Source organism: Carassius auratus, chromosome 13 (assembly GCF_003368295.1).
Source record: "Carassius auratus strain Wakin chromosome 13, ASM336829v1, whole genome shotgun sequence".
Classification (NCBI taxonomy): Eukaryota; Metazoa; Chordata; class Actinopteri; order Cypriniformes; family Cyprinidae; genus Carassius; species Carassius auratus.
Genome location: NC_039255.1, coordinates 24,992,798 through 25,064,886, shown reverse-complemented (window position 1 = coordinate 25,064,886; position 72,089 = coordinate 24,992,798). Strand labels below are relative to the sequence as shown.

Sequence of the window (72,089 nt, the reverse complement as noted above, 5' to 3'; positions counted from 1 at the left end):
GCCACCTGGCCGTGTTTGTCAAAATGCTGCTGCTGTCACAGAGCAGAGCAAGCTCTAAGAGTGCTGCTCGTGCTCGACACTGCTCTCCGCCCCCTCTCCTGTGTTGTACCGTCACGTGACTCACCACTAGCGCTACCACCAGCAGTCAGGCGCGCGCACCGCTCAGCCGCGCATTTCTAACAGCAGTCAGTCAGAGGCGGAGAGAAAGAAGAGCGTTGTATGGCTGTATTTTCAGGCCGATCTACCCTTTTTGTGTTAGCTGTGAAAGGGATACTAGTTTCTATATTTAAACTTCACCTAGATGTGCACCAGAATTAATTATTTTTTATTATTTTATCAATAACTGATTCTCCAAGAGCAGTGGATATTACAAGGCGCCTATCAGAAATGATTGTGAAGGACCTGCAGCCTCTTTCCATAGTGGAAGATGTCGGCTTCAGGAATTTTGTATAAGGAGAATTTGTTTTACATTGTGAAGTAAAACGTTGTGACTTTAAGAAAACAATCCTGAAAAGAAGTGCACAAGAGGAGAAACATTTTTTTATTAACATGCTACTTGAAAAGAGAATTTGTTTTTACATTTTTTATATTTGTGAAGTAATCATTTTGTAACTTTGTTTATTTAAATAAATCAGAAGTAACCAAAAGTTGTTTCTGAACAAAAGCTTTCGTAGTACTGATTAATAACCCAAAATGCAAATCACAAAAACAAATTAAAAGTCATGAAAATTCATTTAGATTTAGGTTGAAGACGCATCCACCTTAATTATTAAAAAGTATCGATATTGGTATCGGTATCGGCGATACTGGCCCTGTATTTACTTGGTATCGGATCGATACCAAATCTAGCGGTATCGCACACCTCTACTGGGGAATTCAAATGCTGTACGTTAAATCCGGCTGACAGGACTCTGAACTGCAGCGCTCATCTCGTTATAGATCAAGATAATTTATAAAGGTTTTTAAACGACGAATCGGAATATCAGATAGTTGACATGGTAGGCCAGTTTGTGTATGTATTTTAATAAAAAATTAAAAACTAAATAAAACGAATACCAATGCATCTGTTAGTGGCTGTGGTGTGTCACGTGACAATCATGACGCGTCGCCATGGAAACAAGGGGTCGGTTAAAATATTTGTAATTTACGCATGAAAGGGTTGATTTAAATTTTTTTTTTTTTTCTAAGTAAACAACAATAGCCCAAGTTTAGTAAACATTTTTATTGAGACTTTAAAAAATAATTCTGCATCTATTTGTAGGTGTGCCAGCTGCCACTCTGGGTGGCACAGGCACACCCGGGCACACCAGTGGCTACGCCACTGCTCTGAGTAGACTTACTTTGAGATGGGAAACTGGTTCAGAACAGCTGAATTGTGTAGGTTCAGTCAACTCTGAGTTTAGCGTGTTCACCAAGATTATGAAAAACCATGATCAATGGAGCTCCAATATTATGATTTACCATGGCAACAGCTCCCGTCAAAAAGACGTCTGCATACTTCAGACTCGATACAAGTTGAATTCTTATAATATCACAGGTTAAAACTGGCCGAACATTATTTTTGAAATTACAAAAAATGCTGTAAAATATATTTACAAGACTTTATTGGCATTTTTTTTTTTGCCAGGTAAATACTGTACAGTACTTAAGTGAAATTACCAAATAGTGCTGTAAAATAAACTACTAGAAAAATTCAATGTTACTGTAAAAAATACTACAAACTACTGTATTTCACATACATCAATTAACTGTAATTTGCTTTGCAGTAATGTCCTGTAATCCATTTTACAGCAATTAACATCATTTTTACAGGATTTTATTGGCAACTTTTTTTGCCAGTAAAATCCTGTAATTTCTACGGTACATTTTTTACAGTGCACAGTAACAAGATCAGCAGTTTAAGACATTAACTTTTAAGCACAAAACACAAGATACTTCTCTTTTTAATATGAATAAGACATATAACCTTAACTAACACATAAGCACATCTAAATTAAATTAGATACACCAGTACAGATCAGATTCTGGAGGTACTTGCATTGCCAGTGTAACGGGGGTTCCCTTTGTTGTCGTTGAAAAGGGGGTTTCCCGAGGTTGCTGATTGGCTGGAAGTTCAATAGTCGTTGAAGTGGTGTCTTGGGAAGTCCGTGGTTGGGCGTTGACTGATGATGCAGAGTTGTGTGGGCTGGTTGAAGTTGAACGGGCACTCAAGGTAAGACTCAAGGACTAAGCGTTACAAAACCTAACTCAGAACACGAAAATAACAACGGAAAATAAAATAAACTAAAGTAAAAGAACTGAAGTAAAGTTTGACGAGACTAGGTGGTGTTTCTTCTCATCGTGGCTAAGTAGCAGCAGGAGTGCAGGCCAAAGCACGCTGGAACAGCATTCAAAGTACGCTAAAAGTGATGACTAAAAGCATGGCTAAGAACAAAATATAGGAGCAAAACTAAAAGCATGCTAAAATTCTGCAAGACTAATAGTAAAAGCAAACACTAAAACCAAATTTGATGTTGTCTTGAGTATTTAAACTGTCCTCTTGGCCACACCTCAAATGTTGTCTTGACAAATTAGATATTTTCTTTGCTTGGGGTATCATAAATCATATATTATCTAATCAAGCACATGGTCCGAATTTTCCCGCTCTTGCAGGGAAATTTTTTAGACATGATTACTATAACAAGAATATGATACATTTGACAAATAACTGATGGTCAGGAATGTTTCAAGGAAAAAGATTCAACACACACATACTAAACATGAATATGATTCCTTAAGCTATCCCATAGTTATTAAAAGATATACACAATAAGTGATTATAAACATGGTAGTCAAATGTGTGGGTTACATATAAATTATATGGAGTTAAGCAATGGACTGATATTCATTCATAAGCCTTTTTGAGTTCATTTTGGTACATCTACATATATAAAATACAGCTCCTGTGCCATTCTCTGACATAAAGATCTTCTGTGGAGACCAGAGATTAAAAGGTCCTCTTAGGAATTTCAGTCTGGTTCTGCTAGGTGGGGGGTGGTCCTATTTTTGGACCAAAATTTATTTTCGATGCTTCAAAATATTCTAACTGACCGTCTGATGTCACATGGACTACTCTGAAGATATTTTTATTACCTTCCTGGACATGGACAGTACACCGTAAATACACTTTCAATGGAGGGACAGAAAGCTCTCGGACTAAATCTAAAATATCTTAAACTGTGTTCCGAAGATGAATGGAGGTCTTACGGGTTTGGAACGACATGAGGGTGAGTCATTAATGACATGATTTTCCTTCTTGGGTGAACTAACCCTTTAAGCTGCAGTCTCAGATCTGTTGATGAATTCAGGTGTATATCAGCCTATGCAGGGATCTCCAAACTATGTCCTGGAAGGCCTCTGTCCTGAAGAGTTTAGCTCTAGCTTGCTTTAAAACACCTGCCTGGAAGTTTCTATACCAAATTCTATGCAAAACTTTGCAGGGCAGTGAGTTTGGAGTCCCCTGGTCTGTGATGTGTGTTACTGTAGTCTCTGGACCAATCAGATTAAAAATGTGTAAAACTCTACTACAATTATGAACAAAATCCAGATTACTGAGTTAGTGACACATGAAGGCCCCAACCTTCTGAAATGCAGCTTTAATGTTGCAAGCATTATCACACTGTCAGAAATAGAGGTACAGCAGCAGTCAATTTCTGTCCCCCAAGGTACAATCTACACTTATATACCCCAAAGGGCTTATTATTGGACCTTGAGGTACATGTATATATGTATATATATATGTGCCCAAGCCTATGCCAAGGGTACAAAAGCTGTACTCTTGAGGGTACAGCCACAGTGACAAATGGTATATGTGAGGATTTCCAGTCAGGATTTAGACCGTATCATAGTACTGAGACTACTCTCCTTTGAGTTACAAATTATCTGCTCTTATCATCTGATTGTGGGTGTACCTTTCTATTAGTTTTATTGGATCTTAGTGCTGCGTTTGACACAATTGACCACAACATTCTTTTGCATAGACGTGAACACTTTGTTGGCATTAATGGAAGTGCATTAGCATGGTTTAAATCATACTTATATGATCGCCATCAGTTCGTAACAGTGAATGAAGATGTATCATATCGATCACAAGTGCAGTATGGAGTACCTCAAGGCTCAGTACTAGGGCCGCTACTCTTCACGCTTTATATGCTACCCTTGGGAGATATCATCAGGAAACATGGTGTTAGCTTTCACTGTTATGTTGATGATATTCAGCTCTATATTTCTTCGCGGCCAGTGAAACACACCAATTTGAAAAACTAAAGGAATGCATAGTCGATATAAAAATCTGGATGACGAGTAATTTCTTACTGCTAATTTCTGAAAAAAAAAAGAGAGGTGTTAATTATAGGACCTAAAATTCAGCTTGTAATAACCTAGAACACTGTCTAAGACTTGATGGCTGCTCTGTCAATTCTTCGTCATCAGTTAGGAACCTAGGTGTGCTATTTGATCACAATCTTTCCTTAGAAAGCCACGTTTCTAGCATTGGTAAAACTGCATTTTTCCATCTCAAAAATATATTTAAATTACGGCCTATGCTCTCAATGTCAAATGCATGTCCACTAGAACCAGGAAGTATGACCATATTAGCCCGGTCCTGTCAACACTGCACTGGCTCCCTATCAAACATCGTATAGATTTTAAAATATTGCTTATTACTTATAAAGCCCTGAATGGTTTAGCACCTTGCATGTATTTGAATGAGCTCCTTTTACATTACAATCCTCTATGTCTACTACGTTCTCAAGACTCAGGCAATTTGATAATACCTAGAATATCAAAATCAACTGCGGGCGGCAGATCCTTTTCCTATTTGGCGCCTTAACTCTGGAATAACCTACCTAACATTGTTCGGTAGGCAGACACACTCTTGCAGTTTAAATCTAGATTAAAGACCCATCTCTTTAACCTGGCTTACACATAACATAACTAATATGCTTTTAATATCCAAATCCGTTAAAGGATTTTTAGGCTGCATTAATTAGGTAAACCGGGACCGGGAACACTTCCCATAACACCCTATGTACTTGCTACACCATTAGAGGAATGGCATCTATGCTAATATTTGTCTGTTTCTCTCTTATTCCGAGGTCACCATAGCCACCAGATCCAGTCTGTATCCAGATCAGAGGGTCACTGCAGTCACCCGGATCTAGTAAGTATCCAGACCAGATGGTGGATCAGCACCTAGAAAGGACCTCTACTGCCCTGAAAGGCAGCGGAGACAAGGACAACTAGAGCCCCAGTTACAGATCCCCTGTAAAGACCTTGTCTCAGAGGAGCACCAGGACAAGACCACAGGAAACAGATGATTCTTCTGCACAATCTGACTTTGCTGCAGCCTGGAATTGAACTACTGGTTTCGTCAAAAAGCCTGTCAATTGGTTACAAGCTTGTCCATCTGACCCGTCCTTCTTAGTGTGACAGCCAATCAGATAATGTTTTGGGCGTGATCTACGCCCCGTTCTCCGGTTCTTGAATGTAATTAGTGTAATGTCCACGTGATCGCGTGTGTCCAAACTTCTGAGAGTTTAGTTTAAACGCTTTAATAAGCAAACTTAATAGTTTAAATATGGTGCACCCTACACACATCTACTTTATATCAAAATTCTAGAAATCATTTAGCCATCAAGTAGGTACCAAAATACTTGAGTAATATAAAGCATGCATAATACAGAGAATGCACATTTTTGAGGCAACGTTTGGTGATTAGTTCCTATAACTGAGGTAGAAAACCCTACAAATAGGCTGTAATGAAATAATTCCACAGGTTATATAGAACATACATGATACTTAAGAAATGTGTGAGGTAAATACTTGTAATCAATTCAGCTTATTGGAAGCAATTTTGAAACAGTTGTTTGTATTAAACCACAAGTGGGTTAAATTTCAGTCTATTAGTTTTGAGAGACAAAGTCTCCAGAATGTACTGCTGCAGAAAGGAGTTGTTGCCTGGTTTAAGGTTTTTTGATGATCCTGGGCCAAAGGAATGCCTTAGCATCCTTCCTGATTTCTGATAAAGCTGGGGATTTATGCATTGGGGTCACCACAGGGGTTCTTGGCCTTTTGGTCTTAAGTTTGGGGAACAAAGAAAAATATTTTCCTGCTGTCCTGGCATCACTGGTATGAGATTAGACAGGCACAAAAAGAGAAGAGGGGGGTGACATCTCCTTTAGCCATCTTGGCACCATGACTGTGTTTTATTACACACTAATGTTTCAATGGAGAATCGTTCTGAACTGTGGAAGGCGGTGTTTTGTTCCTTTACTGAAATAGCTGAGAGAGCCCGCGGCGACGATCGTCGTGTCAGGACCACTGCCAACGTATCGACGAGGACACGAAAGGTTCAGTAGACTTTTTGCTTTAAATGAATGGTTGTCATGGTGTAAAGAACAGAAACTGCTATTTGTTAATAACTGGAATCTTTTCTGGGAGCGTCCTAGGCTCTTTCGCGCTGATGGATTACACCCCAGCAAAATCGGAGCGGAGCTGCTCTCTGACAACATCTCCAGGACACTTCGCTCCTTGTGACTAGTAAAACAATTCTCAGATAACTATTATGAGTTTTGTTCCACCCGCTTAAATGATAAAAGTACTTGCGCTGTAAAAACTATTAAGACTGTGTCTGTTCCCTGAATAGGTCAAAATATAATGTAGGATCTAGAAAAAATCTTATCGTAATTAAACCAGAAAAATGTAAAGTAAATGAACAAAAACAATTTTTAAAGATTGGGTTCATAAATATTAGATCACTCACACCAAAAGCAGTTATTGTAAATGAAATTATCACAGATAATAGTTTTCATGTACTCTGCTTGAATGAAACCTGGCTAAAACCAAATTATTATTTTGGTCTAAATGAGTCTACTCCACCAAACTACTGTTATAAGCATGAGCCCCGTCAGACTGGTCGTGGCGGGGGTGTTGCAACAATATATAGTGATATGTTCAATGTTACCCAGAAAACAGGATACAGGTTTAACTCTTTTGAAATACTTCTGATAAATGTTACACTGTCAGACATGCAAAAGAAATCTAATGTATCTTTTGCTCTGGCTACTGTGTATAGACCACCAGGGCCGTATACAGAATTCCTAAAAGAGTTTGCAGATTTCCTCTCAGACCTTCTAGTTACAGTTGATAAGGCGCTTATCATAGGAGATTTTAATATTCATGTTGATAATGCAAATTATGCATTAGGACTTGCGTTTACTGACCTAATAAACTCCTTTGGAGTCAAGCAAAATGTCACCGGGCCCACTCATCGTTTTAATCATACACTAGATTTAATTATATCTCATGGAATCGATCTTACTGCTATAGATATTGTATCTCAAAGTGATGATATTACAGACCATTTCCTTGTATCGTGCATGCTGCTTATAACTGATATTAACTATATGTCTCAGCGATACCGTCTGTGCAGAACTATTGTTCCAGCCACCAAAGAAAGATTCGCAAATAACCTGCCTGATCTATCTCAACTGCTATTTGTACCCAAAAATACACATGAATTAGACGAAATTACTGACAACATGGGCACTATTTTCTTTAATACATTAGAAGCTGTTGCCCCCATCAAATTGAAAAAGGTTAGAGAAAAACGTACTGTACCATGGTATAACAGTAATACTCACTCTCTCAAGAAAGTAACTCGTAGTCTTGAACGCAAATGGAGAAAAACGAACTTAGAAGTTTTTAGAATTGCATGGAAAAACAGTATGTCCAGCTATAGACAGGCTCTAAATACTGCTAGGGCAGAGCATATACACAAACTCATTGAAAATAACCAAAACAATCCAAAGTTTTTATTTAGCACAGTGGCTGAGTTAACAAATTACCAGATGCCACCTGATTCAAATATTCCACCTACGTTAAATAGTAATGAATTTATGAATTTCTTAACTGATAAAATAGATAACATTAGAAATACAATAGCGAATGTAGATTCTACAGCATCTAACACTTAAGTTTCATCCATCGCACCCAAATATAAACTGCAGTGCTTGACAAATATAGGACAGGAAGAGCTAAATAAACTTATCACTGTATCTAAACCAACAACATGTTTATTAGATCCTGTACCCACTAAATTACTGAAAGAGCTGTTACCTGTAGCCGAAGAACCGCTTCTCAATATCATTAACTGGTTGTTATCTTTAGGTCATGTCCCAAAACCATTCAAGCTGGCGGTTATCAAGCCTCTTATTAAGAAACCAAAACTAGATCCTAGTGTACTGGCAAATTATAGGCCTATTTCAAATCTTCCATTTATGTCTAAAATTTTTGAAAAAGTTGTGTCTGCTCAATTGAGCACCTTCCTGCATAAAAATGATCTGTATGAAGAATTTCAGTCAGGTTTAGGCCCCACCATAGCACAGAAACTGCTCTTGTTAAAATTACAAATGACCTGCTCCTTGCGTCAGATCAAGGCTGCATCTCATTTCTAGTCTTACTTGATCTTAGTGCTGCGTTCGACACCATAGATCATGACATACTCATAGATTGATTACAAAACTATACAGGTATTCAAGGGCAGGCTTTAAGATGGTTTAGATCCTACCTGTCCGATCGCTACCATTTTGTTTACTTAAATGGGGAGTCATCTCATTTATCATCAGTAAAATATGGAGTGCCACAAGGATCCTTCCTAGGTCCCCTTCTATTTTCAATATACAAGTTGCCCCTTTATATTATTAGAAAATACGGAATTAGCTTCCACTGTTATGCTGATGATACTCAGCTATATATCTCAATGAGACCAGATGAAACTTCTCAATTATCTAAGCTAACAGAGTGTGTTAAAAATGTAAAAGATTGGATGACAAATAATTTTCTCCAATTAAATTCGGATAAGACAGAGATATTAATTAGTGGACCCAAAAAACACTACACAGAATCTTGCAGATTACAATCTGCAACTAGACGGATGTACTGTTACTTCATCTACAGTCAGAAATCTGGGTGTTATATTAGACAGCAATTTGTCTTTTGAAAATCGTATTTCCAATGTTACAAAAACTGCATTCTTCCATCTTAGAAACATTGCCAAGATACGAAACATGTAGAGCTTTCTCGCATTTGGCTCCCAAACTCTGGAATAGCCTTCCTGATAATGTTCGGGGTTCAGACACACTCTCTCTGTTTAAATCTAGATTAAAAACACATCTCTTTCACCAAGCATACGAATAATGTATCTTTTAAATTGTGAGTGTAGTTGCATCTGATCAAATGTGCATTTTTATTCATTAGCTTGGGTTAAACTAATTTTACTTTGTTGGATCAGCAGCTATGCTAATGATGTCTCTATTTTGTTTCTATGTGTTGCCACGGGATTTACATCCCGTGGTAACTAGGATTTACACAAGCTCCAGTCTGGACCCAGAACACCTTAGAAGAGATGATGCTGACCCTCAGAGGACCCCAGATGATGCTAACCTTGAATCAACAAACAGAACTAACAATTATTGCTACATGTGTGACTGCATCATATAATAACTATTAATTCATAATATTGATAGTTCATTGTCTAGCTGACTACATCTTGTATTATTATTATTATTTTTATTTTTTATAAAATCCTGTCAAACGTGCACAAACTACTAGCTACTACTAAATATTGTAGAAACATAATTTTCTGTAAAGTTGCTTTGTAACGATTTGTATTGTAAAAAACGCTATACAAATAAACTTGAATTGAATTGAATTGAATTGAAAATAGACTGTTCAAGGATAATACTATAAGACCCATCTCTTTAACCTGACTCACACATAACATACAGTACTAATATGCTTTTAATATCCAAATCCGTCTAAGGATTTTTACACTGCATTAATTAGGTAAAGTGGAACCGGGAACACTTCCCATAACACCCAATGTGCTTGCTACATCATCAGAAGAATGGCATCTACGCTAATATTAGTCTGTTTCTCTCTTGTTCCGAGGTCACCGTGGCCACGAGATCCAGTCTGTGTCCAGATCAGAGGGTCACTGCAGTCACCAGGATCCAGTACGTATCCAGACCAGATGGTGGATCAGCACCTAGAAAGGACCTCTACAGCCCTGAAAGACAGCGGAGACCAGGACAACTAGAGCCCCAGATACAGATCCCCTGTAAAGACCTTGTCAAAGAGGACCACCAGGACAAGACCACAAGAAACAGATGATTCTTCTGCACAATCTGACTTTGCTGCAGCCTGGAATTAAACTGCTGGTTTTGTCTGGTCAGAGGAGAACTGGCCCCCCAACTGAGCCTGGTTTCTCCCAAGGTTTTGTCTCCATTCTGTCACCGATGGAGTTTCGGTTCCTTTCCGCCGTCGCCTCTAGCTTGCTTAGTTGGGGTCACTTCATCTACAGCGATATCGTTGACTTGATTGAAAATGAATGCACAGACACTATTTAAACTGAACAGAGATGACATCACTGAATTCAATGATGAACTTTAACTGTCATTTTGCATTTGTTACGGATCACTCGGAGACAGAGGAGTGACAGATGAGAATGGTGTTTATTTAAGACACAAGCAGAGGAGCGGGTAGTGAGGAGTGAATGAGGGGTATGGATCCATGCTGGGTAGGAGGTGAAGGCACACACACACGCACCGTGGGTTACTTGAAGGAGTCTTCGGGAACAATCTTTGGAGAATATCCTTGGAGAGAAGGTAAAGAGGAGTTAGTCCTTATAGTAAGCGCAGATGATTAATCTTGTTGCGAACGTGACCGGACAATGATTGTGTGCGTGTGTGTGTGGCTTTTATGGTGCTGTGGTTGATGACAGGTGATGAGGGTCAGGTGGTGAAGGTTCAATACTCAGGTGAGGGTGTGCGCTGTGATTGTGTGGAGGTGGAACCTGGCGTGTTTGTAACAGCATTATTGACACACTGTTTTCCTAATGAATGTTGTTCAGTTGCTTTGACGCAATGTATTTTGTTTAAGCGCAATATAAATAAAGGTGACTTGACTTGAACGTACAGTATGGGATTTTTGGCCACCAGGGGTCACTCAATCAAAATAATAATATAAGACGTACTTTCATGACGTCGGGAAAGAGCGTAGGTATAACTTAGTATTTTGACAATCACGTCTTTTCGAATGGAGAGATATATGAATTATGAGACCCCTATCAAATCAATATTCCATCTAGCTAGTTGTAATATATGTAAAAAAAAAACATGGTTACCTTTCGTTAATAATTATGATTACATTTGTACTATGATATCGAACAAGATAGTGAACTGCATTTGAAGCTACTTTATCCAAGTAGATATAGAACAAATGTAGATTTACATTATACTATACATGAGAGCTAGTCAGTCTGCATTTTACACAAGACATCATCGTTTCACAAAATATACGGATAGATACAGTTAGCTGAATGGATGCATACCTGTTTATCAGAATGCAAGCGAGTTCTGCATCTCTCTGTAGTTTCAGCTTGTCATGAAACTCTATCTTGGAAATGCAACTCCAATATTTACCCGTGTCTTGTTTCTTATCTTGTCCCAAAACCTTCTCGGGTTCACAGAACGTGCAGGCAAAGCATAATCATGATCCATAACTAAGTTATTGATTGAGGTATAAATACGAATATAAACAATATAAATATAAAATATAATAGTCTCGATCAAGGCTAGCTACTATTTTTTCTTATTCGTCTCGTCTTTGCTTCTGTTCACCTTTGTATTTGGCGGTTCGGCAGGAAGTAAGATAAACTAGAGGGGTCAAAGTTTATATGACGCCATAGACGGGCGACAAAACGGAAATAAAGAAACGTGCCGTGTCTTCTAATGAAACTATAATTTTCTCCGGATTTGAAAGTTTGTGGAAATTGTCTGGATAATGTAAGTACACAACTAAAAATATATATATAACATAGATATGGTGATTTCTGCTATTTTTAAAGCAGAAAAATTACATATTGCGCCTTTGACTTAATATTCTGATTTGCTTCCTCAAAAAAAAAAAAAAACATTTATTTTTTCAGATTATTTTGATGAATAGAAAGTTCAGAAAAACAGCATCGTTTTTAACATGGTTATTATATTTATCATCACTTGTGTGCTAAATAAAAGTTTTAATTTCTATATATACTAACTCCAAGCTTTTGAATGGTATAGCTCTAAATCATTTGTCCTTAACACTGAAAAAGGGTTGCAAATCAAGAGCAATCATTTTTACAAGCTTTTCATCCACTCTGTTTGATGGAGTGAATTGGCTTTTTTCACATAGCTCACAATAGAATGTTGTTGGCTGAAATCCAAGTTTCTTAAATAACAAACAAAATGTAGGTATACTGGACATATGCTTGTGAATAGCTTTATTAAATAGACCTACATTAAAACATGGAAAAACCTGATATGGTTCATTGTGCATGAAGTTCATATTTTTAGATGTTAAGCTAAATCAATGAATTTATAAGACTTATTCTTTCTTTCTATATATTTTAGACATGAAGAATATATCCGCTATTATGCATCACTGTCTATAATGTGTGCTGTATGTGTGCAACCTTTAGGGAAATCATCCAAGATGTAGGCTGCTCTGTTATGGATCAGTCATATCAAACATGAAGGATCAGCAATGTGATCACACATATCATTAACTTAAGTTCAATGACATAAAATCATTGATATAACATGACACTGAGTTGTGTGATGACATAAAGAACCGATAAATCAGTTTATGAACCGCTTAATTTAATTGAACTGTCTGAAATAAATGGTTTCTGGAAATGAATCAGACTTGGCATCACTATTGTGCAGATACCTCTGTTTATTATAACTACAATTTAAGGCTCAGATGCTATGCTTTTCAAAGAAGTAATATAAAACAAGAATAGATACCACAGGGCACATCGACTCATTTCTGGTCTTAATCCGAGTATTTGTCTTTCCAAACAAGTTTACTGCCTGACAGATATGGGGCAAGTATTTATGTGCTGTGATTTCATTTGACATGCTTTTTTTTTTTATATTCCTACTAAAATATTTGAAAGGATTTAGGAGTATCAACACATATTCATTTGAGACAGCCATTCTGGCATAAATTAATCGTTTTCATTTGTTTTGGGGCATAAGGGTAGATTTAATATCAATACTATTCTACCCCAGAGAGCACAACTTTCATCTCTAAAATCAAAGTAATAACAACAGTAAATTTTTATATGAAAAGCCGCATCTTAAGTCAAATCTTCTCCTGTAGGTGATATTTTTTAAAATAATGTATGCAATGTCCCTACTACCTAACAGACAGTGGCTTGGCAAGCTTCATAATTGTAACTCATTATCAGGTTCCTGCATTATCATGCCATCATTGTCCTGCATTGGCATCATGTGTGATCAGATCAAAACAACCTGCAGAACTAAGCACTAATTAACTACCACGAGCAGTTTGGCGGATTTGTACTTCTCAGGGTTCTGATGTATAGCTAAATTATAGAACATTTTCTCCTGGGCATACTAGACTTAGTAGACTTAATTAAGCACAATGGATAAACTCCACTGATTTCACACATTAAAGCAAAACTGACCTTATCTACAGTATGTATGTGTGTTCCTTTTGTTTTTGTAAATGGTTAATGTGCAGTCAATAAATGTATATAAAAAAATACAGTTTTAATTTTCAACACCTTCCTATAAATCAAATGCTTCTGCTATGTTTCGGCCACATTTCAAGATCAGAAAAATTCCCTTTAGATGAAACTAAATCCCACTCTACATACATCTTTATTGTTTGACTAACGTTGGATTACAGAGATGAGATCAGGAAGGAAGGTCTTTTCATGACTTTAAATTCAGAGTGGACATGCTGACCTGCTGCTGTGTTTAGCATAAGGACATCCTCTCTGATTTCTGATTTCATAGTCATGACTTTTAAGAGAAAGCTCAAAGCAGTTTATTCAAACTATTGGCTCTCTTCTCCAGCTGGAGCCAGTTTCAATTAACACACAGTCACATTTAAACACCATGGACTGTAATATCCAGATTATGTTTATAAGGGTTTGTTTACATGACAACAGTGTATTAAAAACAGAGTTTTCTTTGCATTTTTAAAAGGTTTCAGTTTTATAGTTGAAAACAGTGTAATGTAAATGGCCCTTAAATCTGCAAAAACGAAAAATATGTATTTGTGCAGACAGGAGAAGATGTGCAGTTATCTTTGGGACCAGCTATTCAGTATAGACACTCATTCATCTTTGTAGTTTTCACATGTTTTGTTGCCTTTGGAAAAATAAGTGTGCTTAACTGTATTGAATGCACCTGGGGCCCATTTAAGAAAGGAGGTTAAGTGGAAACTCTGAGTATGTTAACCCTGAAATGAGGCAAACTCTAGGTTTTCTGTTTCAGAATGGGAGGTTTACTTAATTTAGTACCTGACCTGGTCTGGAGCTGGTTTTCTTCTGTAAACCCACAGTTTATTTTGGTCTCCTCCCCCTTTTTGAACTGAACTCACACTTTATTTTAGGGTCCAATTCTCACTATTAACTAACCATTAACTATGACTTTTGCCTCAATTAACTCCTTATTTGCTGCTTATTAATAGTTTATAAGGTAGTTGTTAAGTTTAGGGTATTGGGTAGGATTATGGATGTCATGCATTATATGTACTTTATAAGCACTAATGAACAGCCAATATGTTAATAATAGACATGCTAATAAGCAACTACTTATTAGTGTGAATTGGACCCTATACTAAAGTGTTACCAAATTATCTTAATGCAAATAGAATACAAGATTATACGTATTGTCTAAGTGTGAATTTACAGTAGTTAAATATGACGAGTTTGTGGCTTTTGCTGAGCTCACTCTTTCTCACTTTTCCCATCACATTAGAGTTTATTTTCAATATAAATTAAGAAAATTTTCTAAAAGTGAAAGTAAAGTGGCTAACTGTGTTTAATAATGATTAAAGTATTTATAATTTTAATAAATATAATAATTTATACTTGTTACTATTGCATCCAGTTGATATACAACAATACTAAGCTGCAATAGTTTGTATCTGCCAGTATAAAGATTAAATAGCATCTGAAATGCTACTCTTATATGCTAAATAAAAATTTTAGTTGTTCCATTCCTGCAAAAGAGAAAGACAATGTTATTGAGATGTCCTTAATGCAGGCTGCTGGTTAGGAAAGGGGTATGCTCCTCTAAAAAGGAGGGAGAGAATAGCAGCCCCCTCTTTAATTTAAGTAGCAGGGGTGTTCATCCCCTGCTGAAGGAAGAACAGCAGGCCCCTGTTATAGCAGCAAGTGTGTTCTCTTCAGCGGGAAAAAATAGCAGGCCCAATTTTTTATTATTATTATTATTATTAATAAATTTTTATTTATTATTATTATTCTTTTTTTTAAATGTATGTTTTATACGAAATATCCACTTAGTCATCACAAACTTCCTATATTTATCTGTAGATCATGCTAGATACAATTACTCTGCCTAAGAAAGCCTGTTCCAAAATCAGTTTATGAGGTTGAAAACAGACATGTCAGCCAGACACTTCTGTTCCCATTAGTGACACTCACGCGGTGTTTGCATACTTTATCACAGAAAAAGTAAATAAAATGCAGACTTTTCAGAAACGTTTTCAGGAGCAACAGAAACACTTTTATATACTGCTTAACACAGCACCATATTTTCAAGAATAAAAGTTCAACATATTCATGTATTATTTAAGTAATAAACTTTCATCTGTGAATATTAAATATTTTAAGCCTTGCATATTTAAACATTCAAAAGAGTTTAAAGCATTCAAACACAGCGCGGAGAAGCTGAACAGAGTGGCTGGTTACTCGCACGCTATGTTCGATGCGCAATCAGAGAGCCGCATCTAATGGACAGGAACACTGAATCAGAGCTCTCCATCGCATCGTCCTGCACCTGAACGAACAAATACAAATCACAGTTTAACATGCGAATAGAAAAAGATGTGAAGGAGCTCAATTCAGCACAAGTGCATGGTGTTCTGTGCACACAGGGAACATGCAGAGAGACGTGTCTCAAAGCCCTTGAATGTTGAATTTGCCTCTTCTTGCTCTGTACCGACAAATACATACAAAATTATGTCAAAATACCTGTAGAAAAAAACGTCGGTTAGGCCTATGTCTTAAACCCCTTAACTGTAACTCACGTTTTTGAAGATAGACTTGAATGTGCATGATACAAACCTAATTTTTATAATTCATGACTGAAAACATTTTGTAACATGATATTGATGTACAATTTACAATGTCTGATTTTAAAATGGGTTTTAAAGGATGAATTTTGAGATTTTAAGTTTGCAGTCGATATATAATTTCTGATGATTTCTAAATTGTGACAGAGAAAAAAGCAACAAGTCTTTTTTTTTTTAAACAGATTTTTTTTTAGATTTTTGAGGGTGCACTCTTGTCATAAATTAATATATTACTTTTACTACATCAATTTTTACAAAAACCATTGGTAAAATATATATTTGGGAGTCTTAGACCTTTCCAACAATATATAGTTTGTCAAGATTAGATTATATTTGATTGTAATATAGTAAGGTATACTTAGGCGTCCAACATTCGGGACAGGGTGACAGTTATTAAGTGAAAGTTAACAGTGCAGAAAGAAATCGGATGTGTATTATTATAATGGATGCATTCTCTTAAAGTGACCACACCCTAATTTTAATTTTAACGTTAATCCAAGAAAAAGAAAGGCAGAAAATCACTTACAGCTCTTGACTGAATTAATTTGTAGTTTTAGATGGATTTAATAAACAGCCAAACCGAAAATTATTCAGACACCAGATATAATTATTTTGACATTTTTTATTAGTGGGTGCAGGGCACTATAGTTCATTTATGTAAGTGAAATAAAGCGAACTGTGACATATTATACCCAAAAATTCTTCATACTGTGGACTACAAGTGACATGAAAAAGATGCATTGGGATCAGCATTTATAGACATTCTGAACTCTATATACTGTCACATGGAATTGATGTTGATAGTGTTGAAATTATGCAGCCAAGTGATGATATCTCAGATCATTATTTATTTTTGTGTAAACTTCATATAGCCAAAATTGTAAATTCTACTTCTTGTTACAAGTATGGAAGAACCATCACTTCTACCACATAAGACTGCTTTTTAAGTTATCTTCCTGATGTATCCAAATTCCTTAGCATATCCAAAACCTCAGAACAACTTGATGATGTAAGAGAAACTATGGACTCTCTCTTTTCTAGCATTTTAAATACAGTTGCTCCTTTACGCTTAAGGAAGGTTAAGGAAACCAGTATGACACCATGGTATAATGAGCATATTCACACCCTAAAGAGAGCAGCCCAAAAAATGGAGCGCAGCTGGAGGAAAACAAAACTAGAGGTATTTCATATTGCTTGGCAGGAAAGTAACCAATCCTACAGAAAAGCATTAAAAACTGTTAGATCCGATTACTTTTCTTCTCTTTTAGAAGAAAACAAACATAACTCCATCTCAACAACACATCTCAACACAGGTGCTATAGAGTTTGCATTGCTTCTTTTCAAAGGCAGATAGAGTTGTGAGGCATCTGCATAACAGTGAAACAAGATGCCATGTTTCCTAAATATGGGCCCTAAAGGTTATATATATAAAGAAAATAAAATGGGTCCAAGAATGGAACCCTGAGGGACTCCACATACAAGAGATGCAGTAGAAGACACAAATTCCCCAACACTTACAGGGAAAGTTCTTTCAACCAGATAAGATTTAAACCATTGTAACGTGGCACCCTTCATACCAACACAATGCTCAAGACGAGAGATCAGTATATTGTGATCTATGGTGTCAAAAGCAGCAGTAAGATCTAACAGCTTAAGAACAGAGGCACTGGCTCAAACTGATTAAAAACAAAGGAGCACACAGAGAAAGAAGACATATCACCAGAAGGGTGAACAATATTGGCTCTAACAGTCACTATCTTGTCATTAAAAAACTGCAAAAAGTTTTGCATGTTTCTTTGGAAAATTTCAAACTCATTTGTTGAGATGTATTTAAAACAGAGTTAATAGTGTTGAACAGGACACACGGTTTATAATAATCATTTGTGATGTCATTAGAGAAATAATGCATTAATAATGCATGACTTTTCCATTTTTACAGTTTTTTTTATACATTTAAACAAGCTGTCTTTAAAGATCTTAGGCGATCTCATCTTTTTTCCACTGGCATTCCATATTATGTATTATGTATTATGTAATAAATATGTATTTATTTTAACATTTTGTTGAGTTTAAAACATTTGATCTATTCCTTGAGAGTGCTTAAACTCCCGAGATAGAGGAAAATTGGTGATAATGTCACTTTCTATATATAATTTATTCGCTGTTTGAATAACCGTGGAAAGAAAATGTTATATAATTATACATTTCTAATGTTTTTATTAAACTGTAATCATGTAAAAAAATATTAGTAAATGTTATTTACTAACTTTACTAGCTTTAATAAGGATAAATGTATAAATGTATAATTCATGCAGTGAAGACTATACAGTACTTTCAGTTTCTGTATCATCTCTTTCTTGAATGGTACTGTTAAATAGATCTGCACTTGAATTTTTGTCTTTGTTTTATTGTATTAGTCCTTGTATTTGTTACTTGCATCAATGTTCTTATTATTAATAAAAAAAAACTATTATATCATGATATAAATTATGTTGTGAAACAAAATTACTCCTAGCATTGAATTATATGTTTAATATAATATAATAGTTTAAATGTATAATATATTCCCTAGCTCATGCCTCTAAGCTAACTGACACAATGTTGCAATGATCTCTAAATACCTGTAGGCTTGGCTGTATCATAGTCATAGACTGGGAGCAGTGTGGTGACACTGGCATGTGGATTTTTAGTGACAGATTTCTTTCTTTTATTTATTTATTTTGATAAATAAAAATGTAGTCATGGTATCGGTAGTAGTGTTAAGATATTTTAGTCAGGTAGTCAAAACTTAAGCCAAAACACTACATTTCAGTAAAATGAGTCGGTTCAACAAAAACTATTAGTTTGTGAACCAGACATCACTAGTTCCATATGAAGCCATCTAGGGCTTTCAGATATGACATGTCTGACAGAAACAATTAAAGTTGTAAATTATTTTTCAAAAAGGAGTGCAGGATCAGTGAATAATTTCTACGCTGCATGTATAAACCTCACGCTGTCCATGGGATACTGAAAGTCTCAAACTGTTGCCAGAAATTTGGAAGCACAATGAATGAATGATGAATTAATTAACGATGGTACAAAAGGTAAATAAAAGATAAAAGTGACATTAAATATACTAAATATTCTAAATGAATATTTGTTGAAAGTAATATTTTTTTGGTTCAGTTCTTGTGTAATTGTGTTCCCTTTGCATTGTTTGTTTCCATAGTTTACAACTGAGTTCCACTCTCCACTTGTTCCAGTTCTGTTAATTGTGTATTCAAGAACTTAGTTTCCTTAATTATTGGTTTCATCTTTCATACATCATGAGACTTAAGAAAAAACAAATACAAAAGTATTGAAGACATACGTGCAGAGCTATAAAAGTAAAGTGGATATCATACTGTACCTCAGATCAATTGATCTTGGAAGAATTTGATGAGAAATTATACATTTATTAATAAGAGATAGATCCCGACATCTTTGAAATCTTGGCTAATATGAGCACAGTTCACATTGTTGAGGTCCATTTGAAAATCATTTGACCAGAAATCACAACACTTTTTTTTCTGATTTCATAGGGTCATTCAGTTCTGTGAGTGCGACAGCAGATGAAAAATTACAGCATATTCTGATGTTCTCTAAGGGATTCCCTGACATGAAGAGCAATGCAGGGATGAGGAGCATTTGGCTGATCTTCAGGGAGTCAGTGCCAGCAGTAGTCTGATATATTGTGTTAAAAGCCGAGGCAGCAGACCAGAACGCTGCATGTTCAATGACTCTAGAGGTTGTTAATGGTACACTGTGTTCTCATATGCACACCGGACCACCGACTCTGTCACCACTGATGGACTGAGAGTGCTGTGGCATCAAATGACTGAAGCAGACTGAGAACGGCCATCATGTTGATAGAACAACAACAGTGGGCAAGCTGCCTGCATTCATAAGGATACGCATTCTGCAAGGGCAGACTGGAGTTTAGAGGTCTTCTGAAAAAAAAAACACTCTAATGGCTTGAGTAGCAGTGTGTACCTGAATCAGCACATCTTTTATGTGATTAAGGTAAAAATGTGGGGTTGGTTGCACCAGGTGGACGTACACCCAGTCGTAAGACTAGGCTGGACGTAAAATGCACTTTAAGTCATGCATAGAATTTATACACGTTGCACCATCTCAGCATAGTGCTATGTCTGAGACTAAATGTTACGCCTAGTCAGAGGTAGGTGTTAAGTGTAAAAGTCATGATTTGGTCAGACATTATACATTTTCAGGATTCACATCTGTTAGTTAAATCTTAGTGCAGACATGAACTTTAATGCTTATGTTATAGTCTTGTCTTCTCGGGCAGGATAAGCGATATTAATCACAAAGCTCGATGTAGCCTACCACACTGCCAACAATTGAATACAAAATATATAGCCTAATAATTATGCAGTAAAATATTATATAACCTATGAACTGGGATTATTAAAAGAAACTGAACAATTTGACATCTTGGACAGTGGAAATGCTTGGAAATATTTCATTTCTTTCATTCCATTCATTACTTGTAGCATGCCCGCCTTCCAATAATAGCAATAAGTTTTGTGCTTGCTTACGTTTAATCAGAAATAAATGGTCAGCTTTCAAATTTTGCTTTCAAATATTTTCACAAAATATGAACTATAAACGTGATTTTCAGCCACAGAAAGACCCCAGTAAAACACAATATGTCACGTCATATTTACCTCAAGAAAGACATTTATTGTACATAAACTTGATAGTCTGCTATAAAAAATAACTCTAGAGAGAACCATTGTATTACATTTATTATATTTTACTTAACCTTGATTAAATCCATCATGGGAATGTGCAGGGAGACTTTAGATTTAAAAACGCGGAATTGTTAGGAAATGTTTACTCAATGACATCCTGACGCAGTGGCTTAACTTGTTATGATGTCTCAAGCAACTCTGTTGTATATTAGTAGTTGTAGTCATTGTGGCATGAATGTCGTCTCAGATAGATCCATAATTGTGGGAGAATGTGTTGCTTGGATGCGCCTTGTCTATGCTGGACATAGTTGCGCCTGATCGTGGTGCAACAGGTGTACATATATATCTACCTGTTTGTCTTGGGTAATTTTTGACGGCATAGAGAAAGATTGACTTTGCATCCAACCAAAGAAACAACCTCATTTTGCATTATTTTTAAATGTTAGGTTTAGTGAGTTACCATATAGAGTTATTATAGACCAGTGGTTTTCAACCTAGTGGGTCGCGATGGTATTGCAGGTGGGCCGCCAATTACTATTAAAATAAATAATATATTTCATATAATTAAATAACAATTTTGTTTTTAACTGTTACTATGCTTCCACTATTCGAGCTCTCTTATTGGTTTAAGAATAAGTTGCCAATTTATCTTAGATAGTTCTTCTGCATATGCTTCAGAAAAACAAATTCAAACATGCATAAATGGCCGCAACAGACTCAACATAAATGGCTGTCAACATGTTCCCTACTGACTACTTGCTCCGCTGACTGTTTCCTGTTTTGCCGAGCACTGCCAGTCCGAGTTATTTTCTGTTCATTGTCAGTTCATTCTAGCTCTGTGTGATTAATAGAAATCATCATAAATTAACGATTTGAGCGTGCACGATTTCTAAATCACTTTATGGCATGATTTTTTCGAGTTACAATAATGCGCTCTCTCTGCTGCTTCTGCATTGCAAACACATACTGTATTCACACTGCAAACGTATGAACCTGTATAATGTATAACAAATATATTCCATCACCTGAGTATAGTGATTATTTTGACTTATGTCTGTTGTAGAGACGTTACAACTTTTTGATAAAGCTCTAATTGGTTTTCTTTTGGAAATATGTTTCAAATTCATCCTAAATGTATTCATGACTGTAAAGCATATATGTGTGCATCAAAATTGTGATTAAAATCGAAATAGCAAAATTGATCAAAAAAGCATAGGTTTTTTTTTTTTTTCATATCGCACAGCCCTAGTTCATTCAATAAATACAGTTAATCTAGCTTCTGAGTACTTAGCTGGGTCAGATTTTTTTTTTTTTTACTTTTTTTTTTTTTTTGCAGTGGGCCATGTAAACATATATGTGCCGCAAATTGAAAAAGCTTGGGAACCACTGTTATAGACCATAAATAGACCAAATTATATACATACCGGAAATACGGAAATACAGAATTATCAGCCAGTGATCAAAAAAACTTCAAATAAATCAGCAGAACCTGTATTCACACTCATAAATATGACCTTTCTTTTAAAAGTCTAAAATACATATATCAAGTTATTAGAAAATTATTTTTGCATTCCACCAATTAAGTTATTCTGAAAAAGTCATTTGTTGTAACCTTCAAAGACGGTAAAACTATTTTTCCTTACAATCAACTCTAGGAGCAAGGAACGAGGAAACAAGGAGTTATTCAAAAACCTCATTCTTTAATAATCCAATCACACAGGAAACGAAGGAGACACAGGAACACATGGATTGAAGTTTAGAACCGACAAACACTGACTTAAAGGACTAGGGCTTTTAAACACAGGACAAATGGGGAAGAACCAGACACACTTGGAATTAACACAATCAATGGGAGACAGAAACTGGGTCACAGGGAGCAAAAACACATACAGACAGGTCCATAACCCTAACATAATGCCTCCTCCCAGAAGGTGCATCCTCGCACCGTAGCAACAACAGAGGGAGGCATGGGTGGGAACTTGGGAGAAGGTTCCAGAGGAGGATGGATATCTGGGGAGAAGTCCAGCAGACAGAGACCAGGGGGCAACAAAGTAGGAAGGAGCCAGGGAGGAGACAGAAGGGCCCTGGAGTGTGAGGAACACAGCAGGACTAAGGCCGACAGTAGGAGGAGCCATGGGGCAGGGATGTCCACCTACTCCAGGGGGCCGGAGGAGAGGAATCCAGAGGCAACGGTGGATCAATTCCTGACTAAGGCAGAGGCGGAAGTACGAGGGAGACTGATGTAGCTGATGGATCGCCGAGTTACAGTGCAGGCAAGGTAGCTAGGAGGCAAGGTAAAGCCGCTGGATCTACAGGCTGAGGCATAGTCTGGACCTCGGAGATTGGAGACGGAGGTGAGGGATACTGAGACCCCGGCAAATCTGGAGGATGCAAGTCCATCTGGGCTCGCACCGTAATAATGGTGGGCTGAGGGCAAGTAGAGGGGCTGCCAGATGACAGTGGAGAAGGCTGGAGCGGGTGGGAGGGTGGTCATTTTCAAGGAGAGGGCACTGAAGGGTGCTTTCTAGGACAAATAAATGTAGGACACTTTCTAGGAGCAGGCACTGGAGGGCACTCTGAATTGAATTTGGGGGCTGGAGCACTCCCCTCTTTGTTTTGGCACCAATGCCGCGGCATACTCAGCTCACCCTCAGCCACAATGAAGGGGGCAGAGCTCCTCTCCGTGCTCAAATCGCCCATGGCTTTTTCCCTGGCTCTCGCACCTGATCTGACAGGTTGGGCTCAACTTCCAGTGCGATCCTCTGCTCAGTTGCTTGGCTTTGCTCTGGCTCGCAGATTGCGGATCACAGCGGGTAATGGCTCCCAATCATCGGTGGGCTCAGGCTGATGCTCCATACCACGGGGAGATGGTGGGCTGGGCTCTGGGCCAGGAGTTGCATTGGGGATAAACTCCTCAGAACCAATGGGGAACAGAGATCTATTTCTCTTCCGTGTCCATTCCACAAAGGTGACGGTGCTCTGCACATGATGTTCAAACTGACATTGTAGAATGCACAGAGTGCATTGTCCGGGTAGTTGGTGAGGCTTGCCAGGACCAGGAACAGTCTAGTGTGGCTCTCGAGCGATTTCACCCTCTGTTCCAGCAGGAGCAGGAGGTATTCCGGGCAAAGGAGGGGATGAAAGGGACACAATGGACAGAAAACATTGGAAGAAATATGGAAACAAAGATTGTTTTCCAGAAGACCAGAGAACTGAAATCTCTATCGTTCCTACCAAGTTTCAGCCCCTCAAATATTATATGAAATATGAAAAACCGATCCTGTGGAATAAGATAACAGTTAGAATCTAAGCCACTATAAGTAAGAAATTGAGAGAACATTAACAGTACTCTTATATGCCTGACTAGGATGTACTGTATTTGTACACCTCCTACTCTCCTAAGTGACCGATATGAAAACTCTGTCCATTTGTCTCCAGCCATTAAGTTTATTTGAAAGGACTGTAAAGCAATGAATAAATAAAAGCCGACCGCAGAGTGACTGTCTGATTTCATGGCTGACAGTGTTTTCTGACAAGTGTGAATGTACTTGAGACAGGAAGCTTTGAAACTCATGGAGACCATCTGTGCAATGAATGCACCACTCTTCTCAAGTACTAACAACATACAGCCAATACATATTCAGCAGTGTGCCACAAACACGTTTCCATGTAACACTTAACTTTACCAACCCAATGACCATTTGCTGTTGTACCTTGAACTTAAAGCCCCGAGTCCCTGTCAGCATGTGATTCCAGCTGGGTTAGAAAAGCACTTCACTTACAGCAATCTGAAATCACTCAGTCCCATCAGTAATCAGTATCAATTTGATTCACTGTCAAGAAGAAATTGCACTAATTTGGTTCAGTCTCCACCTGTGCTGGTAATTTAGCAAAGGGGGTGTCATTAAAGTTTTAAGTTGACTTTTAAGCTGTTAAATGCCATTGCGTGCCCTTATCTTCTCGCATATACATTAACCAAAACAGGAAAGTGCATTAAACAGGATAATATTTGAATAATAATTATTATTATGAGTCTCTCAGTCTCTTTTTATATGCCTGTTGACTTAATAAATTCAGCATGTCTGCATTTCATTATCCATATCATTGTTCATTGACAAGCGGATGATTGTTGCTTGTGCACTTAGTGGTAATAAAACTGTTATGTTCACAAAAAAAGAAGCAGAAACAACAAACCAACTAGAACACTGTGTTACATTACGAAACCTTTTGCGCACATCACTTTACAGTCTGGAACAACATATTAAATGTGTCACTAAAATGCCACAATTTACAAATTTGTTGTTACTTTGCTTCTGATGCACTGTTCTATTTGCATTAAATTGACATATTAGCACAGAAGGCCACTTTGCATTCCAAGCACACTCCACTCACAGTCAACGAGGCCAATAAGAAACCGCACGACACCTCAGCTCTGTCCACTTTAAAATGAACAATAAAATGAACCAGCTCATGTATCTACTACTGAATGCCTGCAAAGAAATTGTTGACCCCAAAATAAAAATTCTGTTATCATTTACTGACCCTCACATCACTTCAAACCTATATGTTTTAATTTCATTGTTTATTTGTTTTTCCATACAACAGCAGTTCAGTATATTAAATACTGTGTGCCGGTACATTTCATTGTTTTCTGAAGTGCTGTCTCACAATATCATTCTGTATATGAGATACAGGCTGAAAAGCTATTCCTCCTTTACATATGAGTGAGTCACTGGTTCAAGCATGATATAATAACTGACTGTCAATAAAATATTTCATGTCCATATATTCATTTTATAAGCAGTAGTGTAATGGGCAGGATAATGGGTTCAACACTCCCGCCTCAAAGTAAAGCCTGCCAACAGTGATCCAGACAGACAAAGCACAGAGGTCCACAGCTCTGTAAGCTGAAATATGCTCATCTGGGCACACCAGCTAGAAGAATTCAAAGATGTTTGTATTAGCAGGCTGACACTTCTTTGCTACTTCAGATGAGTAGGAGAAACATGTGAGAACCAGCTCTGGCACAGCCTTTGGCATCCTGCAGGAGATTAACAGATCCCTCTCTTATCACCCGCTAAATCTGATTTACAGGGTGTAATTTGAACCCTATGTTATAACACTCTTTAAAAAAGTGTTAATTTAATTAATAATAGTATCATTAATAATAGTTAAACATTTGCTGAATTTTTTTTACATAGATTTTTTTTTTTTTAACTAATGTAATCGTAAGAAATTTGTTTCATAAGTAAATGAGTAAACCGTGTATTTAATAAATAACATTGAAAAGTAATGCCAATAATATGACAACAGTTCTTCTCAGCAGTGTTGGGGGTAATGCTTTACAAGTAACACATTATGTAATCAGATAACTTTTTGTCTAGGTCGGTAGCTAGTACAGTAATGCATCACTTTTTAGTTTTCAAGAAAATATGAGTTAATTTTTTAAATAAGTAATGCCTGTACCTTGTTTTCCCATGTATTGACTGACAGCTCTCCTGTCCCCATGTTGAGAGAGATTGGGAGTGCTGTGGAAACAGGATGCTTACTAAATGTCAGCATGCATTTGCTCATGCAACTACTTACTTTTTTGATGAGTAACACAATATCGTTATGCATTAGATTAACTTAAACGTAACTTTCCCCAACTAACGCACTACATATTTTTGTATGTCTCTGATGAGCTGATGATCTGAATCAGGTGTGTTAAATAAGGAAGACATACAAAATGTGCAGAGCAGTGGGTCCCCAGGATAAGAGTTGAGAACCACTGGTTTAGAATACTAGAAAATATGTATTTTCTGCTTCATTGAGTGATAAGAATCCACAACAGATCACAAAAGGATGGTATTGCAAACATTGGAGTAAAACGTTATTAAATTAGGGGTGACCCCGAATAGTAGACGAATCGATGCTTTGATTCGAGGAGCCTGATTTGACTACCAATTTGTATTTTATTTTATTTATTTTTTTTATTTATTCCTTTATTATGTGTTTTTTTGTTCTGTCACTGTCATTCTGTTGCACTGCGGAGCTTCTATCATAAAAAAAACCTAATTCCTCATATGTGTAAACATACCTGGCAATAAAGATAATTCTGATTCTAACAGTCGAATATTCACGGGGTGTTATTAATATTAATATTAAGTCTTAATATTAAAATAACGTTGTATAAATAATAAAACATACTCTACATATTTGATTAAAAACTCGCTATCAAACTCGTCACTCTACTGATCATCTTCAGCGCACGCAGCTCAAAACATAAATGCAGAACATTAACTGCTAACGTTTTAGACTAACGTTATAATGAGATATTGCATATTATTACACTATTTAAAAACAGAAATAAATTGTTAATTGTTATGGTTTCGCCACCGTTAACTGTTAGCTATCTGTTAATCAAAAAATAAAACATTATTTATCCCATTTATATCTGCAAGGTGTTCATTACACATTTTCCCTGTGTGTTAACATCAGTAATTATGTTAGTCAAATGTCTGACTTGACTCTTGTAAATGTATTTTGCCCTGCCCCAAAACATATGATTAGAATCGAGCATCGCGTTAGTTTAGTCAGGTCATGTTAGTCATGCTTGCATCAGCTGACAGTCAGCTGTTCCTGACGTGTACCAATCCAGTCTCGACACCCATCACCTGCGGTCTATTTAACTTCCCATTATTCAGTGTCTCTTCCATCGCATTGCTGCTTGCAATTAACTCCCTCCTCCAACCCCAACTCCACCAACTGAACCTGTAATCTGATCTAACTTGTTCTTTCTTTACAGTGTCTTCACTGGAAGCTGTCTATATAACATTTTGTTTACAACTCATGTAATTGTGAATTGTAATTATGTATGCTTATAATGGTTCTGTTCTGTACCCCAGGGGGGTTGTCTTGCTGCTCTCCCCGCTCTGTTCAAGCATGGCATGATTTATGTTGGAGAAAGTGTTTCCAATGGCAGTTAAGCATCAAAGCCTTAAATTTGATTCTGGCAGTAACTGGTAGCCAGTGGGGTGAAATCAGAAGAAGTGTGACATTGGCTCTCTTTGGCCCTTTTGCCATTTCCATGGTAACAGTAGCTTAGTGAATTTATTCTCAGGATTACGTGTAGTGAAGTTATTCACCTGAAATTCAGCAATTAAACTTTGCTGAATAATCAAGTTTCCTAAAATTATAGGCCTGTCAAGATGCATTTTGGCTAAAAACTGTTTTTCTTTTGAGAGAATTTAGAGTATTTTTAGTTCTGAACCCCTGACTGTCGACCTCCATATTAAATTCACCCATCCTTCTCATCTCCATGTGAGAGCTGTGAACTTTCTTCAGTGGGAACCTATTCAGGCAGTGGATCTAGAAAGATCAGGTAAGATAATTAAGACAAGACATACAGAACTTAATTCTTTTTAAGAACTTTTTTTTTTTTTTTTTTTTTGCAGGTTTCTGTGACCCCAGCATTGTGTTGCTATTTGAGTCAGTCTATGACTGAATCATGACAGTTTAGATCTGCTTATAAACAACCTCCCAAAACACAGAAATCAGCCTAATTTTGTGTTAATTAGCAGTTTGACTAAAAGCACAAAAGACTAACAGGACTGATAAGAACTGCTTACGGTATTAACAAATAATCATCTATGAGTTTTACACAATTATCTCAGACAAGACTAGCATAATGAGTTGCAAATACCATTAGCATAAGAACATGAAATGAGCATCTCTAAATTAATTAGGGACATTAGCACATTCGACAGAAAAATTTTATTGCTCAGTGTTTGCTTTTCCTAAGCTCAGGAGGCTTAGATAAGATTCTCATATATCTCTTCTTTTAGTATCAACAGCATTGCAGATGTTTCTCCTAAAACGCCTTAGAAGAAATAAAAGTAGACACAACTGAGACATGAGAAAATTCTGAAGGAAAGGAATCCAAAATGACAATGGTAGAGAAATGTGTGAGAAACATGCCAGATCTCTTTATTGTCTTGTTGTAATCTTTTGCAAGACTCCATTATAAAAATTATTTACTGCTCAGAGGATTCCGTTTTATTGCAAATGGGGGTTTTCAACTTTAATTGTCAGGACAGTAGGAGAAGAGACAGGAAAGATTTGGATAGGTGAGGAATGAACCGGAAAGAAAAGTACCTTTAGCTGGGATTCGAACCCATGTTGTCCAAGGTGCAGCTGTGCCTTCACATTGATTTGCTGGCTGCAAGGCTATGTCTCTGACTGACAGAGGTTACTCTATGATCAGGGGACTAAGTTGTGATTGTCTTATATGTCTCATTGAGATATCAGCTTTCTCTTAAGATGTCTTCAGTTTTATTTGAGGAGAAACGTTAAACTTTTACTATTATTGTTAATACTTAAACTATCATTTAAATAGCATGAAACATTTCAGAATATAAAGGGTTACTAGTTTAAATGTTTAAATTTAAACTTTTGTAAAAAAAAAAAAAAATTGTCCAACATTGTATACACCTCAACACACCATAAAGGACTTACAAGTGCAATATATATTTAGTATAAGAGCAATCCCTTTATTAAGCAGCAGTTACGGTCCGGTATCATGTTAATCTTTATGTTATCTTTATAGTCTTGGTGTGAACAGACTTTAACTATATGCAACTGAAGATTCCCAGGCAATGTAATATCCTGGTTCTTTGATAAAGGCATTTGTTTATCTGTAACCACTTTGAATGTGGCTAATTCAATCAGAATTTAAGAGATTACTATTTATTCCATAATTGATCAAATGAATCCAGTTATACTGTGCACAGAAGTGAAATAGCACAAACATGAAAACTAAATAATTTTATAATTAAGAAGTTGTAGAGGGGTATGTGATTGCTGCTCTGAAGATTTTATTTCATGTATTTGTTTTATTTTTATTTATTTTTTCAGCTGCCTTCCATAATCCTGTGACAGGTTCAGTCAGGTTTAGACCATCTTCTGTGCATCATTGCAAATCTATGATAAACACATTGTTACAATTGTTTATGGGAATTGTTGGTTGGTTTTCTCTTTCTCTCTTTCTCTCTCTCTCTCTCTATGAGTGTGTGTGTGTGTGTGTGTGTGTGTGTGTGTGTGTGTGTGTGTGTGTGTTTTATATATTTTTAAGATTTAAGGAAATACAGTTTAGATGAGAGCTAAATGGTGGGTAATTGGTGTCAACATTTTGATGGCTTGACTTTATTGGACACAGCCAAGAGAACTGATGACAGATTAACTGCTATATAAAATAAAAATAAGAAAATATACAATTGTCTTGTGTAAGTTGCATTAAAATTCACTGCTATACTGCAAAGTAAATATGAAACAGATCTGATCCAGATTTAGACACTATGAGCTATTATTACACTGGTACATTACCACAATTCATATTATGATTCAAAAATCAGTTTGCATTTTGACAGAATCTATAAATTATGCATGAACTGTCCTTGGACCTTAGATAAATACTATGCTATAAAGAGCGAGCAGAAATATAACTTGTAGGTTATGCGAGATTGCACATCCTGACATTACCTCTAAACTGGTCGATATGACTCTACATTTCGAGGACTCTACATGACCCATGGATTGATTCTCAGGTTCTACTTTATTTGGCTAGAATGCATGCAGATACTGTACAAACCTACACAAACGACAGCAAAACAACCACATTTCAGAACCAAGTAAAGATACACTTTTACAGATAAAACATCCACTGATAAAGGACCTCACTAACCAGTTTTTAAATAATCTATATTATGTAACAGTAAACTAATGAGTGGTGGTTCAATGAGGGCATACAAATACTTCTGAAAACGATTGTATTTTGTTATTTTCAACAATCGAGCATTGCAGTTTTGTAAAAATCCCACTCATTTTCTTCATAGAGAAATTGATTTTTAACGATAAAATATGAACTTTCCATATGAAAATGTTTAATTTTTAATGTAAATAACTACACTACCCATAATACAGAATAAACCCTTCACCATTCAGAGAAAGCTGTTACCATGACAACATAGATCTGCAATTAAAAAGTTCAGCATACTGAACCATTCTCACAAAGCATTGCAAAAGGTGTTGATTCTCCTGACACATGTTTAAATGACTGGATCAAAATATTTTGCCAAAAAATGTTCTATACTTATAACCAATTAGTTATATATTGAACCATTACTTTGCAATTCTCGATGCTTTAAGGGATGAGTTACACATTACACATTACTAAAATATAACATCTGCCAGGCGATATTCATCTACAGAACCACACCCATAAGCAACATCATCAGTTCACTTTAATCATCTGTAATATGGGTGACATGAAAACCACTCAGCTCGACTCCTTTTCTACATTTGGTGAGTTGGGGATTGATGTCTGTCTCATCTGTGCTCTTCCTGGAGGTGTAGGTGGATTTCCAGCGAAGGAGAACGATCCTTTTGAAATATTTGACAGTGTTGTTCTTTACACTGACAAAGCAGAATGTGTTGATCATGCTGTTGCTCATGGCGATGCACTCTATAATGTAGAAAGCCACCAGGGAGTTCCTCTCTCGGGAGATGAGCGTGGGGTAGAAATCGCGCAGGATGGTGTAGCCATAGTATGGAGCCCAGCAGAGAATGTACGCTGTGAGAATGCCTATCAGCACCATGACAGTTTTCCTCCGACAGCGCAGACGTTTGCGGATCTGCTCAGTTTGGAAACCTGGCACACTCTTGAACCAGAGCTCTCTCGAAATGCTTAGATAGCACAGGGCCATGGTGAGCACTGGGCCCACAAACTCCACGGCAAAGATAAACAGGAAATATGAGCGATAGTACAGCTGCTGGTCCACCGTCCAGATCTGGGCGCAGAAGGTCTTGCTTCGGTTGGATCCATTGGGGACTTTGGTTGCGGACGCGAAGTAAGCAGAGGGAATGGAAATGAGCACTGGGACAATCCATACCCCAGTTATGAGACAGTATGCTGTCTGGTGCTTCATTCTGGGCCTCAAGGGATGAATGATGGCCATATACCTAAACACAACGACAACAATTAGTGGGATTTGTGGAAGATTTTTATTAGTAAAGTTTCAATTAATCAAGTATATAATCAATGTGAATCTAGCCATTTTTGTTTTAAAGTTATTCTATTAAACTCTTATAGGCCTAAAATCTAATAGAAGGTTGCCTACGCCCTGGAATGTACAGAGCTAATGAAAAGCATATGGTCAGACATACATTAAGGGCCTCCCCTCCCTTGTGATTTATGAAAAGTATAGTCTAAAGGAAAAGTTTTACTATGTGGAACCGCCCCATATAGGAATATATAAGGAGGAACGAAATACCATTCGAGAGATCTCCTTGCAAGGGGGCTCGACTTTGTTTTGCTTGAAATAAAGTCTTTTCTTCTGAGAGAAAAATCCCTGACTGAGTTTGATTCTTCTGAGAACCGGCAAAAGACACCACAAATTTGGCACCCCAGATGGGACTGGACAAGAGTGACAGAGTGGACAACCGCTTTTGAGCTGACCAATGATCAACACAACCGGGTGGCCACCATAAAACAAGGTAAGCATTTTTGCTTATAGAATTCGTTTGTGTTGGTTGAGGTCAGTTCTGAGTGGTAAGGACACTTAAAAACTACTCTTCCAAATTTAGAAAAAATAGGATATCCAAATTGAAAAAGGGGTTTTACTCCAGAAGAAATAACTGCATGCACATATTTTGTTTATTAATAGGAAAGCCTTGTAAGGTAACCTAGATTTAAAACAGAAATAGTGTAGGCAAAAAGGACATTGTAAAATCTGTGTTTATTGGATAGCTGTACCAAGTAGGACAGTGATAAACGGATAAGCAGATTAAGGAATCGCGAGAAAAAGTCCCACGGATACCGCTTTGAGAAAGTATAGGTGAAATTCTCAAAGGACAGAAATAGGGGGGCCCTTAAGGAGCTCTAGGAAGAGCTGTGTTTTGTTGTGTGGATGTATCTGTGTTCGGATGAATGAATTTGTGATTGGTGATGAATGTATGAACAAATAAATTCCGTATTGAGTGGGTAAGGGTTGAGCACCGTTCCTGGACCTTCACTTAAGTGTGAACTGGCAGAATTGGACTCAACCAATATCCACTTGAGAGGGATGAATGTATGATGAGCCTTGATAATAAAAGGACAATTAATGACTGATTATCCCTTAGATAAAGGGAAAAAGTATGCAAGCATAAGCACTCTGGCTCAATAAAGAGTGTAGCAAGTGTGAATGGGCTTAGGGAAATAGTATCAATAAAGTTTGAACCGAGATCTATAATAGAGTTTTGCATTTTGGATGTCTGTGTGAAAGGGGAGAACATTTTCTGAGCCCAGTCCAGTGGGGGTGAGAGCAAGGGAGGAAGTTCCCACATTAAAGTTTTAATACATGGGTGGACAAAAAAGGAAAGAAAAGTAAAAATAAAAATAAAGAATTATTGTTAGAAATAGTTATCTACAAAGTGATAATAAAATAGAGTAAATAAAATAGACAGTTAAATAACAATATAAATTTAAAAAGTGTAAACGCATTAGACAATAAAAAACTAAATTCAAAAGGGTATGACACATAAAAAAGAATAGAAAGTAGGGTAAAATGGGTAAAAAATAGTTAAATTCAGTAAAAGGAAAAGAAGAGATTGTAACCAAGTTACTATATAAAACTAAAAAGTTGATTTTTGGTGGTAATAATATAAATAAAGATATGGCAGCCACACCAGTGGAAATCATTGGATTAAAAAATCCACTGTGTAAAGCGCAAATAGACAAAATCTCAAAAAAATGGCAGAAGAGAACAAAAAATATGACAACAAAATGGCCAAAGGAAGGGACATTTGATGTGGCATTGTGTGAGGAAATGGAAACTCTGATAAAAAATTATAAAACTAAAAGCATCAATAGGAAAAAAGAAAAAAGAGAAACAAAAAGGGAAAAAGAGAAAGAAATACTTTCACTGTTTAAAAAAGAAGGTGAAGATATGTTGAAGAGTATAAAACAGGCTAGGAAAGTCCTGAAGGAGGCAGAGAAAGATAACATGAGAAAAGAAAAGAAATATGCAGACCCCCCTCCTTATCTGCCTTTAGCAGGAGAATTCCCAATACTCAAGGGAACCATGGAGGTAACAGGAGAACTAGAGTTAGAAGGGCAGTTAGAGATGGATGGTAGAGAGGAACCAGCTGTAAAAACACAGAGGCAAACCAGACAGGAAAGTGCAGAAGGTTTGCAACTTGACTGTTACAGACAAGCACGTACAGCGTTAGAAAAAATGAAAGCAAGTCAGGAAGATAAAACCTGGTTTGAGGAAGGATTAGAAAGAAAGCGGAGGGAAGATAGAGATATTGTAGCACAAGTACAAGCTTTGGAAGAAGAAATGGAAGAGAAAATTAGAGAATCAGGGAAGAAGATCAGAGAGGTAAATAAGTTGGAGAGAGGAAAGAGTAAGTTGTTCTACAGTAGTGAGGATGAGAATCAGGCAGAGGAGTTATTTGAGAACGGTAAATGGGAACAGGGCAGAGATAAAGGGACACTTAGACCACTGGCCGCACAGCTCCCAATTTTAATCAAGGGTGAGCAGGGACAGTATGTCCCCTGGGCTTCACAGGACCTCGAGGGGCTTGTCACTCGTCTTCCTGATATTCATGAGGGTGCAGGGAAATTCATTAAAGTGTTTGAAGAGGAAACAATGGGAAAGCTATTGGCAGTTGGAGATGTTAAAGCTCTGCTGGCTAAAATTATTGGAGGGACAAAGATGGATGAAATTCTTCTTACAACGACTCTAAACAGAGCAGTGAACTCTCACAATATGGATGGGATTGTTTTTGATGCATTCCGCCCAGCAGTATGGCAGGCATTGCGTGCGGAGTATCCGATCAGACTGAATCCTAAATCACTGAAGGGAGAAGGAATTGGAGATTTAGAGAATCCAACCACTTATGTCCAAAAAGAGCTGAAAAGGTGGAAACAAGAAACTGAGGGGGATCCCGAGGGAGACCCATTAATGTCAACCTTGTTTAGACAAGCTGTGATTGATGCTATGCCGCCAGCGGTAAAAAGCAAGCTGGAGGATGTGGTCGGTTTAACTTCTAAAACACACAAAGAGTTTTTAGATCATGTGACTCATGCAGTGGAACAGCAAAGAAAAAATGAACTAAAACTTAAGAGTCAAGAGAAAGAGTTACAACGTAAACTAACTCAATTACAGCTTGAAGAACTCACAAAGAAAAATAAGAAAAATATTCAAGCTTCAGTAACAAATGCAACAGCAGAACAAATGACTCTAGTACCTCCAGTAATTGCTCCACAACCTACTATTCAGTCAAGCCCACTTACAGCAGTCCCTCCAAATGAACACTTGAACTCTGTGCCCATAATAAATGTTTATACTCAACAGCCAGGACAAATGGGATGGAGAAAAAACCCCATACAGCAAAGAGGCAGAGGCAGAGGCAGAGGCAGAGACAGGCCTCCACCATTGTGCTGGGGTTGTGCGCAGCCCGGACACATCAAAGCTGACTGTCCAACACAACAATGGCCACAGCAACCTCAGGGTAGAAGGGAGATGAGCTGGCAACAGCCTACTCAGGGTCCAGTGCAGGGCCCAGTAAACCCTTGGGGAGGTCCCAATCCAGGCTATTAGGGGTGCCCAGAGAATCCTAAAGGGGAGAGTCAGCTTCCAATTTTATCAACAAAAGCTGATCAAGAGCCCATTATGCAGATTAAAATAGAGGGAGATACATTTCCATTTTTGGTTGATACGGGGGCAAATTTAACGTGCATTAATTTGAAATATGCTTCACATCTCCCCTTGTCTGGAAAATTTGCAAAGACAATAGGATTCTCGGGAAAAATGCAATTGATTCCCATAACAGCTCCAGTGTGTCTACAAACGAAAGATCAAAGTATAACAATGCCCATTCTGGTATCAAATCAAACTCCTATTAATTTGTTAGGAAGAGATGCATTATGTAAATTAGGACTACAAATTTGGTGTTCTCCAGAAGGTATATATATTGATTCAATAGGAACAGAAAAACAAATGATGGTTGCAGAGCCAAAAGCAAATGTTTTTTGGATAGGACAGATAGAACAAGATGTGAGACAGACGGTCAATAAATGGGGAAAGTTTATTGAAGCACAGATACCTGAAGCACAGCTATCAAAGTCAGAATTTCATTGCACAATGATGTATGATCAAGAAAGAGATGAAAATATAGAACAGAAATGGCAAAAAGAAACAAAAGGACAGCAGATTGAGATAGTCTCCCAGTACATCATCATAGGTAAGGAGGAGCAGCTTTAAACATACCAGAAAGTGAATTTGTCAAAAAATGGTTCAATGTAAATAACTCTGTCCCGCATATTGCAGTATATGTAGGAAGAAATTGGAAAGCAAAAGATTTAGGACCAATGATGAAAAGGGCAGAACAAAGCAAATGGGAATCAACAGAAAACCCATTGATTTTTCATTCAGCTGACAAAAATTACATCAAAATTCTGTGTGCAACCAGTTTGCTGGGAATTCCACAGGAAGTAGTTATCAGCCAAAAGAAAGTGACACAGATGACTACAGCATCTGATTTAATAAACACAAATGAGACTGAATTATTTAAGGAAATGGAGTGTCAGGTACCAACTGAACTATGGTCTCAACATGACACAGATATTGGATTAATAAAATCAGCAAATCCAGTAAGAGTTCAACTCAAACCAAATGCACGTCTGCCTAGAAAAGCACAATATCCTTTAAGGGCAGATGCGGAAGCAGGGATAAAGGACACAATTGAAGGCTTAGTGAAGGCAGGGGTATTGATAGAAACAACTAGTTACTGTAACACTCCAATTATGCCTGTAATCAAATCAGACAAAAATAGATGGCGACTTGTTCATGATTTACGAACAATAAATGAAATAACGGAAGATATGCCAGCTGAGGTACCAAACCCGCACACTTTACTGACAAATGTCCCTCCTGATGCCAAATACTTTACTGTAATTGATCTTTGCTCTGCCTACTTCAGTGTACCGCTTGCAGAAGAGAGTAAATATTTGTTCGCATTCACACATGCAAATAAGCAATATACATATTCTAGACTACCTCAGGGATATAAACATTCACCACATATATTCAACAAGATTTTGAAGGATGATTTAGAAGACCTTGTAATAGACGGTACACTATTACAATACATGGATGATTTAATTATCTGTTCTACCTCACTAGAACAATGTCACAAAGACTCAATTAAGGTGTTGACAAAATTAGCAGAAGGAGGACACAAGGTGTCTAAAAACAAATTGCAGTATTGCCAGCCTCAAGTGGAATACTTGGGAAGATTAATTGCATTTGGTACACGAGCTATAGCTCCAGCTCAGTTAGAAGGTATAAGTAAAACACCGTTACCTCAGACAGTAGGACAAATGATGACGTTTCTAGGAATGACAGGCTTTAGTGCCGATTGGATAGAGGACTATGCAGTAAAGACAGGGCCTTTGAGAGAAATGATGAAACAAGCAGGATTACAACATTTAAGAAATCCATTAAAATGGAACACAGATGCCTTACTAGCATTTGAAGCAATAAAAAAAGAATTACAACAGGCCCCTGCCCTGGGAATGGCAGAATATGATAAAATGTTTCATCTATATGTGGCAAATAGAGTTGATGGTTATGCATCAGCTGTATTAATGCAAGAGACCTGTAGTGGGAGGAAAAAACAGCCTATAGCATACTACAGCACAAAGTTAGACAATGTAGCCCAGGGATACCCACCATGTTACCAACAGGGTTTAGCTGCAGTGTATTATGCTTATGAAAAAGCATCCACAATAACTATGGGGTATCCAGTAACAATATATACCCATCACAAAGTTGTGGAATTAATAGAACAAGGGAAATTTGTTCTGACACAAGCTCGAATTCTAGCCTATTCCTCATTACTCACATATCCAGATGTTACCATTAAAAGATGCCATACAGTTAATCCGGCTGAATTAATTCCTTTGGCTTTCGAAGGAGAACCTCATGAGTGTGTGAATGAGTCCTTGGCATTTACTAGATTACGACCAGATCTAGAATCAATACCCATTACTGAAGCAGAAGTAACTTACTTTGTAGATGGTTCTAGCTTTAGGGATCACGAAGGAAATCATACAGGATATTCAGTAGTGAAGAAAAACAAAAAAGAATTTGAATCTGTGATATCACAACATTGTGTACAGCCCTGCTCTGCTCAATTAGCAGAATTAAAAGCTCTCACAACTGCATGTCAGTTAGCAAAAGGACAAACTGCTAACATTTTTACAGATTCAGCGTATGCTCATGGTGTATGTCATCTATTCGGAGCAGTGTGGAAACAAAGAGGTTTCAAAAAGAGTGATGGGACTCCCATCCAACATAGTGAACAAATAGGGCAATTGATTTCTGCTATGATGCTACCAAAACGACTAGCAATAATCAAATGTCAAGCACACAAGAAGGGAAATGACTATGTCATCAAAGGAAATAATGCAGCAGATCTAGAAGCTAAAAAAGCTTCAGGGTGTCAAGTAGCAGTATTAGCACCTGTTGTACTTATCGAGCCTCATCCTCAATTGGATGACATTATTCGAATACAACAACAAGCAGGCCCATATGAACAATCAATGTGGCATCAAAGGGGAGCTAAAAAAGACTCACAGGAGATCTGGCGTACACATGAAGGACACATTGTTGCACCTACTTCACTGTTGAATATTCTTATTACAGATGCACATGGTTTTGACCATTGTGCAAGGGGAGAAGTAGTAAGAAAAATTAAACAGCAAGGATATTGGTCTCCTTATTTATATGCAATGGTGGATGAATTTTTGGCCACATGTGAAGTATGTGCTAAATACAATGTAAGAAAAGGCATGGTGACACCAATAGGCCATATTCCAACACCTGAAGGCCCCTTTAAACATCTTGTATGTGATTATGTGGATATGATAAAGCGTGTACAAGGCAAAAGATACATGCTGGTTATCATAGACAGGTTTAGCAGGTGGGTGGAAGCAGTACCATCCGCGGATCTAGGAGCAGGAACTGTAATTAAATTTCTAACGAGAGAGGTAATTCCTAGATTTGGAATTCCATCAGAAATAAGTTCAGATAATGGGTCGGCATTCATACAAAAAACTGTGAAACAAGTGTTGCAACAATTAAGAATAAAACAGAGACTAGGATGCGTTTATAGACCTCAGTCACAAGGGATAGTGGAGAGAGTTAATGGAGTGATCAAGGCCAAAATAAACAAAATATGTGAAAGTACTAAACTTAATTGGATTGATGCATTACCGCTCGCACTAATGAGCTATCGCATGCAAACTAACAGGAACACACACTTAACACCGCATGAAATGCTTACGGGTCGACCCATGCCTGTGCCATATTGTAGAGGTCCCTATAAAGGACCGCCTCTAGAACAATTACAAATGGAACTTCGCTCTTATATGAAGAAACTAACTGCCATACATAAAGCTATCTATTTACAGGAAAAAAGAAAAGAGCCCAGTGAGGAATCGGAGACGGTCTGTCCAGTTGTTCCAGGGGACCAAGTTTATCTGAGGGTATTCCGGAGAAAATGGAATGAGCCCAGGAGAGAAGGACCCTACACAGTGGTGAGAGCTACCCCAACAGCAGTCCAAGTGGAGGGAAGCACAACCTGGTATCATCTAAACCACTGTACTAGAGTTCCCACAGGAAAGGCAGAAACAAAGGAAAGCAGACAATCAGACAATGCAGGAGAGAGCAATGAGGAAGAATCAGAGACACATGATGAAGTGCAAACTGACGAGAGCTCTTTCCTCCTGTCAGACAAACTGGAGAGGACAGAGAATCAGTCTGACAACATGTCTGAAGACCATCCTATGCCTAATGCATCTCATAATGCAGACTCAAACTCAACCGATAGAAAGCAACCTGACTTCCCTTCAATTGACTTTACAACCTTTGAACAAAAGTGACAATGTGATCAACTCAACAGAACCAATGGTAATCAAAAATCGTAGAGACATTGATTATGATGTTCAAGGTGATGAAGACGTAAGTCAAATTGATGCATTATGGGATACAGCCCAAAACAATGAATGGTATAAATGGGCAGCCTTTACAGCTAAAGAAACAGGAAAAGAAAATTGCTTGCTGTGCTCCAAATCTCCATTAAACAAAGTAGTAGCCATACCAAATCCATATGACTACCGAAAATGTGCCCAATTTGGGAGAAACTTTTGTCATTTAACAGATTTTACCAGGCCATATTGTATTGCTGAATGCCTTGGATTTTTAGGAAATCCTAAATTAACAGATTATTTCTTTAGACCACTCTGGGGATCCTGGTGTCAGTATTCAGATATAGGTCAAAATATAAAAATTGAAAAACAAAAAGTAGAGATTCCAAAATGGTACAGCATAGATTATAAACAAGAATATGAGTGTTTCCATAAACCAAAAGGAACCCAAGATGTGGGTAAATTCAAAGGAAGATGTGCTATTATTTGGTATATAGATAAGAAAAATTCTTGGAAATCAGGAGTTCCTTCTAGAGCTCCAGAACTTTTAGCATTCGGAACAACTAAAGGAAGTAAGATAGCACCTGAAAAATGTGAAAATCAAACTATAGCCTTACCTCCAATAGAAATTTATGAAGATCAATCATTAATAATAGCAGATTTCTTTTGGATCTGTGGAGGTGAAATATTATTGCCTTCTTTACCAGTTGGATGGAAAGGGATATGTGTAAGAGTACGGTTACTTCAAGAAGTTAGCATGGCACAATGGGGAACAGAACAGAGCACAAACAAGGAAGACAATAGAACTAAAAGAGGATACGAGCCAGACCCCAATGTATATTTAGACTCAATTGGACAGCCAAGAGGAATTCCTAATAAATTCAAGGCAAGAAGTGAAATAAAAGGAGGTTTTGAGTCTATCCTGGTTTGGATCACACCCAACAAAAATACAGAGTGGATTAATTATATCTATTATAATCAACAAAGATTCATTAATTATACTGATGAGGCCTTAACCTTATTAGGCGACCAAGTGCATGCAACAAGCAGAATGACATGGCAAAACAGACAGGCTCTTAATTGGCTCTTGGCAGACAAGGGAGGAGTTTGTGTTATGTTTGGAGATCAATGTTGTACATTCATCCCAAATAACACCGCCCCTGGAGGAGCTTTCAGTGAAGTTATGACAAAAATTAAAAAATTAAGAAATGAAATTACAACAAATGCCGGAAGAGACCAACACATTTGGGATTGGATTGATGTGAGATTTGGAGCATGGGGAGCATGGTTTGTTAAACTAGGAATGTTTTTAGGAGTTGCCATATTAATAGGAGGATTATTATTTTGCTGTGTATTACCTTTATTAAGATCATTAATCATCAATGCTACTGTTAAGCAAATGGGAGTGATAAAAGTCCCAAATAATCAACAAAGGATTATTGAAAAGAGTCTGGAGGAATATTATGAAGGATGGCTAAACAAACTGAACTTGAATGAGCAAACTTTGGACGATAGTTCTATTGACTCTGAGGATGTTGAAGATGTCTAAGGGTGAACCATACCCTGGATATAAGTGCCAGTTGAACTTTGGCCCAGGGAGGCTCTCTACGATACATAAGGTATCTGAGCTGAAGATCAACTTTTATAATCTTGTGATATTCAATTATTGATGTAATGTATGTATTTTATGTCTTTTATACATAACTGTGATAACCACAGGCAAGTGCTGAACCAATTACACGCTCACGCTTTTAACATTGTGTACTATTAAAGAAGGAATTTGGGAGACTGGATCTTTTACTCCCTCCTCGTCAAATAAGGAGAGAGATGTTTGGTCCAGTAATCCCTCAGAGTGGAATTCCATAATCTAGTCACTGGGGATAATACAATGTGACTTATTTAGTCACTAGGTAGTATAACTAATATGACTGGATTATGGAGTAGCACTCTGGATAAGAATAATCAAATGTGAGACTTATTAAGTCTCAAAGGGGAGAATATGTGGAAGATTTTTATTAGTAAAGTTTCAATTAATCAAGTATATAATCAATGTGAATCTAGCCATTTTTGTTTTAAAGTTATTCTATTAAACTCTTATAGGCCTAAAATCTAATAGAAGGTTGCCTACGCCCTGGAATGTACAGAGCTAATGAAAAGCATATGGTCAGACATACATTAAGGGCCTCCCCTCCCTTGTGATTTATGAAAAGTATAGTCTAAAGGAAAAGTTTTACTATGTGGAACCGCCCCATATAGGAATATATAAGGAGGAACGAAATACCATTCGAGAGATCTCCTTGCAAGGGGGCTCGACTTTGTTTTGCTTGAAATAAAGTCTTTTCTTCTGAGAGAAAAATCCCTGACTGAGTTTGATTCTTCTGAGAACCGGCAAAAGACACCACAGATTCAATTCAATTTCCTTTCTCTATGGGGCAAATTCACTATAAACCTTCATTTTAAACACTTAGAATCATGTTGAATCAGTTACTGTCTAACAGTTGCACTGGTTTAGTGCTGTGCCATGCACATTTACATTCAGTCATAGTCACTGTTTTATGTCATGATATGTGAGTTTAGATGTCAATGGTTGATGCCAAGTAGTGGTGGTGGACAATAATGTAATATTTTAATTTTAGAGTACTTTATTTTTTGACAATTTTTCCTTTTAATTCACTACATCACAAAGCATAATGTCATACTTTTTACTCCAATATATTTCAAAAAATTAAGTTGTTCCTAGATATTTTTAACTTAAAATATAACCATCCCCATTTGCAGATGCAAGATCATTCTCTCAGTAATGAGCTGATTCTTAACAAACAAAGAAAAAAAAAAACCTTATGTAACTTTTTGTTTAGATTACATCATGTAACCCTAATTTCCTGCAGGAGGGAACTAAGGTGTTATGTCGACCCAAACGATAGGGCTCTCACTTGGGAGCCCCAGTCACTATTGAACATTATATAAAATGGCCAATGACTGGCGAGTGGAATTTGCATCACTCCTCATACATACAGTTAATTAAGATGGAAGCATGCATCTACTCATTTAGGTTGGTGCTGAAAAAGCATCCCGGCATTGAGTATAGTTTAAGGTTGTGGCTTGAGGGGTGTTACATCTCCATTTCCTTCTTCATTTAGTCACACTAACCTGTGTTGACAGAGGTCTGTTAAGGGAAAGTCAATGGGTTTTCTAAGGGAAACTGTACCTTGGAAACTACATACAGGACCACCCAAAGGGAATCACATGTATGGGCACCTGGTACAGTACAGTGGGTGACAAAGGCATATGACACAAGTACAGAACCTGGCAAGTGCCACAGGGTGCTGGGGGAAATCAAACAGAGTTCACCCTACAGGGGAAATATACTAGAAGAAGATAAAGCACACATATCCTCCAACCAGAAGAATGGCACTGCAAGGGAGAAACTGAGCCAATCCTCCCACAAATTACCTGTTTAAACCCAACACATGGGAAGAAACTGGTGCAAATACGCAGAAGCATTGGGTGTCACCCAGTCCAGAGCTCTTCAGATGCCTTTCTAGAGAGGTGTTGTGTGCTAATGCCCAGGAAAAGGCCAAACTCTGATTGGAATGAGCTCTCGTCCTTAAAGGGGGCAGGAGTGGTGGGAACTTTGGGTATCCTCAGGGGTCTTCTCGCTGAGTAGAACATCAATCAATAAACAGACTCCATTTCAGAGCATAAGCCTGCCTAGTACAAGGGGCTCTAGTCTGTTGTAGTACCTGTGACAAGCCTGTGAAATCTACCGCGTCCCATGCAGAATCCAAATATGCTGGTTTCAGAGATAGATATACAGCTTCCAGATGGTGCCCTGCCCCAGAGAAAAGGGGTCTTTCTTCAGTGGAATTCTCCAACGACGGCTGTCATGAGAACATGAGTTTGGTCTGTGTCTTTGCAAGGAAACTCACTAGGGACTTAAAGGGAGGATTCCGGGGAAGCAAACAGATTTTCCTGTGTTTCCCCGAATCAACTGCAAATGAGCTGAACTACCTGGGGAGGGTAAGCTGCCATGAGAGTGCTTTGGCTGCATGTTTGAGCTCCCCCGAAACATAAATGGCACACAGTGATTTGAACTGCATCGGCCTCCAAAGGAGAAGGCGGGCGAAATGTGACATCCATGAGAGCGTACTCCCCCTTGATGGTTGATGTATGCAACTGTCACAATTTTGTGTGACGGACAAGTACATGCTTGCCTTGTAGCAGTGGTTGAATCCAGCAAAGGGCAATTAGTACTGCCAGCAACTCGAGGCAATTAATATGCCACTGCAGGGTGTCTGTATTGTTAGAATAACAATATACCTCGACACTTGCTCCAAGGGCACCTCCACCCAAAGAAAAGCAAGCTCTGTCCAGTGCCATGCCCATCTCAGGACTCAGCTGTGCAGCCAGTGCTGAAGCAGTCTCATATGTAGCAATCCAAGTGGTGTTTTCCATAGCGGCAGATGCCATATGCCCCAGGAGCCTTTGAAATTGTAGATCTCAAGAGCTAATATAACCCAGTTGAGGACTCAGATCCTCTTCGCAAAAAACAATGTGCTTTTGCATCAACATCTTGTGTGGAAGACTGTGAAGAGACTGATTCAAGACTCATAGATCCAGTGTAGGTCATAGCCCAGTATTCTTGGATACGATAAAGTTAAGTCTGTAAAACCCAGACTCCATCTCAACTGGAGGGACAGGCTTTATTGCATCCTTTTCCAGGAGGACTTCAATCTCCTCATACATGGCAGGGGAATCTCTGAAAGCAGCACCAGAGAGGCGATCTCTATCTCATACCCTATGTGCTGCAGAGGGAAGAGTTCACAACCATGGAAGCTTAGCTTCTTAAATTAAAGGCAGAGAAGGAGCTCTTACCTGGTTCCCCAAAACCCACAGTCAAATGGCAAGGGAAGCATGAGGACACAAAGCATTCTACATCCGCATACTCTTGGCCTGTGGTGAAGAAAAGCATCGTAACTGACAGGGAGGAATGTTGACTTTGTTGGTGTCCTGCTACAGCTATACAGTATTTCAGCTAAGTTCAGCCATAGATGGTGCTCCTGGACTACCATTTGTAGACATCACCTGCCCAAGCAACCATGCCATGACCTTCATCACTCTGAGATGGGAGCCGCAGATGATTACTCCAAGTGACGATGTTTTGCAGGCACAAGTGCACCACAACCACATACTTCACTTGGGGAATGTCCACATACCCGCTGCCTGCCCCGCCATCAATGGTAGTGAGGAGGAAAGAGCTCAAAAGTGACCGGGTCGTGTAAGCTGCCTTCCACGTTTTAGTGAGCTTTTCATTAACCTTTGGGTAGAAAGGCACTTCCGGGTCTCAGATACCAACCATCCAGCCTTGAGAGCTAGGGGATGGAGGTGCAATTGCCAGGAGGGTGCTAAACAAAATCTTCACCATCAGATGACAAAAGCTCCTCCTCTGATGCTACGATAAACATCTTATGCTCATCTGTAGCCATCTGTAGGACCGGCACCTTCACCCAGGGGCTCAACAGCGCTACGTTGCTTAAAACAGCTAAGACCAGCCGACCAGCATAGGTTGGTTTTAGTTGTTTTTTCAACACTGGGGAAAAACCACACTCTTCATGTGATATAGATTAACTATATTAATGTCACCCATTCCCTCAGCCACACACTTTGCACACAACCACTCCAATTCACCTGACTATTAACTCACCTCACCTGTTTCACCTCATTATCCACCACATATAAGTGTATAAGCAATAAACTTAACTGTTGGATTTAAAGGTCCCCTTCTTCATGATTCCATGTTTTAAACTTTAGTTAGTGTGTAATGTTGTTGTTAGAGTATAAATAATATCTGTAAAATTCTAAAGCTCAAAGTTCAATGCCAAGCAGAGATATTTTATTTAACAGAATTTGCCTACAAAAAACGACCCGTTTGGACTACAGCCCTCTAGTTCCTGCAGTAATGACGTCACTAAAACAGTTTTTTGACTACCCTCCGCCCGCATGAATTCACAAAAAGGGGGGCGTTGTCTTGTCGTGCTCCAACGGAGAAGAAGGAACAGCTGCGTTTGTGTTTGTCGCCATGTCATTGAAATGCTGTTATTTTCATCTCTGAGTCCAGTCATCTTTGTTTTGGCTTCCCAGGGATGCTGTACTTGGAGATTAATGGTTACAATTTATGTTTAACTCGGTTCCCGAAAATTATAATCCACATGCAAACTATGTGCAGCACATTTTGCTGAGGACAACTTCCTCAATCTCAATCAGTTTAATGCCGGATTCGTACAAAGATTATTCTTGAAAGATGGAGCAGTTCCTTCTTTGTCTGGAGAAGGCGTTGTTTATGGACCACAACCGGTAAGTGTATTTTATTATTGTTGGTATTATTAAGTTGGTGCGTTTAACAGTTTCTGTAACTAACTACAAAAAGGGCACCACTCTTTAGCTTTGTTCACTAGATGTTAGGGCTGTGCAAAAAAACGAATGTGATTTTCATGCGCATCTCGTCAGTAAAAACGCTCCTGTGATTATAAGTACATCTCCAGCACATGCTCCTGCCCACTTGCCTCTCAAAACTAGCCCAATTGCGTTACCAGGAGGGCCGCCTGGTAAAACAATCAAAGCTTCAAAAAAGCGCGAAAAACGGGACCTTTAACTTCTCTGACTTTGCCTCCTGTTTGATGACCATTAAATTATATAAATATAAAAGACACGCAGAGCCATTTTTGCTGCCTACAATTTAGAATTACTTGAATGTTGATTATTCTAAATGCGTTTTAATTGACTAAATCATGTAATGTATGTGTACACTTTCTCTGTATGTCTTTTTATTTTTTTATCTAGTCGATAGTGTCAGATTGCACATCATTAAAACAACACTTAGCATGTTATCACAGACAATATCGTACACACCGGCCTAGACGTGAGGGGAAAATGCACCATATGCAGATGTGCAAGCACTTATTTGGACATGAGCAAAGTGGATTTTTAGGAGTTTAACTTGCAAGCACCAGACCAGGGATTCGTCAAACCTTCTTTCTTGCAGTCTGTGTTCTTCCGACTTTATTCTCATGGTAAGTAACGAATATGCTTTGGGGAAATGTATTGGAGTATAAGTATACATTTTAATTTGGAAATATAGTGGAGTAAAATTCAAAGTTGACAGAAATATAAAAACTGAAGTAAAGTATATATTCTCCCAAAAAGTACTCAAGTACTGTAAATGTTATTATTTCATTAAACTACACCACTGCTTATTTGTAGAACAACATATAAATATCTGCACTAATAGACACTAAATGACCAGTCTGACTAGTACTGGCTAGAATAAATAATACAAATGGTTCATTGATCAGTACTTTTTACTTTTAATATACTTAAAGGTTTAGTTCACCCAGACAACGCAGACTAAATGAGTCATTTTTTTTTTTTTTTTTGTACCAAATTGTATTTTCGATGCTTCAACAAATTCTAATTGACCCTCTGATGTCACATGGACTACTTTGATGATGTTTTTCTTACCTTTCTGCACATGGACAGTATACAGTACACACAGTTTCAGTGGAGGGACTGAGAGCTCTCGGACTAAATCTAAAAAAATCTTAAACTGTGTTGTGAAGATGAACGGAGGTCTTACTGGTTTGGACATTGCCAGCACTGATGTTTCCCTCAGGAAATACTAATCTAGTTCAATGTGTTCCATTTTTCTTATTTAAAGATTTCTATCAGTAGACCAGATGCTTATGCATATGTAAGTCATACATAATTGAATTTTGCTTAATTATGTACTGTCATTAGAGTCAAGTCAAACGGCAGATTCAATTATAAGTGGTTATACGCTTATCTCATTATCACAGTTTTAAGGAAGTCTGGGATACAAACTTGTCCTGTCAAAATGGAACTGTGTTAAAAATGACTCCTGGGGAACTTCAAAAGTTGTTTGGCTTTAAAAAGATCAAATGCTTCTGACATCTAGCTGCTGTAGAGATAGTACAGAATCCGTAATGTACTGTTTATTCTCTTATTTTAGCAAAATTGTAGTTCTCTGGTATAGGACAAAGTCAATCATTAATATTGTCTATATTTCAACATATTTGATTCCATCTCAAGTTGTTTGAGTAGGGTTAAGTAAAGAGCACATAATTGTTGTTTCCTCTGGCAATATTTTGTACCTTCATAGGGAAAGGTTGATAAAAAATCCCACAAAGAGATAGCATTTTAAACAGTTTCTTGAGTGCCCGAAGAGATCCACTCCCATTATTAAAGAAATATTCCAAGCAGTCCTACATATGTCACCATTAGCACCGTCTCTACATTCTGACATGGGTCTAGAGATTTTATTGAATAAAACATAGTTCAGACTCAAAATTGTGAATGGATGTGACGTGTTCGAAGCTATTAAACACACAGTTGTGACAACACATCTGAAAAGTTTGGTCACACTTTCTATGAAGCCTGTATTTATAATGTTTTATAAAGCTGTATTGTAATAGATGTATAATTCCTTATAAAACACTTAGTAGAACAATACACAGTAGTACATTATGAAGGATCAAATTAATTATTTTTGGCTATAACTTCTAAGAGTATGATGATTTTTAACCATTTAAGTCATCAATAAATTAGTCTGATATCTTAACATTAGGATCTGCACAGTTTCTTACTACATCTTATGAGTGGTTAGGAGTGTTTCTTCACACCTGTGAAGTCAATGTGAATTTGGTAACCATTTTACATGCGAAACAATAAAATATGGTTTGAGGACATTAAAATTAGTAATGTTCATAGCAATTGTGTCATAACCCATTGATGATATCTTAAGGCTGTTTTAAAAAAGACTTAACTAGGTTACATTACTCAAAGCAAAGACCACTAATAAATATTACCACATTATGAAGCCAAGAAGACCTCTAATGGTTTGTATCTCATGACGCAGTGAGATACTGTGCAGATCTTGAACAATGTCAAAATATAAGGCTTGTAATGAATTTTGCGTACATTATAATGCCTTAAGAATACCAATATAATGCATTCCAAATAAAGGCTTCATATAAACTATAACCAAAAGTTAATCTAAACATTTTAATGTTTAATGTTGTTCCAAACCTTTATGCTGTTTTTGTTTAAAACTTTGACATCAAGCCAGAAATGGTGCATTTTAATGAATGCAGATGTGAATGAGATTTCAGACTTTGGAAGACGGGAAGATTGTGGGTGAATAAAAGCATACATTTTGGTTTCCTTATGACACAAATCTATTGTATGACATCAGAAGACAGCATACTCATGAACACGCACCACACAAAGTTTTTAAGCTATTTATGTGCTGCTTTTATGAATTTTTACACCTTGGAAAAGAGCTGCATAATGATTCTTCAAAAATTCTCCTTTTATGAGCGACACAAAAAAAAAAAAACATATGGTTTTAGAAAAAACTGCAAACATGAGACAAATTATATTCTGGGGCTGATCCATTGTTCGACAACTGTAAAAAGCTTTTAGCCAGGCTAATGATTTATTTTGTATTGTTGTGTATTTTACTTTAGGGTAAATAACTCAAAGCCTCTCAGATGACTTATTGCTTTAATTTACAGCTTTCAGGCTGAAACCTTATAGCCTTTATATGTTTTCAAGTACAGCTAGTGAAGACGCTCACTTGATTTGTTGCCAATAACAGATAATGCACAGTGGATTATTAAATCCTACTAAATTACTGGAAAGCTTTTGTTGAAAAGTAGGAAACATTTTCTCACAATCATCTATTTGAGCAGTACATTGTAAAGTGCTTTGTTCAGAAAGCTCAGTGCATAATGCATGAATCTGAAAGTCAACAATATTTTGCCCAAGGCTTTCCTTTTCCTCTCAACTGTCTAGCGGGAGTGAGGTACGATATCTAAATCACACCAACCTGTCAACGGCGATGGCCAGTAAGGCATTGGTAGACACATAGAGAGACACAGTCCTTAGGTAGTTGACGGAGGCACACAACACTTTGCCATGATCCCAGGAGAGCTGCTTGACCACGTAATAATCCACCAAGAAAGGGCAGCAGACCACGGCCACTATGAAGTCAGAGATGGCCAGGTTGGCGATCAGCAGGTTGGTGAGGTTCCTGAGTTTTTTATAACGGGCCAGAGTGGCTATGAAGAGCAAGTTGCCGAAGCCGCACACCAGAATGATGCAGACGAGCACGGCTCCGATGACGATGGTGGCCACGAAGTAGGCCAGTCCTTGCGTGGTGTCCGGCATCTCATCTGCAGGAACACCATAGTCCATGTCGTAGAAGTCTGTGTAAGTGTCGTGAACGTCTAGAACGGGCACCTGACTATGAGGGTTCACAAAGACGGCTGCCAAGTGACTGATGTTTGCATCCTCCATGGCAAGGATTCAAGAGAAGCTAGTTGGCGCTGCTGATTTCTGATGGGTTTCTGGTGTCAAAAAGTTCACTAATCTTTTTCTAACAGTCAATGGTCATGACCCAGGAATGTTCTTGTCTTGGTTTCAGATTGCATTTCCAGTAGAAGAAAGCAGGAGACAAGCCACATATGAAACACAAAACATAAACACTGAAATGTTTTCATGATAACTGAAAAATATTGTGCAAAAATAATATTATCTCTATCTGATTTTAAAAAGCAGTTCACTCAAAAATAAAACATGTCACTGAGAAAGAGAAAGAGTCTTATTCAAAAGAAAATCTGTTTACAAAAGCATTTGAATTAACTCATCGACTCATTTAATAACTATAATTTCTGTTTTGCACATTAAGCAACCACATGGTTTCAGGAGAACAAACAATATAGTTTTTATGATGCCTTTAGTTTCTTGAAAGCCTCTTTTGCCCCTCACTATAACCATATAAAAAAGCGAAAACATTATTATTATTCACAGTTTCATCTTTTGTGTTCGAAGAAAGAAAGTCATTTCAAGTTTTAGACGGCCATGGGGGTGACTAAATAATCATAGATATTTAGAAAATAATAAATAAATCAATAAAGCGGCAATAATATCATTTGCAAAACAAAAACTTTTAGGTTGTAAAAAACTCAATTTTGAAAATGTCTCTCTCTTTAAACAGATCAAGTTCTTGCAATAAGAGACTTTGACTATATACTGTACACTCAATATTAAAAGAGTGTGATGTTTATTTCAAAGCAGAAATAAATTTAATTTTCCATTATTTAGCATTTTGCCGTCTTGGCACCACCACAACATGCAATATCCTATAAACATTCTGCTTTCACTTTACATGAAACATGCATAAACAATGCATTAAAAGGTATTTAAACTGCCTTATGATAGGCTACATAATGTAATGCTTTATATATTTTCATAAATAATTGTAATTACGGTCTTAATACATCATATTTTCATAGCTTTTAAATGATAAATAGTATGATGCATTATAACAGATGATATAAGGATTTTGTCATGATGCACCATATGCTTTAATGGTATAATCAGAAGGGGTATCATGATGTACATAGTCGTTCTTTCAATTTTAGTTTTCTTGTAATAAAAATAAATAAATCTGACTGCTGCCCTTTACCTTAATTGCATTAGAGACGTTTATGCTGCAAGCTGTTCTTGAAGTAAAATAGCACTAATAGAAATCAATATTTTAAATATTACACAGTTTGAGAGGCAACAAATACAACTAATCATTTAGCACTGTGTCCAACATGAAATATAAATATGACCCTGTGCCAAACGATTAAGTTTTTTTTTTTTTTTATCCCGTGTTGTGAATAAACTTACCGACTTTCAGGAGTTGAGAGACGCGTGTCATGTCGACGGAGATGTGATGTCTCATCTGTGTAATTTACATACAGATGCGTGCAGCGCGCGAGTCCTTCACACACATCAGCGTGCTCTCTCCCTCTTGTGGCAAATGTGAAAGTCAGATCATTGACGTCTTTAGTCCTCGAGCGCGGGTTCCTCCCAGTTGTTCTCTGTGCAGGTGTGCAAATTCAAGAGCCTCTGCAATATGGCAAATTACATCAGCTGCATTTATTCAGTTAAAAGCGCAGTTTGCAAGTAGTTTGCTCGTTTTCTGCCGTCGGATCTTAAAAAAAAATAAATAAAAAATCCAATCTTCGCAACCTTTTTATTAGTCATCTGCTGGGAACCTAAATGCAACCTGACTATTCAACATTTTCCTAGTAATATTAGATTTTTTTGAACAAATACAGGATGTTACAAACCAATCATTTCTTCTTAGACTAAGCAGTGATCATTCAGAGCCACTTCATCCAGTTCTTCTGACATTAAACTGAAGTATTCAAACAGTTACATTGTGTGACCCACTGTAATTAAAGCGATGCTACTCTTTGACATTAGCGATGTATTATATATATATATATATATATATATATATATATATATATATATATATATATATATATATATATATATTTATATATATATATATATATTATAATAATAATAATTATTATTATATTTTTTTTAATGAAAGTCTATGAGGAAAAAAAGGAGAGTAAAGCCTTAGAGTCAGTGTTCAATGTTCAGAAACTATTACTGTCACGGTTTATGAATGCACCGTCTCCTGGCAGCAGCAGCTGCAGCTCATTCCACAAAGCCTACTTAATGCCCTGTCTTTCGTCTCTTGTTTGTCAGATCGTTGTTTGAGGTCCTCCGTGCTACATGTCTGTCTTCCACCAGCTCTACTTCATCGTGTCTTGTTCCAGTTCGGTCACCCTTGGATTAACCAGTCATCGCCACGGATTAACCACCACCACCATCTCCACCAGGGCACTCAAACATCTCCTCACCTGTCTGTGATGCCATCGAGGTCCCTGCTTCACCCACCATCATCTACTTACCATTACTCAACTCAATAAATATCTATTACTCGCATCTGCATCCTGTCCTCACTCACAGCTGTTACAGAACGATCTGACCAAACATGGAGGCAGCGAGTAACCCTTCATCTGCCTTGGAGGAATTTCTCAGCACCAGTGCTCGGAGGATGGACTCCCAGGAGAGGAATCTTAACGACACTGGTCGCACAGTTCAGGATTTGTCTGAGCTCACCCAACAACTACAACTTCTACGAGTTCCCACTGCGCCGCTCACATCGCCCTTTCTCCCACACCACCGGAGACCCCCTCCCAGCCGGAACCACATCTCCCCATTCCGGAATCCTACTCGGGTGAGCCAAACTTTTGTAGAGCTTTCTTAACCCGATGCGATATGCATTTCTCTCTTCAACCTAGAACCTTCTCCAATGAACGAGCCAAGGTGACATTTGTACTGACCCTGCTCACTGGAAGGGCGGCATTATGGGGAAGGGCGGTGTGGGAAAATCAAGATCCATGCTGCGCCTCGGTCCAGACACTCTCCGCCGAGATGAGGCGGGTCTTTGATCGGGCCATCGCCGGGAGAGAGGTGGCAAGGATGCTTGCCAAATTGCGTCAGGGTGAAAGATCCATCTTTGACTATTCCATTGAGTTCCGTACCCTGGCGGTGGAGTGTCATTGGAACGAGGAGGCGCAGTGGGACATGTTCCTGCATGGGCTGGCTGATCGCTTCCAGAAGGAGATCTACACTCTGGACCTTCCTACCTCACTCAATGGGCTCATCAAATTGGCGCTGAGGGTAGATACATGTCTGGGACCGGTCATCACGCCTACATCTGTCCGGTAAAAGGCCAGACCCTGTAGTAAGTATGAGGTATGCTTATCATTTGGTCTGCATCAGGGAGGGGGATAAATGGAAGACCGTTTTTAACACCCCCAGGGGCACTTTGAATACTTGGTCATGCCCTTTGGGCTCTCCAACTCCCCAGTGGTCTTCCAGGCATTCGTCAACGAGTGCTGCGAGATATGATTGATCAATTCATATAGGTCTACCTGGACGACATATTGATTTTTTCCTCTTGTCTTTAGGAATACGTGCAGCACGTTCGACAAATGCTTCAGAGATTGCTAGAGAATTGGCTTTTTGTCAAGGCGGAGAAATGTGAGTTTAATGCACTGTCTGTTCCGTTTCTTGGGTATATCGTGTCTACTGAGGGAATCCGCATGGATCCAGAGAAAGTTAAGGCTGTGGTAGAGTGGCCAAGTCCAGATTCCTGTAAGGCCCTACAGAGGTTTCGGGGGTTCGGCAACTTCTACTGGTGTTTTATTCGCAACTTCAGCCAACTAGCTGCACCTCTGACCGCCTTGACCTCCCCCAAAACTACGTTCAGGTGGTCAGACACACCCGAGGCTGTGTTTGCCAAACTGAAGAGCTGCTTCGTTTCAGCCCCTATCCTGATCACCCCTGACCCTTCACGTCAGTTTGTGGTGTAGGTCAACGCGTCGGAGGTGGGGGTAGGGGCGTTGTTATCTCAACGTTCTCCCTCAGACGACAAGGTGCACCCATGCGCGTTTTCCTCTTATCGATTATCCCCTGCTGAACGCAACTATGATATTGGTAACCGAGAATTGTTGGCAGTCAAGATGGCATTGGAGGAGTGGCGCCACTGGTTAGGATGATCGGGGGTTCCTTTTATAGTATGGACCGACCACAAGAATTTAGAATATATTAGTATTGCCAAAAGATTGAACTCCAGGCAGGCTCGGTGGGCACTTTTTTTTCGGACGTTTTGACTTTACTCTCTCGTACCGCCCGGGTTCCAAAAATATTAAACCTGATTCTTTGTCACGTATTTTTGACTGTTCCGAACGCCCGTCCACTCCCGAGTGCATTTTCCCTGAGACATTAGTGGTCTCCACACTCACATGGGAGATCGAATCGAAGGTCAAGACAGCCTTAGGGGTAATGCCTCCGCCCGGGTGGCCACCAATTCGATTATTTGTGCCGGAGGGATCACGGTCCAACGTCATCCAGTGGGGGCATTGCTCTAATGTGGCTTGTCATCCAGGAGTTAACCATACTAAACTCTTAGTCAAGCAACGATTCTGGTGGCCACTTATGGCTCGCGACATTCACAATTTTGTTTTGGCTTGCTCGGTTTGTGCCACTGGTAAGACTTCCAATCGACCCCCTGATGGGTCACTTCAACCGCTGCCGGTCCCTTCGAGACCCTGGTCCCACATCATACTAGATTTTATTACCACCTTCCCGCCCTCCCAGGACAACACGGTAGTTTTGACCGTGGTGGACCAGTTCTCGAAGGCTGCCCACTTTATTCCCTTGCCCAAATTACCCTCAGCCAAGGAGACAGCGTTGACCGTTGTAGATCACGTCTTTCGTTTACATGGCCTCCCGATAGACGTAGTTTCTGACAGGGGACCCCAATATGTGTCCAAATTTTGGCGTGAGTTCTGTAGATTCCTGGGAGTGACTGTAAGTCTGTCCTCAGGGTTTAATCCCCAGAGCAATGGTCAAACCGGGAGAGCCAACCAAGATTTGGAAAGGGTGTTGCGATGTTTGGTTTCTAAGAATCCTTCCTCTTGGAGCCAACAATTGTTGATGGTGGAGTACACCCACAATACCTTACCAATATCAGCTACGGGCCTATCCCCATTTGAGTGTAGTGTAGGTTACCAGCCACCTATTTTTCCCTGTCTGGAATCTGAAGTTGCGGTCCCGTCCGTTCACGCCTTCGTCCAGAGGTTTGACCAGCGCACTCAAACACCTCCTCACCTGTCTGTGCTGCCGTCGAGGTCCCTGCGCCACCCACCATCATCTACTTACCATTACTCAACTCAATAAATATCCATTACTCCCATCTGCTTCCTGTCCTTACTCGCAGCCGCTACAATTACTGCAAGAAATGCTAATCATTTTGGCTTCTCTATTTGTCTCCTGTTCTGTCACTGTGAAGGACTCCCAGATCGCAGACCAACACTGAATCAATGCTGAATCATGCATCAACCAAATTATCATTGAATCAATGTTTAACATAAATTTTTCGTCAGGTTTGCTCCCTCAAATAATGTTATTTCAATGATGAAAAAAAGATGAAGATGGTCATAAAAATCTAAATTTCTTCAGTTTAAATAAAACCACTTATTTAACATTGAATCTGCACAGAAATATTATCAATGTATATATATATATATATATATATATATATATATATATATATATATCATTCATATTTTCACGTGACCGACCCGGGTTCAAATCCGCCTTTTGGTGAATTTTTTTCTCCCTTTTCAAATTTCAAATCACATCAGAAAAGCATTGTTTTTTTTAAAATGACAATTACGTAAATAAACAAAAGCTTAAGGGTAGGTTTAGGGGGGGCTTGTCCCAAAAAGGTGGCATCCATTAAATTAGACTCAATAAGATATAATGTACTACAATACTGAGGTGCAGATAATTGCCACTATTTGCCGTAAGTAGTATAAATAGCAGAAAATCCTGCTATTTTAACATCATAGAAATAGAATCTATACATATTTGCACTTAGTGCAAATAGCCGCTACCTTGTGGATAACTGCCAAACTAATGCCAGCAATGCAATGTTGCCAGATGTTGCTATTAAAATAAAAATAAAAACCTATAAATAAATAAAATAAGCCGAAATTATACAATTTTGGGAAATTAGATAAGATAAAGTTATCGCTGACCCTAAACTGCAACTTCCTACTTTATTGACTTCCTAAAATTTTAAATTTAGTGGAAAAACAAGTAAAGAAACACTTATAATAGCTGGATATGATAGCTATAATAGCTCTCGCTTACAACTCTCTGAAGACTCGTTCACTTCGGCAGCGTCTGGCAGCGATTATTTTCATACCACGGATGCTAAACATTCTGAATTATACATGCAGACATTCATATGAGGAGTTTAGCAGCAAATTAGTCAATCAGAGAACAAATTTTTATTTTCAAACATGAAAAATTTACAGAGGTATCAGTGAATTCCCTTAAAGCATGTTCATCATTGAATTCAGGTATGTCATCTCTGTTCAGTTTAAATAGTGTCTGTGCATTTATTTGCAATCAAGTCAATGATATCGCTGTAGATGAAGCTTTCAGATCCCGAACAACATAGGGGTCCTGGCCTGTCTCGATCTGAGGATCAAAGACAGGCACAGAAGGCTATTGACACAACTCGCGCTGCTCCCCCACCTGTGGGCAGGGGTTAGAGGAATCGTAGGTTACAGCAGAACCTAAGGGTGTGTGATCTAGACGAGGCAGTGTTCTCGTGCGTGTAACCCTCCTCCTCAATTTCACTTTTTAGGGATCTATCATGTGCATGGGGAAATGAATTGATGAGGGATTACTAGAATATAAAATCAGAATGTATACACAGAAAATAAAACCTTTGGGTATTTGACTCTGGCTAGAGTGTAGAGAGGCCTGGTTAGCTTAAATATAGCTATACTGCATTTGCTTTTGTTTTTTCCCTTGTGAGCATAAAACTCCAATGCACATGCACTTAAACACTATAACCCTTATTTGCCAAATAAATAAATAAATAAAAATAAAAGAATCACACCAATCGAACACAATTAGATATCAGACCACAAAGATTTGAATGTTCAACTCAAAATGTATTTATATAAATTTTCAGAAACGTGAATTTCCCTTTCAACAGGTCCTTATTATCAAATAAAATAACTGAACATTGCCCCGGGGGGTTTTTTTTCTTCTGTTTATAAGGCTCAGTTTTGTGGTACCACAACGATGGCGTGCTTGTTGGAGCTCGGGTGAAATATTTCCGAAGGATATAGTCTTTACTCACAGTTCCTTGGTAAAACAGCAAGATTACCAAACCGTTCTGTCCCGTGGTAAGATATGCAATGAAGCTGTCCTGAACCTCCGTCTCGTCCGTGTGCAAACACAAGACACCTCCGGAATCAGCGCGAATCAAGAGCACATCTCTTACAGCAACATGTATGGCCGCATCCAACGCACATGGCTATGCAGTAACAGTTCACACATGGCTATGGCGTTAGCTCTTCAGTAGAGTCTCTGTGGCCGATTTTACCAGCTCCAAAACAAAGCTCACTCTCCCGTTTTAACAGGGTAACACAGTGACAATAAATAAATACATCAATCCCCTGGCTCTTAACTTTGATCAACAGTAATCAATCGTGCAGAACTTGCAGTTAGCTCATAGCTCTCCCAATTTTTTTGTCATTCCCCTTTCCGTCTCTCCCGGTTTCTTTAGTCCCGCCCCCTCCAAAATCCGGTAGGTTGCCAAACTGCTCTCTGGATGGCACTGATTGGATAATAAACAAACTGACACCTAGCCACCCAATGCAAAATAAAATGACAGAGGCTTCAAAGGTTAATCACAACAAAGGATATTTCAACCCCTTACAATTGTATAACTCAATAACAAATATGAATTAATATCAAATACTTGTAACAAACAAACAAATAAAAAAAATATTACACCCCAAGAACAATTGAACTGGCCCAGTTCTGTTAACAGAACACAATAAACAATATGTACATTTTGCAGGGTGCTACATTCTCCCCCCACAAAAAAATGGTCATGCCCTCATGACATGTCTAACACCCTATATCTGGTACAAAAAAAAAAAATTAACTCTTTTTTTTTTTTTCTCTAAAGATTGTGTCAGGCATATTATTAACAGTCCCTTTAACCTATCCACTTGTAAAGAAAACTTTTGTATCTCTTAATAGGAGATGAGACCTCTTTCTTGTCATTAATCTCAACTACGGTAGCACTATGTGTACCAACTGCCACTGATGTTGGGTTCCCTAACAAGTCATAAGTTAGTCTGATTGGAGCTTTCTTTAGTCTTTGAGGTCGAGTTGTCTTGTCAGAGCTTTCTGTTACACTGTCTAGTCTCTCAGCTATTTCGTCTGATGTCTGTATTTCAGTGTCTCTTTCCCGATTCACAATTTCTTCAGTCACATTTTGTACCAAATGGTCATCCTCCTCCACTGCAGCAGGTTCTTCAGCTGTCTCATCTATTTCTGGGTTACTTGTCAAAACAGCCAGATCCAAATCCAGATCGAAAGGCTCACCATGATCAATGTTTTGAGATTCTGATCCTGGCAACTCTCGTGGTACATAATCATGCCATACACCCATCTCATCATCTTCAGAGTCAGATGTTGCCTCCATCTTATCATCCTGTTCAGGTGCTGGTAAGCAAGGAGAATCGTAGTTCTCTTTTCTCTTTTTTTGAGCCGTCTGCTTGCTCTCCTTCGTTTTGAGGGCTCCTTGTTGATCTCAGGCTGCAGCTGCACTTCCTTTCCTATCGGCAGAATGTGATTGCGGTGCAGTATCTTTTCAGCGCCATGTCCACTTTCTGGCTTCAGTTTGAACACGGGTAAGCCAGACAGTTGACTCTCCACAATGTAAGGAGTATCTTTCCACCGATCAGCAAGCTTGTGCTTTCCTTGTAAACCAAGGTTTCGGATCAAGACCCTGTCCCCGGAATCTAATGTACAGAAACGAACTCTCTGATCATAGCGTTTCTTGTTTCCTTCATTTTTCTTCTCTGCCATACTCCCAGCCAACTGATAGGCAGCCTGGAGCTCACGTTTCATGTTTTTGACATACCTCAAGTAGGATTTTGTGGAGGTGCCATCACTTGAGACGCCGAATGTCACGTCTACTGGCAGCCTGGCTTCCCGTCCAAACATTAGAAAATATGGAGAATAGCCTGTTGACTCATTCACTGTACAATTGTACGCATGTACAAGATGGCTGAGGTGTTTACTCCATTTACATTTGTCTTGTGTTTCCAAAGTTCCAAGCATGTCCAGAAGAGTTCTGTTAAAACGCTCAGGCTGTGGATCACCCTGAGGGTGGTAGGGAGTGGTTCTGGATTTTTTTATGCCAAGCATGCTCAACAGTTCATGGATAAGGCGACTTTCGAAATCCCTGCCTTGATCTGAGTGCACCCTTCTTGGCAAACCATAGTGGACAAAGTACTGTTCCCATAGAACCTTAGCGACAGTCGATGCCTTTTGATCCCTAGTTGCAAAAGCTTGAGCATATCTCGTGTGATGATCTGTAACTACAAGCACATTACAGATATTTCTGGAGTCAGGCTCAATCGTCAGAAAATCCATACAGACAAGATCCATCGGTCCATCACTGTTAAGATGTGACAACTCAGCAACTCTCTTAGGCAGCGTCTTTCTCTGAATACACCTTGGACAGCTCTTACAGTAGCTTTCAATCTGAACTTTCATGCGGGGCCAGTAAAACCTCTCTCGTATCAAGCCGTATGTCTTGTCAAACCCCAAATGGCCTGATTTGTCATGCAACGACTGAAGCACAGTTGTTCTGAACTCTTGTGGGAGCAACAGCTGCCGTCAAGCTGGTTTGTTTGGTGGATGGCTCATTCTATACAACACAGAGTCTCTGACAATTAGCTTCTCCCATTCTTTTAACAACAGAAACACATCAGGATGTTTCTCTTTGTTGGCATGATTGGCACTTCTCTGAATTATAGCACGCCACACTTCTCCAATGCACTTTGGTCTTTCTTTTCTCCAATGGTCTTTCTGCTGTGAATTTGAGATTTCTGCTGCGCTCAATTTGGGCAACTGCTGAGTATTCAGAAATGACAAGTTGCAATAAGCTCTGGGCACTGCATCTTTTGATAAGCCAATGAGATCTACAGCTCTGCACTGGCAACAGTGAGGTACTCTGACTTTGGACATGTGACAGACAGCTTTGACTGTGGTGGCAAGCAGTGTCTCCTTCTCCTCATGAGAAGCATTGAGAATTGCATGAGGACGCCGTGACAATGCATCCGCATCCACGTTCTGTTTTCCAGGCCGATACTTCAGACTAAAATCATATGTTGACAATTCTGCTAACCATCGATGCCCTGTAGCGTCCAATTTAGCTGTAGTTAAGACATACGTTAATGGATTGTTATCAGTATGAACCTCAAATTTGACTCCATAGAGATAATCATGCAACTTGTTGACAACAGCCCATTTCAAAGCCAGGAACTCAAGCTTATGCGTGGGATAGTTCTTTTCTGCTGGACAGAGGCTTCTGCTGACAAAAGCAACTGGGTGCAAACCTTCTCCCTGATCCTGATAGAGGACACCTCCCAATCCTTCTCTGCTTGCATCAACATGCAGTACATATGGCAGTTTTGGGTTGGCGATTGCCAGCACAGGTGCCTCTGTAAGACTTCTCTTCAAAGCCTCAAAAGCCTTCTCACAGTCCTTGTCCCACCTAGCCCCAAAAGTCTCAGAAGGATGGTACCAATCTTTTGTGGCTGTGACTACTTGTGCTTTCCTTTGCTCTTTGATGTCTTTATTTTTATCTGCCCCTTTCCCTCTCTTTCCAGCCACAATACAACCCTGAAGCAACTGGTTGAGCGGATAACAGACTCGGGAGAAATCTTTTACAAAACGTCTGTAATACCCACAGAAACCAAGGAAGGAACAAAGAGCAGTGATATTTTCTGGGTGTGGCCATGATTTCACAGCCTCAATCTTTGCCGGGTCTGTAGCAATGCCATTTCTAGACACAATGTGGCCAAGGTAGGTAACAGAAGAGCAGCAGAACTGACATTTATCCAATGATATCTTTAATCCTTCTTCCTTCAATCTGTCAAGGACTTTAAGAAGGCGCTGCTCATGTTCCTCTAACGTTCTCCCAAAAACGATCACGTCATCCAGATAAACCAGCACTTCCAGTAGGTTCATATCACCAACAGTCCTTTCCATAATTCGTTGAAATGTGGCCGGGGCCCCACAAATCCCCTGTGGCATTCGCTCAAACTGATAAAACCCTGCTGGGCAAATGAAGGCTGTCTTTTCTTTATCAGCAGCAGCTAAAGGGATCTGATAATAGCCACTTCTGAGGTCAAGCACACTAAACCACTGGCTACCACCTAGGCAGGACAAAGCATCTTCCACACGAGGGACTGTATACTGGTCCGTAATCGTTCTCCTGTTTAACGTCCTATAGTCCACACACATACGAATGGTGCCATTTTTCTTGCGGACCACAACTATTGGAGAAGCATAGGGGCTTCTAGAGTCTGAAATGATTCCTGCCTCTTTGAGATCATTTAGATGCTTCCTCACATCCTCCAAATCACCTGGTGGTAACCGTCTAGAACGTTCTCTGAAAGGTCTATCATCTGTCACACGAATGCTGTGTTGTGTACTCTTTGCACAACCCACATCAAACTCACTGCAGGAGAAAACCTCTTTTCTCTCCATCATCTTTTGACACAGTCGCTCCTTCCACTCAGGAGGCACAAGGGAGTCACAAAAGTTGAAAGAGGATGGGGACAGTTGAAGTGTTGGCAGCTTAGAGCCCTCCTTTTCAAGGACTGTATTTATTACATCTACAGGAAATAGATGAGCAATAGGAATTCCCCGTTTTAATGTCACAGTATGATTGGACACATTTCTCATGGTGACTGTGATGCGACGACATTGGACAGCAGTGGACTTTTCAACAACAGGCATGACTAAAAGCTCTTCAGGAAAACAATCCTCCTCTGGACGGTCTATAAGAACACCTTGGCTAGAGAGACCTCCAGGAAACTTTGGAATACCAACGACTGTGGCAAGGCTTGTCTCGTGTGAACCAGATTGTTCCTCTTTTTGTCTCAGATGTGTCGTCAGGAGTTTCCCGAAACTTCTCATAAGCTTCTTTTATTACTGGATGAACAGACAGGGTGTTAAGAAAATTGTCTCCTCCATGTGTTTTGCATGCATGGAACAGTCTTCGAACTATAGTGGTGTTTGTGCCAACCACAATGGAAACATCCCCTGTCATGACCGGATCTGGACACACAAGCACAAGTGTTTCTATGGTCTCAGCTACTCCAACTACATCTCCAGTAAACTCAAGCTTCAAGCACATGTAACCATTATATGGATACTCCTTTGCACTGAGGCCCAAAATCTCCAGGCACTCAATAGGGGTCAAAGGCAGGTGCTTCAGATACTTGTCATAAAAGGAGCGATACAGTAAGGTAACTTGGGACCCGCTATCAAGTAAAGCTTTGGTGTAAATGCCCTCAATTTGTACTGAGACAATAGAGCTAGGTCCAACTAAACCCTCTGGCAGGTTAGCCTGCTTTTCTGGTAGCGTGTGACACTTTGTGGAACGTATCTTCTCCGGAGCATCAGGCCGTTCTTCTACTGAGCCCCTGGAAAGTTTCCCATCGGCTGTTTTAATTTCAAGAGACGCTTGTTCACTTTTCTGAGATTTTCTGGGTTTGGACACTCCTGCTGGAAATGACCATCTTCACCACATCTGTAGCAGAAGACATCAGCACGATACTGAGGTTTGGGAGATCTCTCCTTCACACGTGCATATGAGTTTCCAGTAGCTTTTTGGCTAGGGTTCTGGTCTACATGCTGTGCCACACTTGCCGATGCAGTCACAGAGGCAGAAAGGAGGCATGCAACATCAGTCTTGAGACCTTGAAATTCTCTATTGCAGTATCTTGCAGGACTGGCGCAGGCTCTGGCAAAACAGGTACAACTGAGGCTGAAGCACACTCTGCGCGCTTACTAATAGCTAAAGATGTAAATTTCTGTACATTCGGTCTTTCAAGGATCATCTCCTCTTCTTCTCTTACATCCCGAAGCAATTCAGTAAAGCTGGGAGGAGGCTTGAGTTTGTAAGTCAGTCTTATGCGAAGGGCTACGAGGTCATGAGGCAGAGAGCCTCTAGCAACTTGATCAATGCGTGCTCGGTTCATGTCAATCACTTCAATTCCGCCTTTACGATGGACTTCATGCAATAGCTTGTCTAATCTGAGTAAGTAGGCTGATAATTTCTCACCGTCTTGCTGGAATGTATTACGAAACCTCACCATGAGATCAGCTGCACTGTCTGTGGTTCCAAAAGCTGTTTCAAGAGCTTTAAGGTAGTCATTGGCAGTGTCCTGAGGATTAGTGACTCTCAAACCTCTGACAATATCGGCTGCTGGCCCTTTAAGACTCTCAGCTACTCTCTGTCTCTTAACAACATCAGAACACTGCCACTCATCTAACATGTGGGTGGTCTGTTCCGCCCAAGCATCATACTCCTCTTCTCCATGTGGAGTGGGTTTCATACCTGAGAACATGCGTAGCTTGCGATAGCCCGGTCCATCCACAGGCGTGGCTTGACATTTTTCAACTAGTGAGGAGATTGCATTCACCAGCTTTGTGTTCAGGTCTGGAGCGGTGGGTGGAGCAGAAGCAGAGGTTAGTAAGCATGAGACATCAGCTAGTGTCTTCCCTTCATTTGCTAAAAATGACAGCAACTTGGACTGGAAGTCCAACACGAATCAGAGTGATACCGAGGTATCTACTCGTTCCCTTTGGGGATTGTTAACCCTCTGGAGTTTAAGAGGTTAACTATCATTTTGCATTATTGACACACTGTTTTCCAAATGAATGTTGTTCAGTGTTTTGACGCAATGTATTTTGTTTAAAGCGCTATATAAATAAAAGTGATTGATTGATTGATTGAAAGCAGCAGAGTGTGCCTTCATCTCCCTGAACTTCTCAAATCGCTGTATAAACAGAAATACCGAAAAGTTCAGAAGGCAAAACCTGAGCATCGAGAAGAAAGCCTTTTCTTTCCTCCCATTGTCTGCCAGGTTCAACCACAGATGTCTCTCCGCTGCCACCATGGCTGCCATAGTCCCACCCATGGTGGAGGCGGCCTGCTTGGTAGCATGGAGAGAGGTCCGTGGTGCGAGAAGGAGAATTGAGAAGGCTCAGCCTCAGCTTCTTCACCAACCTCAAATATCTCCTGCTTTTCATGGATAAAAACCCAGCAGAGCACTAACCTCAGTATCAGAAAGTGTTAAAGATACAACATCATCCTCCCGAGGCTCTCTCTCGTCCACAGCCATTACAAGCGTGAAAGGGAAAATCCCTCTTTAAACCATTCAGACAGATCCACCTGTATTCTCACGAGCTCATTCTCCTCCATGCCTCAGCAGCGACAGGTCCTGAACCGTGGGAAGCAGATAGCTGCCTATTTTTTCTTTCAGAATAGAGAGGAACGAGAGCGGAGCCTTTTCCATTGAAAAAACACTCACAATGCACGCAGATTGCCTCCTCAAAGACAAATGAGGTTGCGTGTGTCATCTGGTGTCAAATAATGCCGACACGGATGCACACATTGTTTAAATGCTTACTAGTTGTCGCCATGATAAACAGAAAAAGATCGCCCCTACCAGTTTTTTCAGATTTCAGTTGGCAGGGCGGTAGTGGCTCAGTGGTTCATGTAGGTTGTCTACAAACCAGAAGGTTGATGGTCAATCCCCGGCTCCACCTGAACAAGTGTCGAGGTGTCCTTGAGCAAGACACCTAATCCCAGCTGCTCCCGACAACTGGATGGCGCCTTGAATGGCTGACACCGCAGTCGTTGTTTGAATGAGTGTGTGAATGGATGGCCATGTGGTCACGTCACTTTCACTTTCAGGTGCACGCTTCAAACAGAGCAGTCAGTGAATATTGATGTGTTCTCCCGTTGCTGGTTTATAGTCACGCCGGTAGTGATGTTAGAGGCTGTCGCCAGCTAACCAGTTGTTTTTTTTCAATATATGCTTCACGACAAGGTGTTCCCCATAGCGGCCCCATATAGGACACAGTTCGAAGTTCCCTTGAAAGGGAACTGACGATAAATATGGTGAGGATAGCTTGGAATGAGACATTGAGTAACAAATTAGCGAATACAATAATCTGGCAGAAAGCAGAGGGAATTAGCAGCGGAAATAAGAGTAGAGAAGGAACAGGTGTGTAGATGATCAGCGTGAGCGCTGATTGCAATAGCAAACAGCTGAGCTAAAGTGGCATGCTTCATACTCCAGTCCAGTTGGTGGCGGTAATACACCATAGGTTGGCTTGTCAACCACCATTAAATCGTATAAGAAGAATAGCTAAAGTGGCAGTAATGACAGGAGAGGGAGAGGGAGAGGGGGAGGGGGAGGGGGAGGGGGAGGGAGAAATTCAAAGCCAACTCACGACAGTCTGCTTGAATTGATTTGCTTCATCCACATGTGCTGTTCTAATTTATAGCATGGAAAAAACTGGCAAATTATGAATGGAATATTCTGGCTTGAATCTACAACTATCAGCAAACAGATATTTTATTTTGATTTTGATTGCTTCCATTGTTTTCATTTGTCTCTTTGGTTAAAAACATCTGCTAAATAACTAAATGTAAATGTAAGTACAGTTCAGCAATTATTGAATGTTTATTAAATGAGGCATCAGAATAGGAGAAAGCAATGGTCACAGGTATAAATATTTTTGTAGAGTTCAGAGAACTAACTTAACTGAATAATCACATTGGTGTCTTTGCAGGTGGTGATGGATCAGGAAAGCTGAGCAGACAACGATGAAGATGAACTGAAAAGTAGTTCAGTTAAGGAGCCAGGTAGGTTGATGAACGCATGTGAACAACAAGACCAGACACTGAGGAAGGGATGTAATGGATGCTTTATACCGGGCTTTTGATCAGGGTGACTGTGAACGAGTTTTAAGCAGCTCCAGACTTCCACAGGACTTCCCTGGGTGTTGGACGGTCAACATGCGGAGTGTGGAACTGTCAATTACCTGCTATCTATGTAATCACATTCTACCCATGATCCCTCCTTAGGGCCAAATCCCTCAACTGCCTCCTGATGGTAAAGGGACCAATGTAGTGGGGAGTCAGTTCGGGACTAGGCAGCCAGAGACAGATGTCCCTAGTTTTATGACTCCATACTGCCTGATGTAGAGTTCCAGAACCTCTCGCTCTCCTGAATCCATTGTTTAACAGCTGGAACGTCCGATGGCTTTATTGACCATAAACAAAGGCAGCTGGAATAGAGTATGCACTAAAAAAGTCAGTCTTATGGTACTTTGCTGTAGGGAGTTTTGAGCATGGGAAGATCACATTTTAAGCTGACGTCTCAAATAACAAGTAAACGTATCTCTCCATCCCTCAGTGAAAAACATATTTTTACAAAAGAAGTTCCAACATTAAAATGGTACTGCATAACAGGAATGAACCAGTGATACAATTTTCTCACCTCTTTCCGAGTGTGTGTATCTATGTGGGAAAGCCTGCAGACTGTGGTTTGTGTTTTCAGTCTTGTGGACTGAGGTAGACAGCATGACCTAAATGGCAGCACTGAAACCCAGTGGGTGAGTGCTAAAATGTCAGCAGGCATTACTCTTGCAGGGTCAGATCAGAGATCAAGTACCTTCAGAGGCCAACTTGAGCTACACGGAGCAAATGAAACCCAGAATTAAAGATGGGGAGAAAGGACTGCCATCATTGCTGGAGTGAACAATTGCAAATGGATGTAAAGACAAAAACATTGTTTACGTTCAACTTTTAAATGTTTCAGTCAGTTATATTGACAACAATGGTTTATTTTTTATTAATTTTTTTTTTAAATATCAGGCCATTTGGCCACAGAAAATATATTTATTCTTAAACTACTTTTTTTTTTAAAGAAATAGTTTGCAACTATTGCTTATTTCTTTCTTTCTTCTTCTTTCGGGTGAGATTATACCAGGTAGCGATCAAGAATATGTAGAATCCAAGCACTCTCCGAGGTATGATGTAGTCTTTATTAAAGAAAAAAATAAACCTGGCTATGTGTCCTGTAATGGACTAACTGAGACTTGTCATGGCACTTGTATACTGTTGTTGTTCTCTTGTTGACCTGACTGCTTCTATTGTTCTCATTTGTAAGTCGCTTTGGATAAAAGCGTCTGTTAAATTATTAAATGTAAATGTTTTCAGAGACGCAAGTGAACATGGGAGAGGTTAGTTTTTATTTGATTTTCTGTTTGTATTGATAATTCTCTTCTAAAGAGTATTAAGCAGCAGATGTATCCAGTTAATTATTCTTGTCAAGTCTTTGGGTTTTCATTTCAAAGATTTCAAAGAGAACTCCCATTCTCATGAAAACTTTCTCAATTATTTTGGCAAATGGTTAATGTGATAAATCTCTTGTCAATGTTTACATTATTATAATTAATTATAAAACACATGTGCATTAATTTCTATAGGAAGTGCCAGTTACAGCAAATGACTTCCAGATACTCAAAGTGAGAGAAAGGTGTTTATTACATTTGAAATATGGATACTTTTCTTATGAAAATGCATGAATTCGCTATACAGGAAGCCTTTATTCACCATCCGGAACCGTGTAAGGCATGTTTTATTATGGATGCGTGCACTTTATTCGATGTCTTTTAGACTGTTTATCAGAAAAACGAACTGACTACAATTTACAATAGCCAGGACAAATTTTAATAGAAATTTGACTCTATTCATCTGGAAGAAGAAAGCTATATAAATCTAGGATGAATCAAGGGTGAGTAAAACACAGATTCATTTTAATTTTTTGGTGAACTAACACCTTAATAATGATTTATCACTCTGCCTGACTAGTCCTTTGATTATTGCTGGAAAACTGTAGTAGCCTAGCTGCTTTTACACATACAGAGCCAAAGCCAGCGGACATCGTAAATTTTTTGTGAGAGGTTTTTATCAGTCCTGAAAGTCATTTCAGAAATGGAAACTGCATCTGCAGGTTAATATCGTAGAAAGGCAGATATTTATGTAACAACAATGAGTTTTAGAGAATAATTAACTCAAATGATATATAGGGAATTTGAATAATTAATCAGGAATATGATTAATTTATATCTCAGATGACAGTTACATTAAATTTGATTGATTATGAAAAATAGCTCAATTGCCTATACCAATAAATAATCACAGGGCACTGTAACTTACTCATTAATATGTCAATATTCCATTCTTCATATCAATTATTGTGATATCTCTTACTGTAAAAAAATACTGCAAATCAAACAGTGGTTTGTCCAGCAAACCACTGTTGACCTATCAATTTTCAATAAAGTTATCACGCCTTATAATTCAAGGAAAAATATTATCTGGCCATGAATACATTATCCTATCCTTATGATAAATTTAGTTTCTAAATTTAAAGCTTGTAGCTAAAGATCAGACATCTCAGTGACTCGTAATGTAAGTGGGGTGGAGTCCAAGCCAATCGTCAGTATATGGGTTTTTAATAAATCAACTAGTAATACATCAAACTACAAATCACGCAGAGTAAATATGCGTACGACACTACAAACAGTAAGCTTTATACAAGACATAACGGAATCCAAATAAAAGAGAGAGAGAGAGAGAGAGAGAGAGAAAATAGAATGAGATCACATAAGGAGCTCAGGTATGCTTTGCACGCTGTTCCTTTTGAAAACAGCGGGCGTGTGCCGGAGGCCATGTGACGCGCGTGCACGCTGCGCTGGATCTTGGCATGAGCGTGGAGCACGTGGTCCTTTGTTCTGTCCTCGCGCGGTATTTGAAAGGTTCAACAAACAATGTTCCAGAATTCGTCTTCCTTGTGTGGAGAGGCGAATAGTCGAATAAACTTAGTAAAGAAAAGAAAAGAAACAACAAAAACGAAAGCTTCCAAAGGAGCCATTAAAATGGCTTTTTCTCTCAGCCCCTGTGCTGAGGGGGGGGGGGGGGGCTGCGCGGAAGCAACGTTGGTCGCACAGGAGAGCAGCGTGTCCGAGGATGAAGAACGAGAAGAAGAGCAGAAGAGAGGAAGAGAGGGATCTTGTTCGGTCGATTCTTATAGCTGGAAATGATTCACGCCTCTTTTCGAGGGAACATCCAATGAACGTCCGCGATCTGCAGCAGGAAAAAGTTCCTTTGTCTCTGTAGAAAACAACCCACTGGAGATCTAGGGCTTGTCAGATTCCCTCAGGGATATTTCTAGCAACACTTTAATTCCAGATTAAATACATTTTTCATTACTTTGCTCTAGATAAATGGGTCTGTCAAAGCATGACGATCACAAAAATACTAAACATAATATATATAAGTGATCAAAACATGAAGTTACATTCAAATGCAGAATTACACATATTTAAAGATTTGATTAACACATGATAACACTGCAGATAGTCCCAATTTATATGGGAAACCTCTAATGCACCGCAAAAACAATAATATACACATTAAGACTACATTTGAGTACATTTTAACATTCTTTTGTAAGGATTAGGTTTCCTGTCCTGTGTAGTCCTGTGTGGTCGTAAAATTTTACGAGCTGCAAGGGACTGGGAGTTGCAGCCCATGGCTCTCTTTGAGAAAGTTGGTGAGGAGAAACAATTCCAATTTATACGCTAGAAAAATTATAATCCTCGCATAACAAGGATTAACCATGGTACACACAAAACATATTCAAAATACATATTATTAATAACGATGAAAGTATGGAACTTATACGAAAGGTTTCCGTTGTGTTCAGGAATGTGGTTGGTTTAGTGTCTCCTTTGAGGCTCGCCCACGTGACTCTGGAATTTCTTGTCTTAAATAACTGTCACTCAAGGCAGGATGTGGCCGACTTCAGGGCGGCCAAAATGATGAATCATGTAAACAACTGTAGGTCCTTGTTTACTCACGTTCTGGTCTTTTGAGTTCCGAATGTGTTAAGAGTCAGGATTCACTAGTATAGAACAGATGGCTGAAATACCATCAGCTCATTAGTGTTACATTTATTTGAGCTTCTATTGTCATTGTGACAAAATGGGCACTTAGAGGCTTTGTTCAAAGACCTGCCTACATTGGCAGATGGCTTCAAAGTGCAGTACGTCACAGATGACTGAAATGACAAAAAACAAACAGAAAATATTACAGAAATCAGCAGTTTCTAAGCACCAGTGACCCATGTGAATGGCTAGTGATCCAACTGATGTGTATCTTATGATGGTTTGTACAGTAACTCCATCTTCGATGATAGTCAGGAACTGAGGAAATTACTTCATCAATACAGACTGCTTTAGACAAAATAAATCTTTTCTATCTCAAGGGTCAAACCAAATAACACTCAGAGGAGAGGTGGAAATTATTTACGTTCATACTGTAAATACACATAATTATTGACAATAAATGTAAAATAAATTTGCAATCAAAATAAAAAAAGCAATAAAGAAATAAATAATACAACACATTTCTTCATACTACATTAAAACACAATGAACTAATGTGCAGTGTTGCCAAGTCCACTATTTTTGGTCTGGTTTATTTTTCGTAGACTTGGCAACTTTATCATTGACCAAAGGTAAGACAAGTAAGTTGTTATATCTCTAAATTAATAAAATAAAAAATCTTATTGTCATTTTTTCATTCAGTTTCACGAGCAGCTTAAACTGGAAAAAGTCACCCAAAAAAGTGTATTACCCCATGATTTACTCACCCACAAGCCATCCTATGTGTATACAACATTCTTTTTCAGAAGAACACAAATGGAGTTATATTAAATAATGTCCAGGCTAATCCATGCTACTGTAAGTCCACACGGCTCCTTGGGGTTACGAGATGACAAAGGCAAACGCAGTGATGAATGTGGAGGTGACGAATGTGAAAGCGAAGAGGAAAGAGCAAAAAAAATAATAATAATAATAAATAAAAAAATGTCACAAATTCACAATGGGAAAATGAGGATTTGTAAATAATAGAAGTAAAAGAGTATTTCGATATAAGCAAAGGGACACTGGTTTTCACCAGTCTCTTGTGAACGGGGCTACGACAGATAGTAGAAGCTATAGATTAAGATCAAGTTGTAAATATGGATATTTTTCTTACATAAACACATCGCTTCACCTCAGAATGCCATTTATCCCCCAAGAGCCCTGTTTACTTCTTTTATAATGGATGGGTGAAATTTTTTTGGTACTTTAAATTTTGGGCTATATTCACTCCCTTTATAAAGAATGGATTAGCCTGGACATTATTTCATACAACTCTGATTGTATTTGTCTGAAAGAAGAATGACATATGCACATAGGAGGGCTTGAGAGTAAATAATAGGGTAATTTTCATTTTTGGGTGAACTAACACTTGTGACAATGGGAAAAAAATGTAAATTTATACAAATAACATTAACCAAGCATATGGCAAAAAAAGCAGATCTTAGCTGGTATCAGGTTATATGAGAATGTCTATATGATTACTGACATGCTAACTGTTTAACACAGTATGTTTGTTTTATTATTAAAGATACTATAAAATGTAGCATCCTCACAAGAAAAATGGTATCTGTGAGAATTTCCAGTCAGGATTTAGACTGTATCATAGCACTGAGACTGCTCTCCTTAGAGTTACAAATTACCTGCTCTAATCATCTGATCGTGGGTGTATCACGCTATTAGTGATATTGCATCTTAGTGCTGCGTTCAAC

The 72,089-nt window shown here is 38.7% G+C and overlaps 1 protein-coding gene and 1 long non-coding RNA gene across 2 annotated transcripts; one reads left to right on the top strand and one right to left on the bottom strand.

The window, feature by feature from the left end:
- Positions 1 to 30,788: 30,788 nt before the first annotated feature.
- Positions 30,789 to 51,835, bottom strand: prokr1b (prokineticin receptor 1b). Its single transcript, XM_026279261.1, has 3 exons — positions 51,721 to 51,835; positions 49,871 to 50,456; positions 30,789 to 31,949 (listed from the first exon to the last, which is right to left on the bottom strand). The coding sequence occupies exons 2-3, from the start codon at positions 50,338 to 50,340 to the stop codon at positions 31,232 to 31,234; spliced, it is 1,188 nt and encodes a 395-aa protein (XP_026135046.1). The 5' UTR covers positions 50,341 to 50,456; positions 51,721 to 51,835; the 3' UTR covers positions 30,789 to 31,231.
- LOC113113096 (uncharacterized) lies at positions 32,390 to 39,791 on the top strand. Its single transcript, XR_003293539.1, has 2 exons — positions 32,390 to 32,483; positions 39,437 to 39,791. It is a non-coding gene; the product is annotated as an uncharacterized LOC113113096 (long non-coding RNA).
- Positions 51,836 to 72,089: the final 20,254 nt, after the last annotated feature.

Coding starts and splice junctions, on each gene's coding strand:
- prokr1b (XM_026279261.1), bottom strand. CDS start 50,340: ATGGAGGATGCAAACATCAGTCACTTGGCAGCCGTCTTTGTGAACCCT. Junction 31,950..49,870: donor CTGGCCATCGCCGTTGACAG/GTTGGTGTGATT, acceptor CGTTGTGTTTAG/GTATATGGCCATCATTCATC.